Source organism: Cynocephalus volans, chromosome 15, assembly GCF_027409185.1.
Source record: "Cynocephalus volans isolate mCynVol1 chromosome 15, mCynVol1.pri, whole genome shotgun sequence".
Lineage (NCBI taxonomy): Eukaryota > Metazoa > Chordata > Mammalia > Dermoptera > Cynocephalidae > Cynocephalus > Cynocephalus volans.
The window spans coordinates 29,847,254-29,919,342 of record NC_084474.1 but is presented as its reverse complement, the minus strand read 5'-3'; the positions used below and the strand labels follow the sequence as shown (position 1 = coordinate 29,919,342).

Here is a 72,089-nt window from a genome sequence, read left to right as displayed (position 1 = left end):
AAATCAGAGTGTCTGGGTTAGAGCATGAACTCTAGAGCAGAGCCTGGGTTCGGGTCCCAGCTCTGCCCTTTTCTGCCTGCACAGCCAATGATACCACCTCTGGGCCTCGCCTTCCCGGTGTTGTGAGTAGTAAATGGTTGATCTATGTGAAGCCCACACAGCATCGGCTGGTCAGAGGAAGCCCCATGCGCACTGGTCGTCAGTGTGGTGCACCCGCGACAATGAGCCACATTGCAAAAGCGCTCAGGTTCTCTGAAAAACGAATGCCGAAATGACATTTTTTTCTCTTCTCATCTACACTTTATGTTTTGTGTTTGCTTTTTAAAAAAAATTGAGCTAAGGTTCAGATAACATAAATTTAACCATTTTAAAGTGTGCAATTCAGTGGAATTTAGTACATTCACAAGATGGTGCAACCACCACCTGTATCTAGTTCCAAAAGGTTTTCATCACCCCAAAAGGAGACCCTATACCCATTAATGGGTCAGTCCCCAGTCTCCCCTACCCCTAGCCCTTGGAAACCACCAGTCTATCTACTGTCTCTATAGATTTACCTATTCTGGATATTTTATATAAATAGAATCTTAAAATATGTGACCATTTGTGTCAGGCTTCTTCTACTTTGCACAACATTTTTTTTTTTTTAAAGATGCCCGGTAAGGGGATCCTAACCCTTGACTTGGTGTTGTCAGCACCATGCTCACACAGTGAGCTAACCGGCCATACCTATATAGGGATCCGAACCCGTGGCCTTGGTGTTATCAGCACCACACTCTCCCAAGTGAGCCAAGGGCCGGCCCCACGTAACATTTTTAAGGTTCATCTACATTGCAGCATGTCTCCGTATTTCATTCCTTTTTCTGGCCGAATGACATTCCATTTTATGTATATACCACATCTTGTTTACCCAGTTTCTTGTTGGTGGACATTTGGGTTTTTTTTCCACCTTTGGACTATCATGAATAGTGCTGCTATGAATATCTGTGTACAAGCTCTTGTTTGGATGCTGTTTTCAATTCTTTTGGGTAGATACGTAAGAGCAGAATTGCTGGGTCATATGGCAACTCTGGATTTAACTTTTTGAGGTGCTGCCAGACTACTTTTCCATGTGGCTGCACCATTTTACATTCCCATCAGCAATGGGTGAGTGTTCTGATTTCTCAACATCCTGACCAACACTTGTTATTTTCTGGCTTTTTGATTATAGCCATCCTAATGGCTGTAAAGAGGTATCTCATTGTGGTTTTGATTTGCATTTCCTTATGACTAATATGATGTTGAGCGTCTTTTCATACACTGTATGTTGCTGAACCAGAGGCAGGATTTGGTTTGATGGCATACAGGAAAATGCGTTTGGAGAATTCAGTGTTTCCCTTTGGTTTTCCCTTGATCACTGGGGCTTGGGATTGGCTTCCTGAGTCCTATTTTATCTCCATATGTGGCACAGGACCTGGAGACCACCCCCCTCTGTTAAATGGGGACAGGGTACCTGGCTCAGAGGGAGAGCAAATGCAACGGGATGTAGCTCAGAGTACAGATTCTGAAACCAGTTTACAGGCGTCCTGTCCTGGCTCTCCCCTGTCTAACTATGTGAACTTGGGCTTCATGAGTCAATGTCTCTACCTTGGTGTCTGTAACTGAGTTTAATAATAGCGACTGCCTCCCAGGGTTGTCGTGAAGATTAAATGGGTTAATATCTGAAAGCTGGCACTCAGGAAGGGCTAGCTATTATCCTCGGCATTTTGTATTTCAGCTTCAGGTGGACACAGGCTATCAAGCTCATGTTTGTTCTCTGCTCTGCTCACAAGCTGCTCAGAGTTCTTTTGGGACCATTTTCCATTTGAACTACAGAAGAACCCTCTTATCTGTTATTTGTCTGTACTGGTCTTCAAAGCAAAAGGAGTACGGTCTCATTTAATATCTTGTCTTGTCTCCAAGCAAGACTTTGATGAAACCTTTTAAAAACTGCGCATCTCTGATCATCAGACATGGGGCCAGGATGACAGAATGGAGGACGTAGAATTTGAAAGGCCAGTTTAGTCCACCAGACCACAACTGTCTGAGTACTGCGGGGCAAAGAGGAAAACCCTCTTCTCCTTTGAGCTCAGGCCTCCCTGCACCATCTCTGAATCCTGCCCCAGTTCCTTTGGCATGTGGCTTGGCCAACCTAACCCAAACACCACAGAAAATCCTTCTAGAGAAATCCGCCTTGAACCTTTCCTAAGAACAGCTTTCTCTGCCATGTCCCTTGATTCTCTCACACCCTCACTTGGGGACTTAAAAATCTTAGGCAGGGAAGCTCTTATTTGGGGGGAAGAGAAAAAAGTCACCTTGAACTTCTACTTTAATTATCCCCTTTATAGCCTTTTTTCTAGCTACAATGAACAAAAATGGTTTGCGATGGTGGGAAACATTCTTGCTGGGGAGAGGAAGCGGGGTGCTGAACAGAGTGTGCAGGGGGCAGAGGGCCGCCCATGCTGCATTGCAAGCTCCGGTCTGCGGGGAGTGCCTGGGGTGCCATGCACGCTCATGGTGGAGAAGGTTAACCTTTAGGGATCCCTTTCTGCCAGCTTCAGGAGCTCTAGGCAGGCATGAGAGCCAGGGCTCTGGTCTAGATCCTGATTGTATACATGTAGTTGTGTCCTTGATTGCACGGTGAGGTCTAATGAATGTGTTCTATGAACAGCACCAGCTTTGATTGACTTCATGTGGCCTTTAAGCAAACTCTTCCAATAACTGAACCAAGAGAATCCAGTTCACACTCTCTATTCAACAGATATGTGTAGAAATCTGGCCTGGAGAACCCAAGCCCAAGGCAGGAAGATGCCTGGGCACTTCCAGGGAAGGCCCAAGACACACACAGTCTCCCTACTCGACTCTGGAGAGTTCCAGAGCTTCTTCCCAGCATGGTTTGGCAAATGAGGCGGGTGGGTCTGCAAAGACAGGGAACTCAAGTTTCCCGCAGCCCCAAATCCAAGTTCCTCTACTAGGACTCACCTCTAATGATTTATTGACTTAGACCAGTGGGTTGCTCAGCCTGTTAGTCGTTGTTCTCCTCATGTTGTCTAGCAAGAATCGCCAATGAGAGGCTGCAGGCTGAGCTGGGGAAAATAGATACCATCAGCTGGGGCTTCAGGCCGTCCTGAAGGGGAAGGGAGGAGGATGGGAAGGGAAAGGAGGAGATGGCTGCATAGTTTCCATACATCCCATTGGCCCCAAAGCAAAAGCTTTCCACCTCCAGATCTGTGCACATCTGTTTGCCCTACTGCGACACAATGTTCTCTTCATTCCTTTTCTCTTTGTAGGGGTACATTGTGCGGGAGAATCACACACTCTGTGATTGGGCTTTGGGAGGACCCATTGGACAGGTTGGTAAGAGGGACACACAAATGCATCTATGAGTGTGTGAGTGGGGACCCATATGTGGACTGAAAGAAGCAAAGAAATACATCTACATATTATATATTACATATCTGTCTATGGGTTGGTGGGAATAGGATGACTCTGTTGATAGGCTAAGGGTTGGGGATTGGAGGAGGGCTACTCTTCAAAATTCCTCAAATATGCCTGCCATGCTCCTGCCTCAGGGCCTTTCACTGCGTTTTTCTTTGCTTAGAATGCTCTTTCCCTGGATTTCTCCATGGCTCATCCTCTCACCTCCTGTAAGTCTTTGCTCAAAAGTTACCTTCTCAGTGAGACCCATCCCATTCCCCAATCCTGCTTTATTTTCCTCAAAGTCATGTAACATCTTCTATAATTTTACTTTATTTCTTGTATTTACTGATATGAATTGAATTGTGTCCCCAAGTTTTCTGTATTAGAGGCTTGGCCTCCACTGTGACAGTGTTAAGAGGGTGGGAAATCCTACTATGGTAATTGAAAGGTGGGGCCTTGAAGAGGTGATTAGATTCTGAGGACCGTGCCATAGTGAATGGATTAATAATGGTGGTCCTGGGCATGGTTCTGAGGGCTTTAAAAGGAGAGCACATGAGAGTCTCTCTCTCTCTGCTCTGTCATTTTCTACCATGTAAGACACCTGAATTGCTGTAAAGCCACCACCAAAGAAGACCCTCACCAGATGTGTTCCCTGGACTTTGGACTTCCCAGCCTCTGAAACTGTAAACAATAAATTTCCTTTTCTTACAAAGTCTAGTTCCTGGTATTTTGTTATAAGCCAGAGAAATGGACTAATACACTGCCCGTCTCACTCTAATACAGTGCAGTGCCCTGAGGACTTGTTTTGTCACTGTAGTATCCCTGGTGTCTGGGACAGTGCCTCACTGTCTCATAGTAGGCTCTCATTAAACATTTGCTGGACAGACTAATAAGTGGATGGATCATTTGTAAGGTACCTTTTAGCTCTAAAAGCTGGGATTTGGATAGTAAAGGGAAAGACGACTGGGTACAGAATCAGAGGGCCTGAGTTTAAGCCCCAGCTCTCTCACTTAAAAGCCAGGTTACCTGAAGAAAGTTAGCTGAAAGTGTGAGAGTCTCAGTTTCTTCATCTATAAAATGGGGTTGGTAATAAATAATATTTATTTTGTGTTTGCTGTCTTCCAGGCACTTACCAACTGCATTGCCACCTTAACTAAATTATAGTAGGACAACCTGATACTAGGTGTCTCATGATATGATTTAATATTCTTTATATAGCATCCATCACCTATGAAGTATTATTACCAAAAATGTTTAGCCTGAACATAAACAAGCCTTTTGGCCTAACTTTTAGTTTACAAGAAAACCAGAGATAGAGAAACAGGTTAAAATAATGCCATGATGAAAAAGAATTTAGGACATTCTTCAAGACAACTGGCCTAGCCTCTGCAAGTAAATTAGTTTTATAGAAATAATTATAAAGGTGAAGGGCTGTTGTAGATTAAAATAATATAAAGAGACATACAATGCATGGTTTTTTGCTTGAAATGTAGTTAAAAAAAACCTTATTTGGGTAGGTAAAAAGCTAGAAACAACAATAATACAGTCATGCATCACTTAACAATGGGGATATGTTCTGAGAAATACATTGTTGGGTGATTTTGTTGTGCAAACACCACAGAGTGTACTTACACAAACCTAGATGATATAGCCTACTACACAACTAGGCTATACAGAATAGCCATTGTCAAATATGTGATTCATCAACCAAAATGTCATTATGTGGCACATGACTGTATATATGAGTGTACTTCAAAACGTTATTGAAAAAATAGAATTAAAATATAATATAAGCCTTTCTATGAACTTTTTGAAGTACTCTCATACGTAATGAAATATTATACAGCAGTAAAGCAAATGTACTGGAAAACATATATGAATTTCAAAAACATAACATGAATTTAATAAACCAGACTCAAATGAAAGAAAAACAACCCGATTGGACACATTTGAATGTGAACTGGATTTTAGATGACATTAAGAAAGTGTTAACATTGTTAGGTGTGATATGGTAGTATGATTTTGTAAGAGAACATTCTTACTTTTAGGAGATTTACACTGAAGCATTTTGAGATAAAGTGTCATGATATCTGCAAATTATTTTGAAATAGTTCTATAGATAGATACATAAATTGATCTAGTTAGAGGCAAATAAAATCACTATGATAAAAAGTGTACAACTATTGAATCTAGGGGGTGAATAAATGGGTGTTCATTGTATGAGAGGACTTCAAAAAGTTCATGGAAAAATGGAATTACAAGATAAAAATAAAAAATAGAAACTTTATTTCTCAACACAACCTCCATAAAGTTCAAGACACTTTTGTAAGTGATGATTCCAGCCACGGAGTCCATCCCTCAAGAACTGAGCATCTTGGAAGTTTAACCAAATCAATGCAGTCTTTTTTACATTATTAACTGAAGACAAAAGGGTGCCCTTTAAAGATTGTTTTAAGATTAGGAAACAAAAATAAGTCAGAAGTAGCCAAATCAGGACTGTAAGGTGGAAGCCTAATAATTTCCCATTGAAACCCTTGCAAAATTGCCCTTGTTTGACTAGAGGAATGAACAGGAGCATTGTTATTGTGAAGGACTCTCTGGGGAAGCTTTCTCTGGTGTTTTTCTGCTAAAACTGTGGCTAACTTTCTCAAAACACTCTCACAATAAACGGATATTATCATTCTTTGGCCTTCCAGAAAGACAACAAGCAAAATGCCCTGATCCACTTTTGCTTTGACTGGACCACTTCCACCTCTTAGTAGCCATGGCTTTGATTGTGCTTTGTTCTCCTGATTGTACTGGTAAAGCCATATTTCATCTCTTCAAAGAAATGTAATTTTTCAGTCAGAGTTGTGTAAGCTGAACCAATTAAGATGTCTATGGTGTTGGCTATTGTTCCTGCTGTTAATCATTGGTCCTCTTCAGTTAGGGCACAAAAAAGATTACTTTTTTCCTCAAAAATTAGTGTGGATGTTCTGTTGTTGCAGGCTTCATCTTCAACATTGTCTTATTCATTCTTAAAATGAGTTAGCCACTTGTAAACTGCTGATTTCTTTGGGGCATTGTCCTCCTAAACTTGTTGAAAAGTGTCAATGTTTTCACCTTTCTTCCACCCAAACTTCACCATAGATTTGATGTTTGTGCTTGCTTCAGTTTTATTAGCATTCATGTTGCTGTGATAAGGCCGCTTTTCAAACTGGTGTCTTACCCTTCTTAGTGCCTCAAACTGGATCCTGTTCAGACATATTATAACAAGTTAGAATGAGTTTGTTTTGGTGCAGAAATATTTTGCAATCCATGCATAACACCCATTTTTTCATAATACCCATTTCCACAAACTTTTTGAAGACCCCTTATACTACATGTTTTCAACTGTGTATGTTTGAAAATATTCCTAATGAAAAGGTGAAAAAAATTCCATTGGAACTTCTCGCTTATGCAGTGGCAGGGACTAGGGAGAAGAACTCTTGGCCCTTGATGTCAGCACAGTCTGGTGCCTCCTGGGCTCTCATCTCACCCACATGACCCCTGGACAGCCCTTCTGCCACTTCTGTGAGGTACTGTGGCCAATGTGAGCTTATTTTTTAAATGTCCTTTGAGGGCAGCATTGTGTGTAGAAGAAGAGACACTATTTTTGGTTATTTTTTAAAAATATATTTAATTTATTTAAGTGATACATGAAAAAAACCCGCTCATTTTCTTTAAGTTTTAACTTCAACTACAACTCTATTTTATTTATGAATCTAGTAAATTTTAACAATCATTTTTATAGGGGCTTTTTACATCTTAGTTAATTAAATCCCCTTATATATTTTAAACTGGATTTATAAATTTAGTATATTGGAATATATTTATAAGTACTTCAAATACCTAATGATCAGAACATTCCCAAACACTTAAACAATTCTAATAAATTAAACTTAAAAATATAGTGCATCTCAAGTTCTCATAAACATTCCAATATTGTTTACAGAGCTAGTAAAATCACAAATCTAAACAATTACTCAAATACACATTTTCAATTGGAATCATGAGACTAATATATTAGATTCCTTAATGCTGACTCCTCTTAAACATTACAAACCCTCAAAATGCCCAATATACACAGATTGTTGCTAAACTTAATAGAAAAGTACTAGTACTTAATTTGAACTCTTTTCAAGGTCAACAGACACTTACTCATGGAGGAAACAATTAAGTTGAGCTAAACAAGTTGCAGTTTCCATCTCAGTAGACCAAAGTGATACAGCGGATTTTGCTGTGGACACAAGGTCTAGTTTTCCTCGTGACACTCAGAGACAAGAACTCTCATAACAGGAACTCCACGCCTGCAGAGGAGGTTAGAATCTGCAGGGTTCGAGGTATCCCACTGCCTAAGTCTCCATCTGGTCGAAGTCTCCAACTCCTTATGCCTGGGTTGTTTTACTTCATTTATTTATTGCCCGATTCTGTTCAGAATCTCCCCCACTCATATCCCACCCCCATATAATCTTCCTGTCTAGTGAAATCACAACTCTGGGCTATTTAGTGATACCCAGACAGATTCTGTGTTCCTCTAACGGCTTTGGTTAGCTCCACACTCTGAATACAAAAGTCGTGCTGGAGATTGACTTGGAGCCCAGAACTCATTTACTGCCTCCGCGCCACGCTCAGGTGGCAGGTAACCCAAACAATATCCCTGGGAGAGGCTCTGGGTCTCTTCTATGCTCAAATTCCAAAAAACTGTCTTGACTTTTGCCACTGCCCCAGGGGTCTACATGGGAGAGGAGAAGGGCATTTCTCTTTTTCTGTAAACCATAATATCCACATGTAGTGGACTGAGTTATGTCCCCCCAAAACTCACCGAAGCTTGAATTGTGTCCCCCAAGTTTTATGAATTGGAAACTTAGCCCCCATTGTGACTGTTAAGGTAGGAAATCCTATTATGGTAATCGAAAGGTGGCGCCTTGAAGAGGTGATTGAATTGTAGGACCATGCCATGGTGAATGGATTAAAAATGGTGGTCAGGGGCGTGGATCTGAGGGCTTTAAAAGAAGAGAGTCTGTAGATTGTATGGTATGTTAACTATATGTTGCTCTCTCTGTTTCCACCATCTGGCAATGTGAGACCCCTGGGTCACTGTTGCCACCACCAGATGGACTTAGGATTTCCCAGCCTCAGAAACTGCATGCAATAAATTTTGTTTGCTTTATAAATCACCCAGTTCCAGGTATTTTGTTATAAGCAACATAAATGGACTAATACAACCTATTCTATTTCATGGCTTCTCTCTGGATTCCTTCTCTATGTCCTCCAGTCCCCTGAGCATTTTCTCAGTGTAAGGGTTGAGTGGGTTCATTTTATCTTTCTTAAATGTCCTTTGAGGGACATTTGAGAAATGTCCTGCAACCACAAACTTAGTCTATACTTCTTTCCCTGAAGGAGGTTTTTAAGTTCTTACAGTTTTTAGGAGGTAAACACAGGAAGAGATTGTCAGATTCTTTCCTTCCTTCCTTCCTCCCTCCCTCCCTCCGTCTCACTTTCTTTTTATCTTTTTACTTTTAGAAAACTATGAAGTATTTTAAGCATGCAAAAAAGAATAAAGGATAATATAAAGAAAACCCAGTTATCCACTATCCAATCTGTCAGAGCTTAGCATTTTGCCATATTTGCTTCAGATATTCATACTCTAAGAAAGAAAAACAAAGCATTGCACTGTTGAAGCCTCTCTGTATTCATCCCTCATCTTATCTTACTCTTTTTCCTCTGCACAGGTAAGCACTATCTAAAATTTGGTGCTGAGCATTTTATGTATCCTTTTATACTCTTCTTTAATATGAGCATTCATAAATAAACACAAAATAATTTTGCATCTTTAGAACTATAAATAAGTGACATCCAATCATGTATTTTACATGTGTTCCACAATACATTGTGAGGTTTATCTGTGTTGGTGTATATAGCAATAGTTCCTTCCTTCCTTCTCTGCGTTGTCATAGTCCATGGAATGAATACATCACAATATATCCATTATCCTCTTTTTTTTTTTTTTTTAAAAGATGACCGGTAAGGGGATCTTAACCCTTGACTTGGTGTTGTCAGCACCGCGCTCACCCAGTGAGCTAATCGGCCATCCCTATATAGGATCCGAACCCGTGGCCTTGGTGTTATCAGCACCACACTCTCCCGAGTGAGCCACAGGCCGGCCCTATCCATTATCCTCTTGATGGATGTTTAGGTTGTTTCCAATTTACTTATACAAACATACTACAGGGACCTTCTTGTTCACTTCCTTTTGTGCGCATGTGAGGATTTCTCTAGGCTTTCTGTCTCGTGGTGGGTGGGTGGGTAAGTGGCACGTCTGTCTTCAATTTTGCTGATGTTGGAGGTTGTGTGCCCCACCAGTGATTATGAGCGTTCTTGTTGCTTCACACCGTAGACAACCATTTGTATTGTCAGATTTCGTTTTTTCACTTTTGCCAGTCTGATAGGCTTGAGATGATATCTCTTTGTGGTTTTAAATTGCATTTCCTCAATTTCTAGTGAGGCTGAGCATTTGCTATTGATCTTTTACTGCAAATAGCATTTGCTATTGATCTTTTTCTAGTCTGTGGCCTCCTGCCCAGCTGCTTTAAAAGGTGTGTGTATGTGGGTGGGGGGTGGGAGGAGGACACAGCGGTGAGAAGGAACTAATAGTTTCAAAAAACATACAAAAAAAGAATACCTGTCTTGCTACTCCGTCAATAGACAGTGGTTGCCCATAGCTGCAGGGGGATCCATTTGACATTGCCATTATATTTTCTCGCCTGTCACTCCTCGTTATCAGCCTGTGCTGCCTCCACCAGCAAATGTTCACATCCCTCGTCATCCATGATCAATCCCGGGAGTCTTAGATGAGGTTCACATGCTTAGGGTTGTGCTATCCTTGGCCCTGAGGGCTTGGCACCTGTATGGAAATGTCTTTATCTCCAGCCAGTGTGTTTTGTTTGGGTACCAATAATAGCTTGGAGCTACTTTCGTGGAATAAGCACTGTAAATCCGGACATTCTGTCTAGATTTGTGCTGACTTCTTCTCTCTGAAAGCCAGGATTCTAAATATACTAGACTATATATTTCACGGGAAAACTCAAAGACTTTCATGGAACCGTAAAATAGTGAACAGCTTCACTCTTTTATACCTATTGACTTTATGCTCCTCACCCCCATCCCAACCAAGGCCATTTTTTTTTTTTTCACAAAGGAAGAAAGTGGTATTAGACTTTCTATCACTTCTCTTTTACCTTTATTTATAAAGAGCACTGATGCTGTGTGAGTGGAGGAATCTGGCCAGCATCTTGTTTCCCCACTTGGCCCAGGAACTCCCTCGAGAATTCCAGCCTCTTGGTTTATGAAATTCAAATTGGGCCTCAGCAAATTTAGATGATGGCATGTCATAGACCCTTGGGATATTACCTGAATATTCTCAGATATGAATGCTAAAACTTGAATGTGAAGAGTTTATTAAATACATTCATTTATTCTTTTCTTAAAAGGTCTATTCAAATATAGTTAACATACCATACAATTTACCCATTTAAAGTGTACAATTCAATGGCTTTTAGTATATTCGCAGGTATATGTAACCATCAGCACAGTCAATTTTAGAACATTTTCCTCACTCCAAAGATAAAGTCCATGACCTTTAGCTGTCACCCCATCCTCCCACCTCTGGTCTTATGAAACAACAGCTTCTGTTTCCACTTTCTGTCTATAGACTTTCCTATTATAAACATCTCATACAAATGGGATCATTTATGGTCTTTTGTGACTGGCTTTTTTCACTTAGCATGTTTTCAAAGCTCATTCTTGCTGTAGCATGTACAGAACTTTGTTCCTTTTTGTGACCAAATAATATCCTGTTTTATGAGTATTAATTTTGTTTATCTATTCATTCATTAATGGACATTTGGGTTATTTCGACTTTTGACTGTGTGAATAGTGCTTCTATGAGCATTTGTGTATAAGTTTTTGTTTGAATAGCTACTTTTATTCTTTTGGCTATGTACCTAGGAGTGGAATTGCATTTGGCAATTCTATGTTTAACTTTTTGAGGAACCACCAGTTTTCCACAGCAGCTGCACCATTTTACATTCCCACCAACAATGTATAAGTGTTCCAATTTCTCCCATCCTCACCAACACTTATTTTCTGATTTAAAAAAGTTATTATTATAGCCAACCTAGTGGGTTTGAACTGGTATATCATCATGTTTTTGGTTTGAATTTCTTTAAAAACTAATGATGTTGAGATCTTTTCATGTGCTTATTGCCCATTTATATGTCTTCTTTGGAGAAATGTCCACTCAAGTCTTCTGCCCATTTTTTAATTGGGCTCTTTGACTTTTTGTTATTGAATTGCATATATTCTTTCAATTAACATTTCTGAGCGCAAATTGTGTGCCAGGTGGGGGGCTATGGCACTTGGGAGGAGAAATAAAAGATGAATAAGGTAAGGTCCATGCCTTGCAGTTGCTTTCAGCTGTCACGTGAACAGTGAGGGCCCCTAGCAAGGGACCCAGCACTCGCAGAGTTCACTGGTGGGAAGGAGGTAGCACCTCCAGCTGGGCAATTCTGGGGCTCTGTGGGAGGAGTAAGACCTGAGCTGGGCCCAGAGAAATGGAGGCTGAGTGCACTTGGGAGCCAATGTTGGAGGTGCGAAAACAGTAGGAATGCCTGGACGGAGTCCAGTGATCCCCAGGGAGATGGTGAATCCAGGAGGATGTCAAGAGTGGAGGTGGGGGAAAGTATGTGAGCGGAGGAAAATGCATGAGTGAGATGACAGACGAAAACTGACAAGGTAAAGCTACAGATAAAAAAATATCACCATGAATGGGAAGTTTCACCTGATGACTGTAAGCACCTGGAACCTCAGTAGCAACGTGGCAAGAATTGCCCACAGATGCATTAACAAGTGGGTTGTAGCCTTGTGGTCGGGCAGTTATTCCTCAGGTGGGTGAATGTGGCTGGGAAAGATGGCCCAAAGACCTTGGAGCCTAGAGGTGTCCTGTTTCCTACTGGAGAGTGTCTGTGTTGACACCTGGGTTGGTCTGCAGGGCCCCGGGCAGTGGGTGGTCTGACTCCCTGCCCCTGTGGTCTCTACTCTGCTTCTCTGGAGGCACGGCCAGCTCTGCTGGCTGCCTGTGAGCTGTCAGGTCCCCCAGCAGTGCCTAGGCCTTGTGGTTTCTTGTGATACCTCAGGTCATCTGCTAGGGAGGTGAAGGACCAGAAGACTTTAGGGACAAGTCATTCTGACTTTCATTCTGTCCACCCGAGGCCATTTGGAGAGCTAGTTCCCAACTGCGTAGACTTCCTCCTTAGCTTTGGCAGGAAGACAAGTGTGTAGAACCATAGCTCACGTGCCCTGAAGGCCTACTGGGTGCTAAGCACTCCAGGGGGAGGAAGAAAAGCAAGATTAACCCTGATTCAAGGAGACCACCTGTTCAGCCACGATCAGACACACTGTGAAGCATAAATAACAGCCTCATGTTCAGGGTTACTCAGAACTGTATGCCCCTCAGTATTAGTGTTCCTGGGGATGGTCTTTGGCCATGGAGAGCTTTTCTAGTGATATCTCATGAGATTAATGTTCCAAGGGACACACAGAAAAGCAGTGCTGTACGGCTTTGAGTACACAGTTGACTTTATGTCTGGGTGCAGCCTGGGAGTGGTGGGGGAGCTTGAGAAGCCATGGTAATCCAGGGCAGGCACTGCTAGGTCACTCAGAAGTACATGTGGCCGAAGTCTTTGTACTGTTCATAGAGAAATTATTCCATCCAAATGTCTTGGCCTTTGGTCCACTGAGAACAGGGAACCTGTGTATCCTGGTCCTCACTGTGTCCTCAGTGTCCAGCATGTGGCATCAGCTCATAGGGTTTGTCCTGTGATTTCTTCCTCTCTTGTCACAGACAAGGGTGACATTGGGTTAGGAAACCATCTGCTATGGCTACTCACAGTGCAAAGCTGCCTTCTCAAAGACCGGGCTGTTCTGTTATTATTATTTTTTTAATTGTGGTAAAATACACATAAGGTGAAATTTACCATCTTGACCACTTTTAAGAGAACAGTTCCGTGGTGTTAAGTGTGTTCACACTGTTGTGCAGCCAATCTCCAGAACTTTTTCATCTTGCAAAACTGAAACCCTGTACCCATTAACCAATTCTTCCCTATTTCTCTTCCTCGCACCAGCTATTGGCAACCACCATTCTGCTTTCTGTCTCTATGAGTCCCACTACTCCAGGTACCTTATGTAAATGGAATCATACAATATTTATCCTTTTGTGACTGTTTATTTCACTTAGTATAATGTTCTCAAGACTCACCCGTATTGTAGCGTGTGTCATAATTTCCTACCTTTTAAAGGCTGAATAATATTCTGCTGTATGTAGATGCCAGATTTTATTTAGCCATTCACCCACCAATGGATATTTGTCCTGCTCTCACCTTTTAGCTATTGTAAATAATGCTGCTATAAATATGGGTGTACAAATTACCTCTTTCAGACCCTGCTTTCAAGTCTTTTGGACAAATACACAGAGGTGGAATTTCTGGGTCATATGGCAATTCTGTTTTTAATTTTTTGAGGGACTACACCATGTTATATTTCCATCAATAGTAGTGCAGAAGGATTCTAGTCTTTTACGTATTTATTTTTTCAAAAGATGACCGGTAAGGGGATCTTAACCCTTGGCTTGGTGTTGTCAGCACCACCCTCAGCCAGTGAGCAAACCGGCCATCCCTATATGGGATCCGAACCCGTGGCCTTGGTGTTATCAGCACTGCACTCTCCCGAGTGAGCCACAGGGTGGCCCTTCCAGTCTTTTAAATAGCTGTTCTTCTAAGACTGGAGTGTGTTCCCTAAACAGGTTTCACCTGAAGTTGGAAAGCTAAGCCATTCTCTTCTCCCTTTCTTTTTCATCTTCTTACCTCCCAAATTTTCAATGTGTCACTGGTTTGCTTGCACATGAACCTGATTTTAGGGGCAATGAGAAAGTACTAGAAACCCTAGGCTGATTATGAAATCTCCTTCAGCCTGCAAGCCTCCACTGCCAGGGAGAGGAAGGTAGACTGGCCTGGTGAATCCTGCTATTTTGTGCATTTTTCTCTAGTCCACAGAACCTTATCCTTTCCTTTTCAGCTGACATTTAACTGATCTTCGGAGTTACGTAATTTTTCCTCATACATAAAATACTACTTCTTCCCCTCTAAGATAAATCATTTCAAACAGGCATTTCCTCATGGAGCATACGCCAGAAGTATCCAAACTGCACAAACTTCTCATTCATTCAGCGGCTCCTGGGCTGAAACCTAGAGGCGCGAATGCAACGAGCTCCCAAAAGCTCAGTCCCAGAGAGGGAAACCTGGCGGGTCCCTCTTCTCCAGAATGTCCTCGAGTTTTCTATCGCATCTGCAGCAGGTAAGGAGAAGTGGTTCCCGGGCTTTCCGCCGGCTGTGGGGAGGTCCCGAGGGACAGGCTCCAGGCGGTGGTGGGGCAGGAAGCCGGAGCAGCTGGAGGAGCCGTGGCTGGGGAAGCTCCCGCGGGGCCGCAGCTTGTGCTCCATCCAGTTCCTTCCGTGAGAGCCGCGCATTCATTTCTTCGCTCCCTGGCCAGGTCCTGCATTTCCCGGCTCTCCAGGGCCTCCGCAGTAGGAATGCTGAGGGCAGCGACTGGGCTGCGGAGTCGTCATGAGAAAAGCATCTCCGCTCCGCTTGCAGGCGTGTTTCGGAGACCCTTCGGCCTCCTGCGGTGAATCACAGAAAACCTGACGGTGCCAAGCCAGGGCCAAAGTCAGAGAAAAGGGTGGAAAATGAAAGGCAGAGCTTGGGCAATAGAGACTTCTATTTATTCATTTTTTTTTCTGGGGGTGTGTGTGCGTGGGGGGGGGGGGGAACAAAACAAAACAACAACAACAACAAAAAAACCCCCCCAAAAAACCGAAGAAAAAAGGCTTCCCCGTGTCACTTCAAGCCAGAAGGAAATGGTGTTTATAGGGGTCAGATTGAAGTTCTCACTTTGCCTCCGCGCTGATGCTCGTCCTTTTCGGATCCTGGCTGACTTTTTCTTTACTCTCTGACCTTCCTATTCCGAGGGCGTGGGAGCATGCTCGGTGGTCGATTTGGTAGGAGCGGCATGTGGCAGCAGCCCGACACACTTTTTTGGCCCTCGGGAACGTTTTGCATACAGGTGAGGTTGGTCAGAGCAAAGCTCAAAGGGCAAGTAAATATGAGCGCACTTCTAAAGGTTTGTGGAAAAATAGGTTAAAAGAGTGCAAACCATCCCATGAACTTTTTGAAGTACCCTCGCACAGTAGTAAGCTCCTTTCTTCTCCCAGTTCCTTTAGAAGCAACGGAGCAGGAAAACAATGAATGCTTTCGTGCACAGAAAACCTGGGGAAGTCCCTTTCTTGGGTAAGGCAAAGTTAACATATTTCCCAGATGAGATGACCACCAGGTATTTGAAGAGCACAAAGGTCAAGCAAGTTGACATTTATTGAGCATCTACTGTGTACTTGGCTCTATGTGAGGTGTTAGGACTAGGACTACTGAGACAAATAAAATAAGACCTTTGTCCTCAGATGTACAAATAACTAATTGTAACACAGTAGGTATTATGGTATTAAATAAAAAATATATTTGGTCTTTGTCCCCAGTTCCTGGCACAGAGCTCCTAAAACTCTTGGAATTTCCAGAGTGATAGGAGTGTCTTTTGTTGTTCAAAAGGAGCCTCTAAAAAGAAAAATAAAGGGGGGGGGGGCGGGGAGAAACAACAAAAAGAAACAAACAAAAAAATACACAAAAATAAATTGGGCCTCTTTTGACCATACCTGAGTTTATGTTAATGAGAGGGCACAAGGTGAGGGTGTCTTTACAGAGTTTTAAGGGAGAGGTTAGAATTTGCTATATCCCTCATCACCTCTGGGGCTCTGGGGAGAGAAGAGCAGATGAAGATTGAGTTCATTCAGTAGTGGCCAAATAGTTTGATCAATCATGTCTATGTAATAAAACTTTAGTAAGAACTCTTGCATACCCAGGTTTGGAGAGCTTCCAGGTTGGTGAACAGTGAGGTACTGGGATGGTGCCCCTGGAGAAGGCATGGAAGCTTCCTGTCTTTCCACACACCTTGGCCTGTGCATCTCTTTCATCTGGCTCTTCTTTGGATCTTTTTATGATAGCCATAATTGTAAGTATAATGTTTTCCTGAGTTCTGGGTCATTCTAGTGAATGATTGAACCTGAATTTGTAGTCAGCCATGCAGATGAGCAGGAAGTCTGGGGACCCCACTTGAGTCTGGCATCTGAGGTGGGGGCAGTCTTGTGGGACTGAGCCTTTAACCCATCGGGATTGGAATGGTAGGATACTCGGCTGGTATCAGGGAATTGAGAATTGTTGGAAACACAAAACAGTACTATCAATAGGGACTCTGATATGGGCACTGTCACCATCCAACCCCGCCCCCACCATCATTACTGTTAGGCTGAACTATATGAAATGGCCATTTTTGTAGGCCAAAACAGTTGAGTAACAGCAATTTTATGTGATCAACCTAGTGCAATCTACTGAATGCTTACAAGGTGTAGCAGGCACAATACTATGTGCTTTATGTGTATCCTTTCGTACTCTTGATGTAGGTACTGCTGTTCTTCCCAGTTTACACATGAGCAGACTTATGGAGGTTAAGACAAGGGCCCAGGATATGTGGCTAGTGAGGGGCAGAGCTGGATTTGAGCTCAGGGTGAGTATATTGCTAGGACTGCCATAACAAAGTATCACAGACTGGGTGGCTTAAAAGAACAGAAATCTATTCTCACAGTTCTAGGGGCTGGAAGTCTGAAATCAAGGTATAAGCAGGGTTGGTTCCTTTTTGGAGGCTCTGAGGGAGAATCTGTTCCATGTCTCTCTGAGCTTCTGGTCCTTGGTACAGTCCCTTGATGTACCTTGGCTTGTAGCTACATCACTCCAGTCTCTGCCTCTGTCATTACATGGCAACTTCTCCGTGTGTGTTTCTGTGTCTCTTCTGTAATCAGATTTAGGCCACACTCTAATCCAACATGACCTCATCTTGATTACACCTGCAAATACCCTATTTTCCTAATAAGGACACGTTTTTCAGCTATTGGGGGTTAGGACTTCAACATATCTTTTATGGGGATATGGTTCAGTCCACAACACTGACCTCTGTGACTCAGGAATCTACGGCTGCAGGATGCTACCCTGTCCATATACACATGTGTGCTTGTGTCTGGGCCAAGACCCCCCACCTGCCCATCAGCCTCCTGGACCACTCAGTCCTAGTTGAGCTGGGCTGGCTGGGGAGCAGCCTGCGTGCAGGCGGAGGGCTGGGATGGAGGAGCCAGGCTGGGATTCCTCTCGGGGGAGGGTCAGCCTGCTGAGTGGCTTCCAGGTGGACCACCCAGGATGAGTGGGCAATGCAAGGGGCATTTCTCATGACTGCTAGGTGCATGCATCTCTCCCTGCAGCATGGTTTCAATCACCTTGACAGGAAAACCTCAGAATCTGGGTTGAAGATGCTTTGTTTTTCTTGCTAATCAATTCTCTTGCCTTTGACTAGTGGTAAGAAAGGTTTCAACAGTAACAGCACAAAAGCTCATTAGGAGCTCCTGGAAGACATTGCGTAAGTTCTCTACAGAAAAGGATCAAGAGGAATGAGAGATAACTACTCAGGGAGCAGGATTCTCTGGCCTGTGTGGCTGCACACTCTCAGTGCTTTCCCGAGGAGAGAGAGAGGTCGTGAAATGCATTGAAATAGCATCGGAATGTAGGAACTGTAAGCCCTAGGAGGAGCCATAATAAATAGCAGCTAGGCTGTGGTCACACACTGCTCTGCCCTGACATTGCCAGGGCGAGCTGGGCAGTGCGGTGGGCATATCCATCTTGACCTGAGACCTGACCCGGCAGTTCTTGGCCGGCCGTGACTTTAGTGCTTCAGGGACCAGATAGGAGCCCATCCCTTTGAGCAGACTGATAGAAGCTGGTCCCGTCTCATCTTTTTGGCACATGAAAACGGTTCATGTGAACTAACATGTATCCATTTGGCGATACTCAAAGCGCATTTTGCTTCTCCCCAGGGTTCTCATGAAACGTTGCTTGCGCAATTAAGCAGGTCATGATTTGAGGCCAAGCAAACAAAATTGCCAAAGAACAACAGCTTCCAGGTTTCACTTGGGAAGAAATTTTCCTCTGGTCGTTTTAACAATGGATTTAGTTACTAGAAACCGGAGCGCGCGGCTAGAGGCTCCATGTGCTATCTGTTAACACTGCCCTTCACCTTTTGGGCCTCTGCCCTAGAGCTGGCCACACAAACTTTTTCTTGGGCCAGACCGAGGTTTCTTAAGTGTGAGTCAGTGTGGGGATTAGGTCTAGGCTGAGGAGATAATTATTTCTCGTCTGGTTTCTCCTGGAGAGGAGGAAGTCCCCCTCCTAACTTTCTTTGTCACTTGTTATGACTGCTGCTGCTCCCTCTTGTTCCCCGAGGTGGGTCCCTGGATCATTCTGTGCTTTCTCCCTCCCGGGTCTGTTCACTTCACAGCTCCTGTGCAGGTGACTCCAGAATCCTAGCACCAACCTCCTTCCTGAGGGCCAGAGCTAGATGTTCACCTGTTTGGCCGTAATTGTCACCTGGCATCTCAAATGAAACATTTCTAAATCAGATTCACTGTTCGTGAATTCTGCTCTTCCCTTAAAACAACCTGGCTCCTCTGGGGTGAGAAGCCATCTTCAGTCCCCCGAGCTTGCAGGGTAAATCTCCTGTGCGATTGTTGTTCAGCCTGGGAGTTCTTCCTCCCTCGCGGGCCCTGGTCATCTCTCAGCTGCACTACTGCAGTGGCTTCCCCCCACCTGGTCTCCCTGCTTCCTGTGTCCTGAAATTCTTTACAGCAGCTTAACTGATCCCATTAACTCACAACTCTGCGCATGTTGTTTTCCTGCTAAAAAACTTTTTAGGGCTTCTCTCTTCTGTAATAATTGAAGGACCCATTACTCAACCTGGAATGAAGACTATATTTTCAAGATGACATCTTCTTAAGGAATGCCTGCCATTCTCATCCCATGTTCTAGGTTTCAGCCACATGAGTATAAGCTTCCTTTTTTGACCTCTGGGCCTTTCCTGAGAATCCATTCCGTGGACTGCCCAAACTCCCATCCCCAACTCTACTGGCTGCATCACAAACCTTCCAGGCTTATCTCAACTGTCCCCTTTCTCCTCCCTACCTTGTTGAGACCCCATCACACTCTGAGGCTTTGGTTGTGGCATGCACATATAAAGGTACACATATTTGTACCTATGAGTTGACTGCAAGCTGTTTGAGTCCCTGCTATCAGCAGTTTGGCCTAGGAGACACCTGCTGTATCTGCTGAGCTGACTGTGCACAAATGCTGACTATATGCCCCTGGCCCTGTGTCCCAGACACTTCTGGAGCATGACAGCTTTGTTTCCCCTATTCCTCTTTCTAATCAGACACAGGCAGTAAATTTGGCATGGAAAGAACTATCCTCCTCCCCCAACCCCCACTGATTTTCTATTTTGTTGGAGGCAAAAGCAAATTTCCAAGATTCAGGTCAACATCAATTTAGAATTATTTCTGCCAGTTGGAAAAGAAATCCTTGAAAAAGACATTTAACTTTATTTTTTTTTTAACTAGGGAAAAATTTGAAAGCTATAGCTTTTCAAGGAAACAGGATACTTAAAACACACGCACACACGCATGCACACACGCACGCACGCACACACACACACACACACACACCAGCGTGGCTTTATGTAGTTCAATCCTGTCAAGCTAATCTAATCTTTTGTGACAGAGCAGTAGACCTGGTAGATCAAGGGAGAAAACAATAGTTGGAATTTATCTTTGCCAGCTTTGAAACTTTTGATTCCTGGGTCTCTCTCAATATGATTATCATTAAACTGGTTGAAAGGTTAGAGGGCCAGTACTACCTGGGGAACAGAAGTGGTGCTCTTGGGGGGTCAGCCTGGAGCCCAGTGGCCCAGAACATTCACATGAATGGGCCAGATGACAGGAAAAAGAACATATTCAAAGTCAGCATTCGTGTCAAGGTGGGGTGGGAGGTTGCAGATGGACAACCAGCCAGAAAGGTAACCTTGGCAATTACACAAATGATCAACACAAGTGTGCAGGCTTGACTAGAAGAGATTTCATGTTTAGGAAAAACATGCACACACACAAATCAGCAATGTAGCACTATACTCAGAATATGATACTGGGATGAAGAATTTCAACAGGTAGGAATCCCGTAGCTCCAAACTTGCATGTACCGTATCCCTTTCCAAACTCCAAAGCTGAAGATGGAAAAGAGAATTTGGACAATGTTCAAGGGAGAGCCACAGAAGTAAACCAACTGGGCTGGGACGTGGTAATGAAAGACTTCTACAAAAAAGTTAAATGAATTAGGTTTATTGAACTTGGAGATGGATAACCTTAGAAAGGCAATAACAAACGAACATAGAAATAGGTTTAAATTACAACACATGAGAATAAAATTAGACGTAAAGAATCTCCTTAGTTTTGAGGTTGATAAATGGGTCATTAAATGAGAATAGATTGCTCTAGGATGGTTTGTGTGTGCTCCAGGCTGGCTGGGAGGCAGACCTGGATAACATCTGAAGAGCTGGCCAGTTATGTGTCCCACCTCATATTGTTATGAGACTACTTCAAAGTACTTATTTAAATCCATAATTAAAAATCAAGAGGCTGCCAGTCCCTCAATGATTATAATGGCCTCAAGGTTTGGCTATCATTATAAAGAGAAATTCCACATACAGTGAAGCTCTTCCTTAAGAACAGTGTTGGGAACATTAGCAGGAGCCAGGACCCTTCCCACATGTGGATACAGAGCAGATTTGATCCGTGGGGCAGCAAAACTACACACAGGTAATGGGGTTCTATCTGTTTTTTCATTTTCAATATAAACAAGCCCTTGATAAAGTATCTAATCTAGGTAGACGGTACACTGAAAATTTCAGTGTGTGGCACCTTAGGCTGTTAATATCTGTTCCCAAACACTATCCCATTCAAACATTTTTCTTTAACTAAGGCAGATTATGGAATGGAAAAGAACACAATGATTTCCCTTACAACACTGCTTATAACTAATAATCACACAGTCAGTTGTATGTATGTTAATTCTTTAAATTTAATCAGTCCTTTATAAAACTTCCTAATTAGTAAAAGTTGGCTTATTTTAAATAGCCTTAAACATTGGTCACTATTAAACAAGACATTCTAAAAAAAAAAAAAGCAAAAAGCAATCACATAATAGTTTATAGTAATTTACAAGTGGATGGTATACATTTAGATACAGAGGTAGAAGTTCACTTTTACAATGTTTCACTAATACACATATACCAAATTCAAGGCACAAAATAGTTTGCTTTACAAAAAAATACTGTAAAAATGTCATTTGCTGTTCTACAATGTGAATAAACCTTTCAAAAGAATCTTTACACCCTTCCATAATACTCCGTAGAATAAAATTTTTCCCCCTCACTAATCATAGTTGGCACAAAAACGGGGACTTTTAAATGTAGAAGTTCCCATTTTTAGAAACTGTTTCTTTGCAAAGCTGCTATGTATTCTAGATAAGAGTCCATCCGAAGAAATAAAACACAGCAACTTCCTGAGGAAAGGGCACTTTCTGTATGCAGCAAAATTCATAGGTAGAAAATGTATGATCTTATTTGGATAACTAGATCTCCAGCCACTTAATGAATTAATTAAGAAATAAGATTAAAAGTTCGGCTAATACTTTAGTCATTATGACTTAAGAAAGAGACCTGATCACTTTTACTGTAACACTCACACATCATTTACTTCAAACTGATGGAGATTTCAAAATTCCTTTTTTTTTTTTTTTTTTTTTTTAAAAGATGACCGGTAAGGGGATCTTAACCCTTGACTTGGTGTGGTCAGCACCACGCTCACCCAGTGAGCGAACCGGCCATCCGTATATGGGATCCGAACCCGGGGCCTTGGTGTTATTAGCACCGCACTCTCCCGAGTGAGCCACGGGCCGGCCCCAAAATTCCTTTTTAAAAGAGCTGAACATACAAACACCATGAAAGAGCCATAGTCTTTGCAAAACTGAAACTTAGAAGACTTGAAAAAATATAGCACTATCAGTCCTTGAAGTTGCAAGGATGTCAACTGACTAGAGTTTAATGGTAGGAATGAGTAAACTATGGGAATTCAGAAAAATCACACACATGAAATACACGGCAGTTATTACTTCTAGACTTTCTGCTCATTGAAAAATAACGATAGCCTGAAGATATCTCACAGTGCTTGTCTGAAGATTTAACTAGTTTTAGGGTTCTGTCAAAAAGGACCCTGTTGGCAACAACCTAAGCTCACTTTTACCGATCACATTTTCCAAGTACACTAGTCAGTTAATTTACACTTTATTTTTTTAAAAAGTTGATTAAAAAAAAAAGTCAACATGAGTTTAGAATCCAGAGAATGTCAGTAATGCTGATGTGCATTGAACTGAAACATCTTGATCGTCTTCTAATAGAAATGATATTCCATACGAAAGGGCTATTAGATTCCATTTTTTGCTTCATTATTGTTTGTGGCTTGTTTTCTTTGAGCAATAAACGGGTACATACACTTGTCCGCTCCTAGGAACCGATACATGCACACAACTGCTTCAAAAGGGAGGATGCTGAAAAAGGAAAGTCACAGGTGTTAGCAAACTTGAAGGTATTGGCAGGCACGGAAAGACACAGGCAGTGCGGGGGGCCCTCCTGGTTACCTCTTCATGAAGGTCACGATGTACATGAGGCGGGGCGTGCAGATCATGGGCTGGTCGGTGAGGATAGCCTTCATGGCCTGCTTCACACAGTAATCAGGCTTCAGAGGTGGCAGAAAAGGTTCAATTTCTTTCCTGAAAGTTATGTATTCAAAAGTGAAATGAAGATTTAACCCAATAGGGAAGACTGAAAACACATATCAAAACATTAATAGTGACATTATCTGAGTGATGGGATTTGGAGTACATTTTGTTTTCTTCATAGTGCTTTTCTGTATTTTCCAAATTATCCTAATATGAACACATTTTATGTGCATAGTCTGGAATATAAGCTAGGAAAAAGAAAAGCCAAATTAGTCTGCTTTTCTGTAAAGTGAGAAAATTATGGTTTTAAGATGCCTTAAATGTATTCAAATTAGTTTTCTATTTTTTTCTTTCAACAGAAAAAGGACAGAGTGTTTGGTATGGCAAACCCTAAACTCAAAACAAGATGCCAAGCTTTTAGTATTTATTAGCTGTAGTTGAAATGAGGTTGTATGAATAATGGCACAATATTTCTGAGTGAAATTAAAGTCAGCTATACACTTCTAGGATGCCTGAATAAGGAAAGCTAAGGTATATGCTAGGGGCCTTTGAAATGAACGGCATATAGACATCCTATCTTCATTAAGTTACATGTTGAAATAATGCAATAATATGATATATTCCTATTACCTGTCATTGTCCCACCACAGCTTTAGACACCTGCAACTGCTGCTGTCTAAAGAAGGAAAAGAGGTAGCTCCTCAAGACCCTCAGCAACTGGTTCTTAATTACATGAGGGAAAAAAATCAAACCAATATGCACATGCACGCACACACACACACACATACCCACGGGATAAGAAGCAAAGCTAGAGTCCATTTCCCAGTCCAGACTCGAAGTCAGCCTGAAACTGCAATGACTCAAATCACTCTCCACCTACTTCACTGCTTGTTCAGTTCAGTGTGTGCTAACAATGCCCCTGACCAACAGGGAACTGGTTCGGTTATCTTCCTCTGCCTTTCAAAGCCATCCAAGCAAAGATCTCAAAGTAAGCATGTCTTCACAAGTATCCTCTTAATGATTCATGGTTTTGTTTATTCTGCTGAGCTCAAGTCAGATGTAACTTGACATTTATATTCCCATATGCCTCCTTTCTAAGTGTGTGGGTATTTTATTTCATCTTTAGTAAATCTAAACAATTCTTCTCATTCTGTCAGAGTGAATCTAGCTACATATGCTTGCTGCAAATAGGAAATTTCCAAATCTAGAGTGTAATATTAAAAAGTCTTTTTAGAAAAAAGGCATGTTACTCCTCTGTGACAGTGAAATTGTTTCATATTCAAACCAAAGTCACATTAGGAAATTTTCTTCTGGAGTCCTTATTTACCAACATTAATATTAAAAAAAAAGAAAAAAGAAAGAAAGAAATTAAAAACAACTCCTAAACATGTAGCTTCTAAGGAAACTCCTGGATATTTTTTCTCGGAAGGTAGGGAAGCCATTTCTCTCTGATGCTTCTGGATTAATTTCTGTGAGTTACTATCAGTGCAGCACTTGTCAATCCCTCGCTTGTTAATCTTGCACACCGATTTTCTACAAACCTTCAAGCCTTGACCAGTGAAAACTACAGGTTACCTACCTGTCAAATGACAGTTAAAGTGCAAAAGGCTGACTATATTTGAAGATCCAATTCCACGTATTTTCCCAATAACATTCCCAATAATTTAGTAAAATAGGTTCTCACTGACCTGATTCGGCAGCCTCTGAACATGCCAGTGTCTACAAGGTAAGGGCAAACCAGGGTTGTTTTAATTCCATCCTTTTCAGCAGCCTTTAGCTCATGGCTCAGGGATTCGTGAAAACCCACAACTCCAAATTTACTGGCACAGTAATCCTGAGTTAGAGGGAACAGAAAACAGAAATACTAAGTACATGTACAAATCCCCAACCAAACTGAAGCTTCCCTGGTCTTATTATACTGGTTAGATGTTTGATATAAAAGGTTACAGGTGACTAAGCAGAGAAAAGGAAACCATTTTAAAAGACATATCTGATGTATTCAGTGCAGAAATGACATTTTCAAGGCAACAGCAGAGAGAGATGAACACTTTTTGCCACGTTGACTAAGTATCATATTACTTTGGGGACGTTACCATGAAGGATTCTATGAAAGCTAACAAGCTGGAGTTAAAAATGGAGAGAGGTTCACTTTGAAGTGTCTGGAAAATTTACAAATGGTCTCTTGTTCAGTAAAGGGGACCGAAAAAACCAGTTTGTTTAAATTAATGCAAGAAGAACAAAGGCAAGTCTAGCTTACGGTATAAGTTGTTATGATCTGACTTTCTTTGTAGGGTGAAGTTAAAATGAAAATGATAACTATACGTTGTAAACTTAAACTAGAACTTGACCTAAGGACACATGATATACAGAAAACATTCTTGTCCATGACCCAACTTTAAATTTAGGAATGGAAATATAAATCCCTTGAGTATAGAAGCTATCTATCCTGTGTCCTTTTGCATATTTGCATGGAGTGATGTTTTCAATTTTACAGGCACCCATAGGGCAAACAACACAAAAACACACATGCACATGCTTTATAATTTGAATATAGAGAAGTACAAGGTTTGATGAAGCCCAGTTCTATAAACTTACAATGCAGGACACCTGACATTGGCCATAACCACCTCATCTGATGAGCTAATAGAAGATGGCTCACTTTTGGCAAGTTGACCAAAACAGAAAGTGAACCTTTGGCTCATTTATCTGTCCCCAAGGCACTGCTATTGCCCCCATGGTTCCATTCTTGACCCTGTGCCTTCCACCACCACCCAGCGAGGTTGCTAATGAAAATGGGCCATACTGAGGGCTGGCCCACCTACTTCTCTTGCTGCTGCTGCTTTGTCAAACTACCATAAATGATTTAATCTGCTGGCCCTGGGTTACTGTGGAACTCCCTACACACAGCACAGAGGCAGAGCATGGTCATGGATGAACGGGCAGCAGGTACTCTCCTTAGGATTCTGGTGTATTCAACACAAGATAACCAACTGAATGAAGGGAATGCTTTATATCTGACAAACCTCAACTCCAGCAGTACTGAACAATCCCAAGGAACTTGCAACTGTCACAATATGACCATGATTAATCTCCAGCATCGTAGGAAGAAAAGCCTTAGTGGTCTGAAAGAAAAATGAGATTCAAATTTTAGAACTGACATTGTGATTTTCATCTAAAACCCCACCTAAGATCAAAAAACAAAATTTTACCCCCACAACATTACACTTTCCAATTCATTTGAAAATATTTTACATTTATCAAAAAGAGAAGATCCTTTAAGTGTCTGGTTAACTTAGCACCGTATCATTGGCATGGCAGGACTATAATAAGTCTGACCAACAAGACCATAACACGAGAGCTTTTGGGGACAATGTCCAGAGATGAAAAGAAAGCCATTAGTAGAAGGCTCTTTATCACCTTTCAGGAGTTAGTTGCCTGTTATCTAAACTACTCCCACGTCAGAGATCTCTTTTTGCTCATGACACTTCAGAACGGCTATCTCTTGGTTGGTGAGGAATCTCCAGCCTACCCAGGAACAGGTGCCTTGTATTAATGTTTACCTTATGGTTATTTCTAAACAGTAATAGACCCATGAATGAAGAGGTATTCCAGCATCATTCTCTAGCATCCAAAGGTTTACTACCAAAGTTTACTAGCAGGAGGTAAAGTATTTCAGGATGTAAAAAACAGGGTAAAAGTATAGAACCACTGTAATAAAAAATGTGTCCTGCACTGACAGGAACCAGTAGCATTCTGAATGACCACACTCTACTGTGGGGTTGATGGCAGGGACTCTCCTACAGAGGCAGGTGACCAGCCACTCGGTGCAGGAGTGTGTATGGCACAAGTTCCAGGGCAGCACTGGTTTCTTATTCACTAAACTCTTTCCCCTCTAGCTCTCTTGCCTTCAAAATGCAAGGCTGTATCAGGTAAAAAAAAAAAATTACTTCAAATTGCTTAAGATGATCTATTAACTACTCCATCAGGCTCCCAACAGTTTTATAACCTGCTTTTTAAAAGAAAGCAGCAAAGAGCAATCTGTCTACTGCTGAGTTATATCCTACTGCCAGCACAGCTTCCTGTGATTTATGAAGTTAAAGAAAAAAAACAAAACACTACACAGCAGACTTAAAGAAGAGTTGCATTCCCTTCCCAGATGATTTCCTGGCTGAGTTTTTGCATGAATATCTAATTTGTTATGATAGCTTTTGCATGGTGAAGATTAAAAACAGTGATTCTATTATTTTGAGGTTTTTCCATGCTCCTATCTATGATGCATACAGTTACCAGATGAATCTTCTTGAAGTATGCCCAGGTCTTCCCCAGTCTGTTTCCTGGTCATCACACAGCACCCTGCCCTAGCTCACACTCCATTTGTTTGAGTCTCCTCACAGGTAACTATGCAATGCTTATTCTTACCTGTGCCGTTTTACCCACGAATTCTTGTGACAACCTTCCCCCAATCCCTTCCTAGATGAACCAAAGGATGATGTCAATCACATATTTTTATAGTCTTTTATGCTTTTCAAGTGCTTTATATTAATTATCTCTGGAGTCTTCCAATAATTCTTTATTGAAGGAAGTTAGGGTGTCAAACCTTTATCTAATGATTCTAGACCAGCCTGACTTTGTCTATATTTCTCTGAGGTGTACAGTTGGTACCATTCACCTTAACATATAATTATATGTTTAGTCGTGTTTTGATTTTTCTATACTTATTTGCCTGGCTGTTCCAGACTAAGCTAGAAGACACAGATCAGTCGTACAAATACGAAGGGAGAATTCTGCACTGTGCTAGGCGCTGCAGAGGAAAGCAAGAGAACACACTTCTCATTACTGCATAGAGCCAGCACACCGCTGACATAAGAGAGACACACGTTTCAGCCTGATAGCATTTCTTTGTAGTAGTAAACTGGAATGGTTAGGGTAATTATGACAGTGATTATTATTTTGGTCTGCCTGATACCCCAAAAAGTGAAGAACTGGTATTTTGGGTCATTATAGATTCATCTTTAGGCTCTATAACTTATACATGGCCATTATATCACAGACCTGAAAAAAGTAACATCACATCTATTCCAATCTAAACCAGAAAACACATCCTTAAGTAATTGGCTATATGTCTTCTTTTAAGTATCTGGTTATGATAAATTGTTCCCAGATTAGCTAAAAAGCAAAAAATTTATTCTTGATGTTAACAGAGATCATTTCTGAGTATTAAAAGTTTGCCTAGTCTTGGAAGATGGGAATAAACTTAGTATGAAGAGTGTTTTAAAAGTTCTTATTGAGTATAAGTACAAAAATACAATCTTAAATCCTGAGAATTACAAACAATATAAAATTCTAGCAAAAATCTGCTCCTGGGTTACCTGACAAATCTGAATCACTGACCGTGCCTGTGTGTGTGACCAGTGTCCACTCTGACTCTAGCCTGTGGCGGGCTGACCAGAAACTCACAGACACCAGAGTAGTCAGCTCTAATGACTTCCCTGTTTTCCTGTGCAGACCAGTCTGGCCTGCAGGTATTAAATGACTAATCCAGATCCCTAGCACCACAGAAAGGCAGATGATAGAAGATTAACACGTTCCTAACTGTTTTTGTTACAAGATTCTGAAACTGATCAATATCATCTTCCCCTCCCCCTGAAATGAGTCTGGTGGTATTAACTTATCCATTCAACAGTCATTCTTGGATGTCTATTACATGCAGACACTGTGTTATGATCTGTCCATACAAATGATGGGGTAAAACTAGAGCTGGTCCCATTCCTGTCTCTAAGCAGTGTTTAAAATCCATACATCCAACGTAAAACAGTTCTAGTTAACTCTTTGCATAAGCAGGGTACTTTAGCTGCATATTCTAAAAAATGTGATTTGGGCCTGCCCGTCCCCCACTCCCCATCCCCATCCAAAGTTGTTGGAGGGGAGTTAAGCTACTGGTTTTGTATTTAAAGGAAAAAAGAAAAGGACACAAAAAAAGAAAAAGAGAAACAAAAGAATCCAAATATGGCTATGTGACCAAGGTCTTTTCCGATTGAGGGTTATAAACATATTTTTCAGGAAAATACGTTTCAACTTTAAGTAGCCAGTAAAGCGTGACATAGGTTGGTTGGTATGCTTTAATATGAAGCTTTCTTAGGCCGGCCCGTGGCTCACTCGGTAGAGTGCGGTGCTGATAACACCAAGGCCTCGGGTTCGGATCCTATATAGGGATGGCCGGTTTGCTCACTGGCTGAGCGTGGTGCTGACAACACCAAGCCAAGGGTTGAGATCCCCTTACCGGTCATCTTTAAAAAAAAAAAAAAAAAAAAAAATATGAAGCTTTCTTTTGAGAGGGAGTTTTTGTTTTTGTTCTTTTAAGTAGTGGTGGGTCAATAATCAGTTTAAAATGTGATTTCTTTGCCTAATCAGGGACCAATTTGGCCTTCTGTATGAACAAAATCCAACGCATCTTTGCATTTTCTACATGTTGAGACAAAGGGCTATATTCTTTATTTAGAAAGTCTCACCAGTCACATGTACTACTACAATTACCATACGTACTACTACAACAACTACTAACAATGCCAGCAACAACAAACAAGCCGTTGAGGAAACTAAGAGGTGAAGTAAGCTATCCCAGGCCACATAACCAAAGCTTGTGTCAAGCACTTACTTGGCTCCTACCCTGTGCCTGGCAAAGGTGGCCTGGGCTAAGAGCAGCCACACGGAGACCACTCAGGTTTCTTTGAAGCCTGTGCTCAGGTTCCCCCTGGAGCCAGTACACGTGACTGAGCTCGGAGGCTGTTAATCATTTCCTTTGCTGCCTGGATGGAGGCGAGCAATTACTGCTCGTGCGTTATTTCCACAACCAAACTCCTGCCTTATGTCTGGGGCGCAATATTAAATAAACTTTGATCAACACTAATTCTATTCCCTGCTTGCAAGAAAAATGCTACAAATGGGTGACTAACAAGCATCACATTTTCAGGAATTTTCCCAAGTAACCCGACTAGTTTTCCTTTCTAATTACTCTTGCCCTCAACAGTCTGGTAGATGACATCTGAGATAGCACAGCATATTCCGTCCTTGACACTGCTTGACAGCACAAAGAAATCTGGCACTTTGCAATGAATTATTAATGCGCACAAATATTGTAGCATGTACGAGGTGGGGACCAACAAAAGGTGAAGTGCTAGTTGCCATGACACCAGTCAGTTCAAGCTAAGGTTCATGATCTTTAACTTTGTCTCAAAGAGTTGTTGAAAGCACATGAAGGGCAAATATGAAATGCATACCCAAACAGCTTAAGTATAAATTCATGCATGTGCTGCCATGGGAGAATCTGGGAGGGGCAACACAGAAAATTCACTGACCAACAGGACTGCTGTGTTATATCAACTATAAAGATGAATTATCTAGACCAGGAGTTACCAACTAGTAAAGGGAGTCCTACAGGCAGTACATTTGATCAGTCTCCAGAAATAGTTGGTGTCCATGTTGGATGGCAAGGTTTGGTAGCTGTTAAACGTTAAGTCAGAGATTTGTACTCCATTTCTATGTTCTTTTATTCAAATGTTTAAAAAACAGAGAAGGACATTTAGTTCTTCATCAGGAAAATGTGGTCAACTCTTTAGCTAGGGGGTCTCAAAGTCAGTAACCGATATTTGAACCCAGGAGGGATTATAGAATTTAGAGTTGGAAGGAACGTAGGCATTTTCTTATCTGCAAAGAGAAAGCTCTTAATAACTGACTGGCTGTAAAGTGTGGAACTAGAACTTTGACGAATTTTATCACAAGGCTCCAATACCATAATCTGCCACCAGCTGATGATGTGATTAAAAAGAAAAAATAGGAAGAAGGACATTCAAATGGACACTGATATTCCTATGAGACAAACTTAATGTCTAATATCTCCACAGCTCCTCAGGGTTCCTCTTCAAAGCACTGGGAACTTTGGAAGATAACTGTAAAGTTCATATTTGTAATATAAGCAAGAACTTCTTAAACAGAAGTGTAAGTGACTGCACATAGACATGACATGTCATAGCTCGAGAAATCTTTGAAAGTTAGGTTTACGCCAAATTAACTTCCAACAGTTCCGACCCTCCAGATCATTCTTGGTGTTTTTAATGACAGACTGTGCAGCGTGGAGCCTGCAGCTGCAGTGTCAGGACAAATTAGCCTAAAGTTAAACAAAAGAGAACGTGAAGAAATGTGGTATCCGGCAAAGTCTGACTTGAAATTTCAAGATTGATGACATTTTAAAGGTGCAGGTATAACACCCAGAATGTGTTTTCCATATTTGTATGCGATTCCAGGTTCGTGAACATGAAGGGAAAAGCAAGGTTAATTTCTCACAGTAGGAAAAGGTCTCATACTGTATTTTTTTGCATTTGTACAACTGTCCAGTGATTAATTAAAGAAAAGGCATCATTAAAAAGAATTGTTTTAGGGCCGGCCCCGTGGCTAACTCGGGTGAGTGCGGTGCTGGTAGTGATGAGGCCGCAGGTTTGCATAGGGACGGCCAGTGCACTCACTGGCTGAGTGTGGTGTGGACAACACTGTGCTGAGGGTTGTGATCCCCTTACTGGTCAAAAAAAAAAAAAAAAAAGAATTGTTTTAAAGTGTTTATCCCTTATTTGAATGTCCAAGAAACAGAGTAGACATTCATCTACAAAAAAAGACCATAAATTATATTATTCTGGGCAAAAGATTAACATTATCAGCACATACATAGTATAGTTTTCTGATGTTTGTTTAAAGGTTTTCAGAATCTCCAAATAACAGAATTATACACAATTTGGGTTTTTTTTTTTTTTTTTTTTTTTTTTTTGGTGGCTGGCCTGTAAGACCCGAACCCTTGGCCTTGGTGTTATAATACCACACTCCAACCAACTGAGTTAATCGGCCAGCTCACAATTATATACAATTTGGGGGGAAAAAAAAAAAGAATACAATCAAGACTCCACTGAACAAAGAACATCTAACTGGAAATGCTCATGGTGCCTTCCAAATGGTTAAACAACTTCCCTCTAGTGTTCTCTTCCTTCTGCCTATGATGCTACCAGAGTAACTCATCTTTATCAGAATCACAAAGGAACATCCTCCTGCTTATTTACAAGGCTAAAATGACATCTGGTGGCACTTTTCTCTGAGAACTCAGTCATTGCTCTCGGAAAACTATGATTCAACAGTACAAACTTTTGAAGGTGCTCAAAGTATAGTGAACTGTGTTAAACAGGTTAACAGGATAAATCATTAATGTGTTCAAAATTAAAAGTGACATACCACTAGCTAACCTGGGTAAAGAACAGATAGACAAATAAATACTCTCAATTTTGCAGGTTTAAAGGTATTTCCTTAATAAATCACTGATCAAACTTTGGAAATTTCACTTTAATCACAGAAAATGTTATTTGAAAAAAGCAATCTTCATTACAAAATTATCTTTAATTAGGAAGTAAAGCCTAAATCCACATTTGCTAACAATATATTGACTTTAAATATTCTAGTTGCAGTTGACAGCAGAAATTCTGACATTCATTAGTTGTATAAAAGCCTTTTTACCCCCTTTTCCCATTTGGGTATGTCTGCAGAGACAGGTCTCCTGACCAGTTGTGCAACAAAGCTCTGAGATACTTAAGCCTGGAACTACTCTCTCTGACTTAACAAAATGTTCATCTTAATTTCTACCACATTGAGACAAAAAATTCTCTCTAGATACAGAGGAGACACTAAAGGAGATGTTATGTCAGAACATCTACGTTACATCTACCATCCTTTTAAAAAAACTTATTATTGTGAGGCTACAGGGATTAGTTTAGCATTTGAACAGCATCAGCAGTTAATACTTAACATACATGCACAAGAGTACTCCTACAGTTGCCTTGCAACCCAGAAGCTAATAAAAGAGCTAGGCTTTTCAAATGAACACCTAGATGATGACACCATTAGTTATTCAGCAAAAATAAATGCTTCATTAACTCATCTTCCCACTGTTAAAAGATGGGTGAATGTACCCCAATGCAGCAACTCAGATATCAATATTCCCTTACATTTTAGGGCTCTCTATGCAGAAATAGCAGAAATGAGGTGACTTAAAACTCAATTTGTCTGGAAAGTACACTGGCCTTTGGAATCCAGAAACCCACAAGGTCCCGGCTGCCAATTACCTAACCTTCTTTTTGTTACCTGACCTCTCTGAATCTTGATTTAACTCATTTGTGAGACAAAAAGAGATTTACAAGGTTTTTCAGCTCAAACATGTTACAATTTATATTCCATAATTCTTTCTTTGATTCCTACCATGCATTCAAAATACAAGTCATAACACTGAGGTATTACTTGCCTAAGACTCTCGTAAATGACTCAATAAAGTATCAACTCCATTAGAACAGGTACCAACATCTGGTGATCAGCAAAAATATTGACTCATTAAATATTTATATGTTGTCATGGCTGTGCCCTTTTAACACAATATAACTTAAATTCATGCCTCTTATCTATTAAAAAATTATTTATGTGAAACAATAATCGTTTTTCTGTGTTTTACTTAAGTCCATGGAAGTTCAATGTATTGAAAGAAACAAATGCTGAACACTGTTTCTGAAATGCTGTTTTCCCTGATGCTTCTCCTGACCGGGCCCTGGATGACTGAATGATCGATGATGTCCCTCATAGCCTCATAGGGCCCAGGCCCCTCCCCCTATTCAATAACTCTTTATGGAATAATGAAAATATTCCACATAATTGCAGCCAAATAGCCTGCCAAACAATAGGCTGTCATTTAATCTCTTTGTTTTGCTGCAAACTCAAATTGCATCTCAGAAATTGTAATGAAGACAGATCTTCCAGAAGGCAGAGACTTTGGCTCTGTCCTAGTGACCAGTAGCTACTTGCACGAGGCACAGATGCATGCTCGTGAACTTAGCCACTGCTCAGGCTATCTGAAGTGGCAGGACTCCTCTGCTCTGTTCCAAAAGCACAGTTCTCAATGTCCCCATGAGCACTGGCTCCTGTCATTCGTAAGTATAAATAGTTCAAATATTTCCCTGCTTTCCAGTTTGCTTAGTATGGAGTCCTTAAAAAAATTAAAATCTTTACCAAATGAAGATTAAATATAATCAAGAGCTTACTCCTGAAAAAACTTATTTTATTATTAAACGTAAGCTTTAACAACTTAGAATTCATCAAACATATACAAGAGTCTATGAGGTACCTATACTGAGTTAGGCATTGTTAAAAAACAAAAAAATTCCTTGTGAGCCTCTTAAAGAAACTTAAGGATTGTAGAAGCCAAATTTTCTACAAATCAGTGATTCTCAAGCTTGGCTACATAGGAAGCTTTTAGTCCTGGTGTCCAGGCCATACCCCAGACCAGTCATACCAGGATCTCCATGGGAAAGAAGCAGGCACTGGGAGGCAGTGTTCCCCCGGTGACTCTAATATGTAGCCAAGTTTGAGAATGAGTGTTCTAGAACAGAATTTCTCAATCTCAGCACATTACATTTTGGGCTAGGTAATTGTATGCCATGGGGGCTGTCCTGGACATAGCAGGATGTCTAAGCAGCACCCCTGGACTCTCTCTGCTAGATGCCATTAGTAGCTCCACCAGTCTGACAAGAAAAATGTCTCCAGATGTTGCCAATGTCTCCTGGGGGCGAAATCACCCCCACAAGAACCACTCTCTAGAAGGAACATGCATATTAGCAAAGTAAGTTCCATATACTCCAGTGATGATTTTCTCCTAAGCTCTAATTCTCATGTTGTAAAGACATTTTTCTAGGTTTGGAATACATTCCAGGCCAACTTAAGTACAGGCTCAAAACCTCATCACTTTTAGCTTCTCTAGTTCAAACCACTCTACTACTAAATTAAGAAATATTAAAAAAAAAAAAAAAAAGAAATATCTTTTAAGGATAATAATGCTGATCCAACAACCAGTCTTGTGTATTCCAGTTACCTCACAGAAGAATGATATTAAGATATAATAGGAGACAGGACTAATAGCTCATCAATCAGAACTCTGGCTAAACCACCTAAAACGTTATTACTAAATTGTGAGAACTAAAAGAGAAAACTTCTTTTTGAGTATAGCAAGTATATGTGAGGCACCATTCCTTCCATTATCCAACAATACTGAATGCTGACTGGGTGCCAGGCACAGGGCTGGGAGCTGGGGGCAATGCACAACAACAGGACGGAAAGGTCCTGCCCCGCTGTGACTTGATTCCAGACGGCCATTCTGCTTTTGGCAGGAAGAACACATCTCTTCCCTGCATGGCCTCAACTTTCTGCTGTGATGCTTATGGTGGTGTAAACGCCAACCTGGGCACAGCAACCAAGGCAAAAAGTGAGCTAAAGAGCACCTGGGCTCTTCCTGTTAGACACTGGGCCTGAATCCAAATTAAAAACATAAACCTAGACCAGGGTGGGCCCCAGAGTATGAGGCTTGACATTTTCCTCATCTACTAGATTTCTAAAGGGCTGGTTAGATCGGGGGAAAAAAGGTGGTGGTGGTGGGCCGGCACATTGAGAAAGTGGGAAGGAAAATAAGTGTTGGAAAGCAGTTCCTTCTCAAACTTTGATGTGCAGAAAAATCAGCTGGGATCTGATTCAGCAGGTCTAGAAGGCCCTCCCCCTCGCAGAAGCTGCCTTTGTAACATGCCCCAGGCAGCACCTGTGCGGTAGCTCCTGACCACAGGCCAAGATCAAGTTCTGCAGTGGACCTGGGAATCTGTCTACTCCAGACCTCAAGTGGCTTCAGATCACTTTCTCCTAGAAATGCAGCAAAACAGGCAGACTAATTTCTTCCTATTCTATTCCCACTGCCCCCAACACTGATCAGGTAAAGGCTGGTTCAGGTCAATGTCCAGAGCCCACAGTGCTCTGTATGGATGACTGTGGGAGTCTGTAGACTGTGTATGTCAGTCCTTTTGCCTCAGATCCATTTTTAGCAATAGCAAGGCCCCCAACTCCATTAGAACAAGCTCTCAAAGAGACCTCAAAGACTTCCAAATCCTTTTCCCCTTATCCACAGAGGCTCTAAAGGCTTAGATTTCAAGACAAAGAATGTAGTCCCTGTTAGCCTCAGCATTTACCCCTTTCACTTTCCACCTTTACCATGGACAAGTGAACCATAGAAGCCTTCATGCTTTGGTAAGCCTGTGAGAAAACCCCACTCAGGAAAAAATGACCCTTTTACAAATCAGATGCTTGGGCCGTAAGTTGGGACACATTACCGGCCAGCCAAAACTGCGCAATTTGAAAATCCGTGATTAACATTTCAAAGGCAAAGCTTATGGAGTTATCTGGAATTCTGATCCTATGAGATTGTTATATAACAGAATAAAGGTTTTACATTTTCCAGAAGATAAGCTAACAAAACAAACTAAACTAAAACAACACTATTATTGAAATTTTGGTAGTAACTATTCATTGAACTTTGTCCAGCCAGTCCTTACAGAAGAGCCCTTTTCATTTACTACCTTTCTGTGTCCAGTTTGTCAATGCTGACATGCAAACTAGGAAGAGAAGGAAGGAAGGTGGGTGACCAAGGAGGCACTGCACTATTCTCAAGGCAACAACTATCTCAGATACAGACCATGGAAAATTACAGAACAGGCACGGAGAAATACATGAGTTGGGCTTTGGTAATAAAATTCTGATGTGGTATTGGTTCTTTAGGCTAGAATTTTACATGCTTGTCTAATTTATAGAGCAAACTTTCTGGGGATATTAAGTTAGGCTTAATCAGTTATTGCTAAACTAACCATGCTAATAAAAAAAATCAACATTTGAAAATTAATTCTTACATTACACAACAGGGCAAAAACCATAAGTGACTCACAGGAAAATCTCCTGTACCAGGACGAGCTTTAAACATGTAGCCCAGGTAAGTACTTGTACAGGTTCTACCCTGGAGCTCTAGGTTGAAGGTCTGGGTCCTAGCTTCTTCTTTTTCTGGTGGTGACCTTAGGGAAGTCCCATAACCTCTCTTGGTTTGTTTCCTTATCCATTAAAAACAAGGACAATGGCTCCACTTAATTCAGGGCTGCTATGAGGCTCAGATGAGAGAAGAGTTCATGAAAAGGCTTTGGAAATTTAAGTGCTATATAAAAGTACAGTAAATGTACACAAGGCTCATTAAGTGTGTATTTATAGGCTATTTTGGTTGTAAGTACTATCTATTTTTGGTTAGGTTGTTTCTTTATGTTCCTGCAATTCCTGGTTCTATGTGCGGCTTCCAGCCCTCCCTGCCTTCTGCACAGCACCAGACCACACTTCCGGTTAAAAGCCAATATCTGACCACGAAAAGAAGCCTCAGAAACATATTACTAAGAAGTTGCTTCAGCTGCCAAGTCCCCACTAATCCAGAATCTTAGATGATGTTGGGAAACAACAACACAAACACTTTCCAATAACACCTCTCTTCTATTCCTTTTCTTCAGTCCTGTTTTAAGAACAGAAAACAACTGTTTTAAATATAAATTACAATGCCTGAAGAAGAGTCCAACAAACATAAGAATACTACAAAATCAGTACAGAATTACTTTAAAATAATTTATTACCCCTTATGTTTCTCTTTCCCAAGAGATTGTGGAACTATCCCATTTAAAAAAATCCTTGAGAAATCAGTAGGGGGCAGTATGTTAATTATAATTTGCACGTGGGAAAATTCAGGCTTTGAATTTTAAGTTTCACTTGTCCTCAAAATACCCATGTGTTTACATAAGTTACACTACAAATATTTTCCCAGTTACACTGATTTGAGAAGTGTTATTTGGAGCCCCATTGCTCAGAATAACATTGAGACGCTGAACCACGTTAATATTCAAAAATTCCAGTACTAAGCTATTAGAAGGAAAGGCAAGAAATTCTTATTTTATGCAAGCAGCAAACAAGAGAAATGCGTGATTTCTCCAAATCAAAAAACACATCTTATTTAACACCGTTGGCACCTTTCACACACCTTTGTGTGATCTTTGAAAGTTTCACAGACCAAGTGATGTTTTGTTTCCAAATGTGAATTCATTGTAAGTGTCTTGTCATTGTAAGGGGCTAATTTGACAGCACTCAAGGTTGTGCAGTAATTGCCCTTACTTGTTAAATATTCTAGCAGCATTTGCTGCTGTGTTGAAAGTTTTATGATCATTATGAGAGGATATTCATTTTTTCCCCCAGTGGTTCACTTAATTTTAGTTTCAGAGCATTTAGGAAAATGGTTCCTGATAGTGTGAACTCGAGTTTTAAGAGAATTGACAAAGTAAAGAAAAAGGAATTCAAGAATGGGCTGGGGAAGCTCAAGTAAAAGATATTAGCCTTCCTTCAGATGAAAAGGCATCCCCTCTAATGCAGAGCTTGTGTAAGTATCACAAACCCAGGGATCCAGGTGACTGAAACTGGCTGGCCAGGTATCTCAAGGTAAATGTGATTAAATCCTGAGGCTGTGCTTTGCCAACCTGCATTCTGAACAATGGTATCTTAACAGATTGTTAAGGTCACAATACAGGCAAGTTTTCTAAAGCCACCCTATTATGGGGACCAACTGTGTGCTTTACCTACTATATATTTTCAAAGAAAGAAATAAAAGCCTCTGTCCTCTGAGTTACTTTCTGATTATGCTTACATGGGGTCTCAGCCTGAAAGAAGCTTCTAGGTCAGTTGATAGAAACTAGAAGAAGGGGTTAGTTTTTTGAATAGCTAACTATAATTCTAACTTCTGAGATAAGAAATCACTAATTAAACCAAAAAAGATTAACACATTTTAATCTGATCCTGGAGTTACAGGCTCAAAACATTGGCCTTAACCCATTCAGAGAGGCGGGAAATAGTTCCCTGTTTCTTAACAACTACTAGATTTTGTCATACTCCAAAGATTAGTTACAAAAGGCCCTTTCTCTTAGGAAAATACTAGTCTGTGTGTAGGAAATAAGATAAACATCCACCCTGCCAGTACACCCCCTAGTGGAACTTCAGCATAGTACAGTCTGGGGGTCCAAAGACATCCCAGGTATTTAGGACTTCCATGGGCTTGAGTGGGCTTTCCCAGGTCCAGTGGCTATAACCGCACCATAGTCACAGGCTGCTACTTTCTACTGAGCACACCAAAACAAGCAAGCAAATAAACAAAGCATGTCATCTACACATTTATCCATAGAGGCAGATATCTGGATTTAGATAGAGGCAAATTGCCTACTTATCATAATTGAAACAGGCTTAATTTTAGCTTCTGAAAGAACCAAAGCAGAAATTTTAGATGAATCTGCTATTAATATTCCTTAACTCAAAAAACACCTTAAATAAAAGGGGGTTTCCTACTTAAAATTCTTCTAATTCTCAAGTGAGTTTATTAAATTGCTTGAAAGGAATTTTCTCAGATTGCCACAGCTTAGATATATTCAAGTTGCTAAAATCAATTCACTGGAATTTTCCAAAGATCTTGAAAATCTGAAAAATGACTAGAGTAAAAACAAATTTAAGGGGGAAGAATAAATGGAGAGAATGTGAGGAGTTCAGTATTTAAATATAGGGTCTGTAGCTCTGCCCTGGCCCCCGCCACCCAATCCTGCAATGAATGGCTAGACTTTGCCAGGGCACTTGCCATTCAGTCTTTTTGAAAAAGCTGTTCAATCAGTGTTAGCATTAACAGGGGTTAGAGAATGCTTCCACTTTGACATGTCCTATAAATTAATTTCTACTTGGGCAGATAATGGATAAAGCCTTGGATGTAGAAGTAACAAGGGAAAAAAGAAACACCAACTTTGCTTCCAGGAATTGAGATAAATAGCATAACTCACTCCATGATCAAACAAGAAAGGGCCATTCCCTGAACCAAGAGTATAAAGAACTCTTTAGTCAACATAAAAATATTTTGAATTTGTGTTTGCTTTTCTTTCTCAAGGGTAGTGATACATTGTTTTCTGAGCTCTTCAACTCTGTTGGCTCCCAGTTGAACAGGACTCCAATGGTGGAACAGCCAAGCAGAGGCTCTTATGTGAAGCACGAGTGTGCAGGGCTCTCTTGGCATAGTGAGGAGTCTTGCCCAACTGGAGTTTTGAGTACACCAGGGGAGGTAAAAAGTACTGAGCTGGGAAGGGAGGCAGAAATTAGCTTTGGAAGGCCCAAGATGCCATGCTAAGGAGTCTGGACTTCACGCTGGGACCAATATGGCCATGCAAGGGTTTTAAGCAGGCATATAACAAACTCAAGTCTGCTTAGATAAGCCTAGGTTGGAGAGCAAAGAATGAAAATAGACAGGGAAAGAAGTTCGGAGGCTCTTTCAAGACTCTAGGCAAGAGGTGATGGAGGCACACACGAGGAGGTGGGAATGGAAAGGGTCAGCTGAAGTACATGGTGGGCAGAGAACAGTCAGGATTTGGTGACCCATGAATATGTGCAGGATGGAGAAATGAAGAGAATGCTGATATTTCCAAGCCTGGTGACCGGCTACACCAGGGAATGCCAAGAGGGGGCAAAGAGGACTTAGTTCAGCTCTGAGACATACTGATTTTAGGGAATGTGTGGAACAGCTAAGACAGTTGCATGAACTTGGAAACTGTCCTAGAAATAACAGTTGAAGTCACTGAAATAGATCACCCAGCTAGACAGAGGTGCACAGTGAGAAGAGGTCTGAGCACACAATTCTACAGAGTCATTACATTTCACAGGTGGGGAGGCTAAGAGGATTAAGGCAGAGGGAGAAACAGGGGAAAGTGAGCTTATCATGGAAGCCAAAGCACTTGAATTTCAAGGAGATGGACAAGTGGGTCACATTCTGCAGAAAGATCAAGCTGCACCCTGGATTTGGCAATGAGGGAGCCACTGCTATTTCTTCATATAGCATAGAAATTATGGCATTGGATATTGAGCAGTATTTTCTAAAAAACTGAGATAATGAGACACAGATTAGAACATACGAGGGGACATCAAAAAGTTCGTGGAAAAATGTAATTAAAAGACAACAAGAATCCTTCCGTGAACTTTTTGAAGTATCCTCATATAGCAAAAATGTTGGGAAGCTTTCTATATGATGTAGGATCTGGTTCCTTGATGGCACCAGTTATGTAAAGTGACATTTTATCATGTCATAAATTTTGACTTCTAGTAGTAATAGATTGGAGCCCAGCATATAACATATCAAATATAGAAACTCAAAGTTCAATGAATGTGTGATCATAATTTGTGTATATAGGTATACAGAGACCCAGGTATCCAAGCAGTTGCTACCCAAAGAGATGTTTTACTCAGTTTTCAACTGGGACCACAAGAATTAATAAGATAAAGTATGCTTATCCCATGTCAATTTACAATTCGGTTGAAGACATAAAAAGTCTTTATTTCTAAAGCTCATTTTTATCCACACGACGTTTATTTAATAACAGAAACTAGTTCTAGTGCAGGCTTTTAAAAACAGGCCACAAATAGCAAGTTTTTACTAGCTATACTAAGATAGGGAAGCAATTGTCTATAAAGTATTTAGTCTTACATTCTAATATTATGGTATGGAGGAGGAAAAATTGACGTAATAGTTTTATATGAATAATTTAAAAATAATTTTCTAAAAATTCTAAACCTAAGAGGCCTTGAACAAAACTAGATTTCTCTAACCAGAGAACAGAGGAATACAGTATGAGATTAAAAACCAGTAAATCACATAAGAACTTAAACATTAATGATTAGGAACCATTCATGAGATATTAGGTACAAGCAGAGCACTAATGTCTTTAAGTGCTACATTACTCAGATCTAGCTGGTGGGCTTTTATTTTTCCTGGATGGATTTTAACTAAATAGACTTTAGACATTTGGATATAGATAAATGCCTAATTCAGTAATTAGTATTTTAAAACTGTGAAACCTTTTAAGTTAAGTGGTCTATTAATTAACTACCAATTATCTTGTCTGACTACCATATCAATAGAAGTAAATTACCAACTAGCTATTTGACAGATTTAGTCCTTACCATGTAAAATTTCTTCAGAACGTAAAAGGCTTGGAGTTAAATGCTTTTGCTTCCCCCTTTTGGTTAATCAGGGATCAATTTGTCGCTCACGTGTAAAGGCCAAATGCAGCTCTTTGGTCAAAAAGGATCTACAGATAAACTTTGGCTTTTAGAAATGGCAAGCTAAGATTCTATTTCCTCTCTTAAAAAATAATAAGTGAAGCAATGTTAATATTTCGGGGGAAACATGGGTTTACAATTCCTGTATGGAGGCCAACTTTCCATATTTCAAAGTGGAATAGAGGAAGGTATTTTCAAGTTTTTGCACCTCACCGAGATACAGAGAAAGCCTATGAGAACAAATTCCATGCTAGAGTTAAAGTGCATGATATTGCATTCATTCTCTATAGCCCTGTCCTAACTGTGAGTGTTTCACAGCAGATTATGCTGACTAGAACCTACCCCAAGTCTATCACTTCTTGACTGGTGACCAAGAGAACGTTCCTGGGAAAGCTGCTGGTGATAGAACAGTGGAAGGTGAAGCATCACAGCAGACTGGAAGGCTATGCAGAATAGTGCCAGGTACTGTAAAAGTCTCTAACATGTATAGAAATCACACATGGCTAAGAAGCAAGGGAGGAATTGTTGTAGGGGCCCTCTCCTGAGGCCTGGTCACTGGGAAATATGAATAGTTGTCACACATTCAATTTGAGCTTGATTCAAATTGGTATATCAACACCAGCCTTCTCCAAGTTGCTAGCTTCACACCAATGAGCAGAATGAATACGTTAGAGTAAAAATGAGCACACAGATGGGACAGGGACAATGGAAAACTGATGTAGGAAAGAAAAGGAGATCCCAACAATAACGATGTAACCCCTTTTGTAATATCAATCTTACACAGCTGGAGTGAGTCCAACATAATGCTTACCTTTTGAAACTTCAGAACACAGACACACATGAGCGTTCTCTGAATAGGTTATCTTCTAAATATTTAAGCAGAAGACTATTATTATCAAATATTTATTGGGTGACTTCAAATAGAGCTCTGTTCCAGGCAGAGGGAAATAAACAGATGCATATAACAAACTGCCTTCAGACAGCTTGCTGTCTACTTTGGGATGCAAAGCACAGTGAATAAAAAGTTATATCACAGAGCACGTATCACGCACCAAAGGATGGGAATGACAACAAATGCTGCAAGAGATTAATAGGAAGAAGAAAAAAGCCTTAGACAAGTCATTTAACTGCAGCTTCATTGGAAAACAAATGGTTGCACAAGAAGGTCTCTAAGGATCCCCGCAGCTCTAATTTCCAAAAATGCCACAAGGGCTGGAGTGGGGAGGGAAAGTTATATTGAGAACTTGAGCTAGGTGTTTGTTAAAAGGCATACGGAATGGAGAAAGAGGGCACTCCAAGTAGGGGGAATAGTGTGAGGAAAGGTTTGGAAGTGGGGACTTCCACTAAAAAGTTTTCTATTTCACTGTATATGACTTGAACTCTGAGTCAGGATCAATGTACTATTTGTTATTTTATGAAAACAGACATTGACTGCTACTTAAACGTCTGCTCAAGATGATCTGTTCATGACTGAACAAGTCTTTGCTCAGCTGATCTACTTTTTAAAATGTATGGGGCAACTTCTGTTCCCCACCCAGATACAGTAAAAAGAGACACTCATTATTTTTTCTGGAAAGAAAACAGCACATGCCAATGCCAACATATCTTTGAAAAGTTACCACCAACATTTTCACGTAAGAGGACTATTGGAAGAGAAGCTGAATTCAGGTGGTTCTTATAACACTATTTAACCCCTGCCAAAAAAAAAAAACAGGAAGAAAAATCACTGTAAAAATTATAGTAAGCCTTCTTTTAAATTTTAGTTAAATCTCAACTTCTCAAAAGGTTTGTAAATCTCAGCAAGAAGTCAGAAATTCCAACTCTAAAATTAATTTTCTGACTCAATATTGGAAATAAATTCTTAAGTTTAAATGCTTAGGGGAAAAACAGCTGGAGAATTCAGGAGCCTCCCATATTTTAATATGAAGTGACGTCATTACCGTCAAGGTTTCCAAGAACTCCCTAAATTGTGTGGTTAAGCAACATTTCAAAGCACAGTGAGGACTCTGGGAAGGTGGTATGTTCCTCCTTTGTATACAAATCCAGTTCCAGAAGAATTTTTCTATTAGAGATTTGATTTGATTTCCTCCTTATGTTAGAAAATAGGCTAATGTTAGAAGTATCAATTCATGTGCATTTTCAAAGCTAAGGCTATGGATTTTCTGTGCTTAACACATACTAAATTAGTGCTCATTTGATCAGATATCTACGGAAGATAAGCTGCTTTCCTGTAAAAATAAGCATGTAATTGCAGATTGCATGGGGTTTCTTTAAAAATCTGGTTACATTTAAAATTTTACATTTCAGTCAAATAATCATGCACAGAAAGTAGGCAAGATGGCTTAACTTCGGAGTACTTGGCGTGGATAGAACTTTATACCTAGGAAATCTTGCATGATCTCAGTCAAAGGTTATTGGAAAAAAAACAATCCCAGTGTCTGTGGTTCATAACTAACCTGCTGATGGCTGTGTACCTGTTTAAGGCTGAGTTTCTATGGTGTCTTCATCCTTACCATTCTTCTAATATGAAAACTACACTCCACCTATAATTTATGTACATCTTTTATCCCAAATGGTGGCTGTTTACTTTACCCCGAATTATAACACACAGGATTCCTGATAAATTCTACTGCTAAGTTTATTCAGTTGGAATAGCCTTTCTTCACCTAACCCACCCCTTTGGTATTTGCCTGTTCTTGTGGACTCAGCAGCAGCAAGGACTTCAGTTCACTTCCCCACCCCCACTGCACACACACACACCTACCTGCATGCACATAATGCACACGCACACACAGGCACACTTCAGTTCCCCCACACTGTAGTGATCTCCTTACTCATTTAAAACATAGATATGAGTTAGCTCAGGTCATTTATATACTCATTTCTAAAGGTTTGAGAATGAATTAAATAAAGCTCATTTTAAAAAATGAAACATTAAAATAAGCTTCTTCCAGGATCAGAGAAAAGGTCTGATGTTCCATGAGCAACATTTGAATAAGTACTTCTAAAGCCAGATTAAGTTTTTAAGCAGTTGCTAAAAAATTAATGAGGTTTAATGTGACCTATTTAAGAGAAACAGTTCTTTGTTGTATTCTATTAGAAGGCTAATCCGCCTATGGAAAAAAACAAAACAAAACAAACCCCTATCTCTTTACCCTTTCTTTATTGGATACCACCTGTCTACAAAAGTAAAGGGGAAATAGTGTGAGGAAAAAAAGCATAAATGGGTCAACAGTGTATAGTGTTATAAGGGAAAGCTTCACACCTAACCTTACTGGAGATAAATTCAACTGAAAAACTGGGGTTACTTATGCTCCCAAAGCAGCAGAAGCCCCTTATCCCTAGATGCTGTGGTAGCTCTGATGGTTAGAAGCTGACATTGTTTAAATCCCTGTTTCACCAGGTCTCATAACTTCCCCCCTTTCCCCTTTCTGTGGTCCTGTCCGGGTGACTTCTGTTCTCATTGAGGAGGCATCTTCTAAGCTGAGAAAGTCCTGGGATGTCCTCTAACAGGACAATACCATGGACCCTGTAGATGGTGAATGGGCGTTAAGTGACTGCCAGGGTGGCCTGACCACTCCCAAAGGACCACAGATGCTGATCTAAGAATCTTTGGCACTTTCTAAAATGTGGCTGAGCAGTAATTTGGAAGCCTAAACCCTGACTTTAGAAATTCATAAGAACAACCAGTGTTTTATAAACTCAACAGAAAGTAAAATAAACAAACCCAGGGTTTTATGCTCCCTCTTGTTACTTTTATGGCAATCTTTCAAACTAGTTCAAAATGTTCAGTCCCCTACCCTCTCAAGAAATACCGAATGGTGGGGGGGGGGGCAAGGGGGGCTGAAAACAACTGCTATTTAATAGTAACCAGCACACACTGTAATTCACCTTGGGAATAGCTAATTAGAAGAAACTTTGTGGTAAAAGAGTGCAGGTGGCTTTCTAGCTGGCACTGAAGTCTCTCCGTTCCAACCTTCTCATTGGGGAGAGCCCAGTAATAAAAACAAGGATGTTTATATTTACCCAGAAGTGTGCGTGGCAATTGACCATCATGGTTCTCTCAATGAGCTCATCAGGACATTCCAGAAGGTGATGCCCAGAGACCACACCAGCATTATTGACCAGGACCGAGACCTCGCCAACCTCCTTGCGGACCCTTTCAGCTGTCAGGTAGACATTCTCCCTCTTCCCCACATCACAGGTGTAGGTAAAAACCTGCAAGTTACAGTGGGGCAGGATTTCTTCTTCACCATTCCCAGCTGTCCTCAGAAGTCCAGATGAGGGAAAAAATGGAACAGAGGAGGGGGTGCAGAAAATGAGTCACACAGCAATCAGTAGGACAAAGATCACACAAAACAAAACTACTACAGTGAGCTTCAAATTTCTAACACCATAAGGACTGCCAATGACTGAACTTACAGCTGCCTTCCTCCCCCCAAAATCTGGGAAATTACAGCAATTTACTGGATAACTTTGCTTAAGGGAAAGTCATGTAATTGTGACAAGCCCAGTACAAGTAGACCACATGGGATCAGCTTGCTGGAGCTAAAGACACCTGCAAAGAACTGATCTCAGCCCAGAGAATAACACACACACTGCACACTCCTCTTTTTTGGGAAACAGTGTCCGGAAACGTCCCTAATCTTTAGTATGAGTACCCTCAAAATGGAAACTCATTTCAAGGCTCACAAATCAAAACTGTAATTAATAATTTTAATTCATCCAAAGCCAAGAAATGAATCTAAAATTTCTCATGAAGTGGAGGCCACTAGTTTTTCTAATCAGCGTAGCTGACCCCCCTAAGAATCACCCTCATAAATCAAGTTTACAGGTAAATATGCAATTTTATCACATAAGAACTCAATTTAAAAACCGAAATCTCTTCCCTGGAAAATGAATACTTTTATCTTTTAGGTTTTGGTAGGGAGCACAAAAATCTGTATTTGTTACCACTTTGTTAAGTTTTGACATTTTCCACCTTAAATCAAAAAGGCAGTTGCCAATAAGTTGGTGACAAATGATCAATATAGGAGAGGAGTGGTGCCCAAGTCAGTCTTCCCTGTTTGGTTGTTTTCCCTGGAAATAAAAAATTTTGCCAAAAAGGAAGAGCCATTATCAAATTTTCCGGGCCAATATTTAGAGTTGGTTATGGTCTCCGTTTTGGCTTTTAAAAATAAAAACCTCATTTTCAGGTTAGTAAACAGAAATGCGGATTTCCTCGGGGGACCAAAAGCATGGAAGAAATTTACAAAGAAGCTTAAATCCTTCAAGCGCGCTTTCTCTTAAGAGGCAGGGCATCTTTCAATCATGCAGAGTATGTAACTAAAGTATTTACTTACCGCTGGAGAAACAATGTAATTTTCCCCTGGCTAAAGTTATAGCGAAATCATCAATACTGCCCTAGTCTAAGTGGTTCAGACCACGTAACACAGATACATGCTTCAGTCGAGTCTGAGAACAACTTCCCAGACACTTTAGTTTCCCATCGCCCCGCTTGCAAGTCCGAGACGTTTCTTTAGGATCCAAACCTATGGTAACAAGTCCCCTCTGCCTTCCCAACCCTGAGAGGGCTTAGGAAACCCCGCTGTCGACCCCAAAGAGAGAGGACCTCAGTAAGGACTGGCTTTGGCACACTTTCCCCCTTCTAACGTAAAGGTAGGTGATCAAGCTCCTTTATCGGGGCAAATTCCATTCGCCTTCCAGAGACCGGCGGGGTGTTCTTTTCCTGGAGAGCGGGGCTGACCGTGACAGTGGGGTTTGGGGGCCCTCCGGGGTAGGGCGTGGGGTGGAGAGAGGCTTGACCCAACAATGCTCGAGCGCGGGTGCGAGTTACCTTGCAACGCGGCGGCGTCGGCCGCCTCCAGGTCGCGGTAGATGTGGCGCACCATGCCCGCCGTCTCCTCGTTGCTCTGCGTGTTGATGTCCCAGAGCACCAGCAGCGCCCGGCGCCGGGCGAACTCCAGCGCGAAGAGACGGCCCAGGCCGCTGCCGGCGCCCGTGATGAGGCACACCTGGCCCGCCACGCTCTTCTCCTTGGGCCGCACCAGCCAGCGCGCCGCGGCCAGCACGAACGCCCAGAGCACTTTGAAAGTGACCACGAAAAACTCTACCACGATGTTCATCGCGACGCCCGGGGCCCCGCGCGAGCGCAGCGCCCGCGTCCGCGCCCACCCCGCACCGGGCAGCCCAGCTCCCGGCCTCGGGGCGCTTGTCAGAGCGGCCGGGACGAGAAGGCTGCGCCCCGCGCCCGCCCCCGAGGTGCCCGCCGGGCTGGAGTGCGCGGCGCCGCCCCCTGCCTGCGCGGGGCCACTCCCGCCCGGGTTCCGCGCGGTGGCCCCGGGCTGTGCCCGCCGCGGCAGCCGCCCGGCTCGGCGCCTCCTGCCGGCGGCCGCCCGCCCGGTCCTGGACCGCCCGGCCGGCGGGTCCCGCTGCAGCGGCGGTGACAGCCGCGAGTTAGGCGACGCGCGCTGCCCTCATGGCCAAGCCGCCGCCGCCCGAGCGTCCCCGGAGCCGGCGCGGCGGCTCCCTCTCACCCCGGGGAGGGGTGCTCAGCGGAGACTGCACGGGCCGGCCGGCCGCCGCGGGAGTTGTCAACTTGACCCAAGTTGCGACAGGGTGGGAGAGTAGGGTGCAGGGCAGCTGAGTGCCGGGAAGGGGCGACTCGCTCGGCGCAGGCGAGCGCCGGCCAACGGCTTGCAGCTGCCCCCGCGGTCTCGTGTCCCCCTGCCCTGTACTCCCCGAGGCTGTCACTCCGCCACCGGGCTCCGCAGCGCAGCGCCACTTGCAAGTCAGAGCGCTCCCGGCCGGCTCCGAGCGGGCTCCACGCTCCGCGCTATATAAGCCGCGACCGGGAAGAGCCAGCGGCGGTATCGGCATCGGCCCTCCCTCCGATCGGCCCTCCCCGCCCCCGGGCGCACCCCGCCCCCGGCCCAGCCCCCCGCCCGCCAGCCCTCCGCCGAGCCGCGCGGGGCAGCCCCTCTCACATGGCCGTGGCCGCAGCCTCCAGCCCTCGGCGCACCTCCCTTCGCAGCTCACGCCCCCTGCCGTGTGCTGTCCCGGCCGCCGCCTGCCGAGCCCAGCGGTCGGCTGCGCCCTGGCCATCCTCCTCTGGCCGTCCGGTCCTCGCATGTCCCTGCGTCGCCACTTTCGTTAAGCAGTGGAGTCCAGACCGCCCTGCCTGCGATCAGGCGCTGCGGAAGACAGCCCTGCAGGCTGGCGGAACGACGAGGAGGACCTCGGCGGCGCGGCAAAGGGATGCTGGAGCCTGTGACTACGGTGGGCAAACAGCCAGGAAGGCGGCCAAAAGTGACTTCGAATTGCAGCTAGCCGTCTGGAACGTGGCCCAAAAGGCTCTCACTTTCCTGGCTGTAATCACCACCGCAGTGTTGCCTATACTCCAGTCCGGGTCAGGCGTTGCCCTCTCGCCGGGCGGGCGATGGAGTGATGCATGGCGGGATTTGTAGTTCGCACCCAGGAGGGGTGTCGTCCGAGTGGAACTCGAGCCTAATCCTGTCAACGCATCCGAGGGATTAGGACCCCGAGTGGTCAAGGTGTCAGCACTCTTCGCTCTTGAATTGATCGAAAAGTTTAATCAACGCATATATTTTTACCATACAAATTTTACCCGAAAGTTGATTGGAGGAGGCTAAATCAGACAGTTCTTAGTTTTGCGTCTGCAAGGCAGGTTCTCAGTTCTGGGTTCTTTTCTGGCTTACCCTAGGACACCTACGAGTCGTGGGGCTTCATTCTGTCTTTAAGTGGACAGAGCGCATGCGTCGACTTCCTCTTTTCCGGGTGGAATCATGGAGGGTGTCGAGTAAGTTGTTTTTCGTTGTCTGAAGAATCCTTCTCCATCCCCGATACCAGAGACGTTTTGCCTCACATTCTCCCTATGTGACTGTAGCTTGCACCTTTGCTCATTTATCTATGTGTTTGTGACGCTCTGCGACACCAGTGGGGGACCCCAGGCTAGGATGGATGCGGGCGGCATTGGGGCGGAGGTTTTGGAGATTTCGGGAACCAGGTGTGCGGTTGGCCGGCGGTCCGGTCTTCCGTGGAGGGTCTTTGGAGGGACGTGCAGAATCTCAAAGTTGGGTTCGCTCTTGGCTGGCACTAGGCTCAGGCGTCTCTGCCGTTAGGTCTTTGCTTTTAGCATGTGGAGCTTGAGACTCGAACCAGGGTGTTGGTGGTCTTTTTAAAGAAATCTAGGGGCCAGTGTCTTGCTGTAATTTTTCAGTCAAAAAGTTTTTAAAAAGTAACGTTTTGTTACTTTGCTGTGGATATTTTCCTCGTCGGAGGCTGGAACTGAGGCCGGAATATATGTAAATTTATTGTTACTGTTAAATTTGTGATTGCTGTTGAAATAAAGTGGTCCGTGTTAAAGGTGAAGGTAATTGGTATGGAGGAATTCTGAATTCTCTCTTACACTTCAGCGTGCTAGAGAAGCTAAGCGTAGCATTGCTTTGAGCCAGCGACAATACTTTTAAACAACAAAGTGGTCAGTACAGAATGGGAGTAATACAGCTCTGTTAGCTTTTTGAGTTGCTGATAACATTTTCTTGTTTGCTAATGTCAGAGAGAAGAAAAAGAAGGTTCCTGCTGTGCCGGAAACCCTTAAGAAAAAGCGAAGGAATTTCGCAGAGCTGAAGGTCAAGCGCCTGAGAAAGAAATTTGCCCTAAAGATGGTGAGTAAACTTTTTGAGGCAGGTAAGAAGAAGCCTTGTGGTTGGGATTGAGGGAGGAGAAATGTTCTTAGCAAGACTCGTTTACTTCAGTACTGTCCCAAACAACTGCTTAGGTTTCTAATGTGGCATTCTCAGATAAAGGTATCTGACTTTTGGAATGTTTTGGCATACCTTGGCAAGAAAACGGTTTCAAGGGAAGACTTTTTTTTATGTTATTGCTAATTGAGGTTGGGAGCTAAAAATCATCGATAACTGATAATTGGTTTCCAGCTTCGAAAGGCAAGGAGGAAGCTTATCTATGAAAAAGCTAAGCACTATCACAAGGAATATAGGCAGATGTACAGAACTGAGATTCGTATGGCTAGGATGGCAAGAAAAGCTGGCAACTTCTATGTACCTGCAGAACCCAAATTGGCATTTGTCATCAGGATCAGAGGGTAAGTTCAGTTTCTATTGTTTTCTGGTTTTAAAAGGAAAGTTATACAGCCTCAGCAAAACTTTGTTACTTTTGGGAGACCTGATTCTGAAACATTGCAATGATAGTGTTTTGACAATAGCTAGAACAAAGGGTGGGGCTGTAATCATTTTAATGGTTTAGTTGCAAATCCTTTGCCAAAAGCTCCTATCCATTTTCTCGTTGAGTACCGGAGGGGTTCAGTGTCCACCAGTGGTGTTGGATCTTTTGTTACATGAGAGTATTCCTATCTGTTTAGGTGGGACTTGTGTGTTGTCCAAAGTTATAATGCTTAGCTTCCTGTCCTTTATTAATAAAAATTCTGGTAAAAGCCAAATGAATTTACTGTTTCCTTTTCGCTGTAGTATCAATGGTGTGAGCCCAAAGGTCCGAAAGGTGTTGCAGCTTCTTCGCCTTCGCCAGATCTTCAATGGCACCTTTGTTAAGCTCAACAAGGCTTCCATTAACATGCTGAGGATTGTGGAACCATATATTGCTTGGGGGTAAGTCTCTCTTTCCTTTTGATTTCTGTTTGGTAAATTGGATACGTAGTAAGCTGTAGATGTTTTAACAGTGATAGCCTTGTTCTTTGGTCCTTTATGTCTGCTTTTTATATTTCAGGTATCCAAACCTGAAGTCAGTAAATGAACTAATATACAAGCGTGGTTATGGCAAAATCAATAAGAAGCGAATTGCCTTGACAGATAACAGTTTGATTGCTCGATCTCTTGGTAAGTTCTGCCTATTTTGGAAATAGTTGATATTAAACCATAGTGTTAATTTCCTGGCACTTTGTGGCCCTACATTTCTCATTATGGACATTCACATGTTTCCTGCAATCCTAGTTTAAGTATGAGGAAAATGCAAGGTATGATTTATGATTTCATTGGCTCGAACCTTACTTTTGTAACTAAAGCCATGTATTTGCCTCTGTGTTGTTTGCTCGGTTTGCTTTTAATTCAGCCTATAACTGCACTTGTTGAGTTCCTTGAATTTTATAATCCCTTAAAACTTCAATAATCTTAAATAACATTAAAATTTTCAGGTAAATATGGCATCATCTGCATGGAAGATCTGATTCATGAGATCTATACTGTTGGAAAGCGCTTCAAAGAAGCAAATAATTTCCTGTGGCCCTTTAAATTATCTTCTCCACGGGGTGGGATGAAGAAGAAGACTACTCATTTTGTGGAAGGTGGAGATGCTGGCAACAGGGAAGACCAGATCAACAGGCTTATTAGAAGGATGAACTAAGGTGAGAGACTGCATTCTGAAAGAAGTTGTCTTAATACTAGAGCAAAAGTAGTGGTCCTCTTGAATATGAGGGGTTTTCCAAAAGTTAAAAGAGTCGTATATCTTTCAATTCCATTTTTCCTTGAACTTTTTGAAGTACCCTCGTACTTTATCCACTAAATATTGATGGGTTTTTGGTTGAATTTTAATCAATGCTTTCAGTGGGGGAAAAGTCAGCTGTTTTATATGATTACAGTAGGTTTGGCTACTTTTCTTGTGAGGACATTTCTGGAGGGAAGAAAGCCCATTTTTGCATATTTATTTAAAAATGGATATTGAATTGTTAGCTTCTTTATAACTATGATTTATGTTAATTCTTAGCTGCTAGGGTGTTTCTTTAATGGGCTTCTTTTTTTTCCTTTCAGGTATCTACCATGATTGTTTTTGCAATCTGTTTAGTTAAATAAAGTGACTACTTTCAAATTGAAATGTATCGGTGGCTTTTTTGTTGGCCCTCCTCTGCCTTCCCTTAACTATTGTGGCAATCTTGGTGTGTGATAAAATTATGCCATATCAACATTCCCCTTACATGCAAAATTGAGGTTTTTGTCTTGTGAAAAACATATTTGGGGTTTATTCAAGGCTTTTCTCTACAAAAAATCTTAATTTTTCCACGTTTGAATTATGCCAAGCAAGTCAAAATGGATTTATTCTTTTTATCCTTTTTCACAAGCATTTATGCATGATTTGTAGGTAAGAGAATAAAAGTTTGGTTTATGAAAAAAGTTAAATTTTGTTGTTGAAATTCTATTTGTCAGTCTTTGGCTTGCCTGTAAACTACTGTGTAAATATGTGTTGTTTTCCTTTTGCATTCCATTTTTATGCTCTTGTTTTGCATTTTGCCCATGTTTAGGTGAATTACAAAGGAAGAAATGAAATTTGTGCTCATGGATGCAAAGTTATTTGAGAGCATCTTAAACACTTGTGAAATTAATGAGCAAAAACTTAAAATGGAAAGTTTTGGTATTTTTATAATTAATGTTTATGTTTTACATGTCTTTTCACCTAGACTAGTAAACTGAAGAATTTTGAGTGTAGAATGTAACATGAAGTACAGACAATAAAAATAAAATATTTTTGTGGTCCTCATTGATTGTGCCCAGGATCTGAAGCAGTGTGAAACAGATCTCTTAAGTCTTTTGGCACTATTGTATCACAGTCATAAATTACTTTTTAATATTTGAAAGTTGATAGATAAGTATATATAGAATTTCTTTGGGTTCTTTGTTCCTGATCATGGAAGCTATTCTGGGTTAGTTTCTCCAGGGTCTGAGTTCTGTAGAGAAATCAAGAAGATACTTTATAAAAATCATGTTTTGTTTATGGGTATACCCATGTTTTGCCAGAGATTTGTTGTCTTCGCGAACTGTTAGATTAATGTAAAAAAAATACATTAATCTCTAGGTGGAGCCGAAGAGTTTAAGGTTTTTTTTTTTGTTTTTTTTTTTGTCTTTTTTTCATGACCGGTAAGGGGATCGCAACCCTTGGCTTGGTGTCGTCCGCACCGCGCTCAGCCAGTGAGTGCACAGGTTATCCCTATATAGGATCTGAACCTGTGGTAGGGGCGCCACAACGCTCCCAAGCGCCACACTCTCCCGAGTGCGCCACGGGGCTGGCCCGAGTTTAAGTTTTGAAATACCCTATTTTGTTTTACTTCTTTGGTAGGTAAGTATAGAGTACAGCTAGTCTTTGCACATCCAGTATCCTGAAAGGTAGGCGTGGCTCAGATGATGTTAGAACCTGTTTGGCTTCCAGGTCTTAGAAGAATAATGAGGGCCACAGTGGCCTTTGTGGGGATTAAGAATACAATCTTTTGGTATTTGCAGGGACTGGTCCAGGACCCCCCTTGGATACCAAAATCTGCAGATGCTCAAAGTTGTTGATATAAAGTGGTATGTTTGCATATAACCCATGTACATCCTCCGTATTTGTAGTTTGAATCATCTCTAGAATACTCATAATAACCTAGTAAAATATAGGTGGTATGTAAGTAGTTGTTATACTATACTGTTTTTTGTTTAATATTTTCAATCCATGGTTGGTTGTATCTGAATGCAGAACCCACGGATACGGAGGGCCAACTATCCAGTTATGGAATGAGGTATGGATGGCATATTGCTAACTTCTTAGGCATGTGTGAGTGGGTGAGTGAAGTATAGGAAGTCCTCATTGGGATAGAAATAATATCAAAGTGGCACTCTATGTACAGGCTAGTAGTATTTAGGAAAGCATTTTTTTTTAATTACTGAATTTTATTTTTAGCGTGTTTTGAGGTTCACAGCACAACTGAGCAGAAAATGCGCAGGGTTCCCGTACACCTTGTCTCCACACTAGTACATCCCTCCCCCATTATCTATTCTCTCACCACAATGGTAAGTTTGTTACAATTGATAAACCTACATTGACACATTATTACCCGATAGCAAAACTTTTTGAGCTGGTGAGGGAATAGGAAGATTCTGAGGGATATCTAGGATGAAGAAATGGACAAAGCAGACACAATTCCACTTTAAGTCCTGGAAATTCAATTCTTCCATTTTCCATTTAAGTCATTTTCCAACTGGAGCCTGAGGCCAGAGGACTAGAGGAAGAGAAAATGAAGGAGTCGTAGAGATCCAGGATAGCTATAGAGAACCCTGAAGATCTTGCAGGGGAGTTGAGGAACCTAGGCAGTTTCAGGGAGTGGGGATAAATAGAAAAAGCTTATAGAGTTGCTGTCAGGTGACAACTTTAGCTGTTAGTTTCTTAGGGAGTAAAGTGGACTAATTAGCCTTCATATCAGGATTGTGAAGACTAAAGATAGTGGGTATGAAAATGTTTTGAGAACTGTTGAAACCTATTCAAATGCAGGTTAATACTTTTGTTTTACTTGGGAAACCCACCTCTCTCCAAATGGGGGGTCATTGCTTGCAAGAAACCCTCCAGTAGAGGGCCCAACCAACCTTTGAGTCTGGGCAACCTAGTAGGTTACACCAAAAAAAAAAAGTTACTTCACATGTTTATTTCTTTCCTACCCTTCAGAGTTCCAAGTTCCTCTAGTAGGTCTTCCCCTAGTTATCCTAGTCTTCATAAAGTTGTGTTGTACTTGTTGGCCTTTAACCAGTCTTACCTAGTATTTGAAGGTTTATTTGTAGTTAGCTGGATTAAGAGTGCTGGCTTTGGATCCAGACTGTTTGGGTTCGTATCCTATGTCCACTTACTAGCTTGGGCCCGTAAATTAATCTCAGTTTCCTAATCAGGAAAATGGGAAATAATCATGCCTAATTTCATAGGATTTTAATGAAGATTAAATGTTTCAGATCATGTAAAATGCTTACAGCAGTGCCTGGCTTAAAGTGCTCAAAATGCTACTTAATATGTAATGTAACTTGAGCACTTAGTGTGGGTGTACAATGGTGCACAGAAAATAGCCTCTGCTTTTGTGTGTCAGTCTAATGGGCGAGACAGACAACACAAATATAGAGAAATGAGTGCTACAGGGATTTACAGGTTGTGACAGAGCCTTTTGTGGTGTCTTTGGAGTCCCACATCCATGGGGAGACAGACAGCTTCCTGCTTCCACTATTTTCCTATACAGATTTGCTGTCAAAGAAGCCAAAACATTGCTCATGTACATGCCTCCCTTCTGCTAGGTAGTAAACTTTGTAAGGCCAGGCCTTGTTTAATCCCTTCCCAGTACCTGACATATAGTAGGCACTCTGTTAAATGAATGTATTAGTTTCCTGTTGCTGCTGTGACAGCACCAATAAGATTACCACAAACTTAAGTGACTTAAATTTATTATCTTGACAGTTCAAGAGGTCAGAAGTCCAAAAATCAGTTTCAGTAGCACTTTATTATTATTATTTTTATTTCTTATTTTTTGGTGGCTGGCCGGTACAGAGATTGAACCCTGGACTTTGATGTTATCAGCACTGTGCTTTAACCAGCTGAGCTAACCAGCCAGTCCCAAAAACCAGTTTCAGTAGGCTAAATCAAGGTATCAGCAGGCCTGTGTTTGTTCTGAAGGCTGTAGAGAATATATTTCCTTGCCTTTTCCAGTTTGTAGGAGTCCCTTGCATTTCTTGGCTGATGGCCCCTTCATCTTCAAGATGCAACCTCTACTTCCATCCTTACATCTTCTCTGATCTTCCTGCCTCACTTTTATAAGAACCTTGTGATTACGTTGGGTGACCCAGATAATCTAGGATAGTTTCCCTGATCTCAAAATCCTTAATTTAAGTCCATCTACAGAGTCCCTTTTGTTGCCACATAAGGAAACATATTCACAGGTTCCAGGAATTAGGGCGTGGAAATCTTTGGGAAGGCCATTATTTAATATTTCATTTCTGGCTCTCCAGCTATATTCTTTGTTTCTCAAGAGTGACAAGCTTTTAATGGTAGAGTCATGGCACTTGTAATCTTGTGTCTGGAACAGTCAGCCCCCAGGTCTCTGCGCTTGGCTTTTTCATTTCAGAAAGAAAAAGAGGTTTGTTTGTTTGTTTTTTTGACATATCTCTCCATATAACTTTTTTTCATAGCATCTCTTACTATCTGAAACTGTTTACTTGTCACTTTTCCCAGCCACTCCGCAATAAAAGGTTTGAGTCTTAGTCCTCTTTTATACTAGCACTTAGGACAAAGCCTGGTGCATTGTAGGCATTTCACTTTTTTGACTGAATGAATCTAACCTTCTCAGGACTATAGCTGCTTACAGTTTTGAGTCTCCAGTTGCTGGCACATTGTTGTCCTTGGGTAGTTGGTGATGGGGAATGGTGAGAGGAGGAGTGGGGCCTGGAGTGGAGATTGATGGGAGTGTATATATTACTTTGGAGGACTCAGAAGACAGTTTTATTGTGCAGGGATAATGGTATGTAATAATACAGCATGTTAGGGGAATACAGGAGGTGGTTCATGTTACGAAGATTTAAGTTTTCCAAAGGAGGTAGACTTCAGATACCTGACGACAGAACAGTTTAGAAAATGCAGAGGGTTTGGAAAGAGTGTCAGGGGTGTGACAGTCAGCCCTATATGACAGCAAAACTCAAGAAGAACATTTAATAAACATTTGATCACTTACTGAATGCCAGTGTATCACTTAATCCACATAAATCCTAGGACTGGTTCTCCACTTTGCATCCCCAGAGCTGAATTCTTAATTGGTTTGGGATGGGCCCCAGACTTTTTCCCTCTTAAATTCTCCACGTAATTTTTAATGTACAGCCTAGTCCTGTTAAGTTCACCACTATATTTTTTTAGATGAGTTAATTTTCCCTCGCTCAGGATCACACAACTAAGTAAGTGGTGGGCCAGTATTAGATTCCAGGCCTAATTTGAGTTGGTTTTAACCAGAGAAGCTAGGAAAAGTTGGTGTCAAGCTTAATGAAAACTGAGAAAATTGGTGTGTTGAGAGCAGTTTCAAAAGCTTTTGTGGGATCTGAAACCATTCTATGAGGGCTAAGCTTGCAGCTCTGGTGAGGGTCAAGAAAAGAAGGCAGAGGGTTTAGAACATAATTGACAAGAGTACAGATGTTAAGATCCTACTGTGCAAGTGTGGGACCTAGGTAGCCAAGCTACGGAGAGGACACACCTAACCTTTCACAAAGGAACCTCAACAAAGGAGTGAGAACGTGGAATTGGGATGGACTGGGTGAGGCAGCTCGACCTTGTCACTACCAAAGATTGGGCTAGTCTGGTAATACTGGGCTAGACCCATCAGTACTCTGGAAAGCCTGGTTACTCTGAATCTGAAAAATGAGTCTTTGGTACAAGCTCATGTGCAAACAACCTAGGAAACTGAACTCCATCAACCGTTTCTGACTGCCCACTACCCACCCTATGCTGCGTGGCACTCTAAACTTCCAGGCCACCCTCACCTCGTCCCACGACTGACGATGTTCGCCCAGCCTGGGTTCAGCACAGTCAGCCCTCCGCAGCAGTGGCCTCGAAGGCGCACTCCACAGTACGTGTCGAGGGACCAGGCGTCCATCCTGGCCCGGCACCCTAACACTGGGTCCCCTCCCCTGCGGAACTGCGGCCCGCGACCTTGCCGAGGGCAGCCTGGCCGCCGCAGGCTCCGGGCGCCTAGCAACGGGCGCGCGGGGCTGGAACCGCCGGAGCCGCTGGCCGGGCGGGCCGGGACGGGGCTGGGCGGCGGGCGCTCCGTGCTCCCGAGCGTCGCCGGGCTGCCAGCCGCCGAGCATGCTCGCCCCGACAGCGGCGCCCGTGCGAGCGCGCGGCCGCCTGCCCCTCCCCGCCGCCGCCGCCGCCAGCCCCGCGACGCGGCCGGGCTGGGCCGGGGGCTCGGGTCGGAGCCCGGCCGCGGCTGGCTCCCGCTCTGCCCGCTGCCCCCGCTACCCCCGCTGCTGGAGCCTCCGACCGGGGCGCCGCAGGCCAGGCATGCGAAGAAGCCCCTCCCCTCGGTGGAGCTGCGGGGACAGTGAGTGCGCGGGCGGCCGGCCTCGGGACGGGACAGGAGCGGGCGCCCGGGAGGGCCAGGGGACCTTACCGAGCCAGGGCTGAAAGGGAGGTCCGCTCTGGACGTCATCTGGTCCGGCCCCGTCCCAAGAAGGGGAAACTGAGGCCCAGAAAGGCACGTGGGTCACTCCAAGGATTCTCTTGACTCTGTATGAGGGACCTGGCGGAAAGGCCTGGATGTGAGGACCTGAGCAGAGCCACCGTGCGGGGTCTGGTGACGGGTGGCGGTCGGGGGATGACCCTGGGCAAGGAGGGCCTGCTGCCAGATCTGTATTTTCTCTCCGCACCCCTCACGTTCAGGTACAAGCAGCTACACGTCATCCCTTAGGGGACACACCCTTGGCAGGTTCACACACCAACCCTCCCAGGCCTTAAACTGGGGAAGGGGAAGAAACGTGTTGACTTTCTTTGATTACCTCTGTTTCTCTCCTCCATCCACACTCGCACCCAGCCGTGTTGCCCAGGACTTGGGAGACTGACCCTGTTCATCAGATTGTTCTAACCCTGTTTTCATTGCTGATTTTGCTTTGTGCCGTTTCTGATTTACCTATAATTTCTGTGTGTATTACTTTTCTCACTGGGGGCTAAAAATACTAGAAAATATTGTGTCACGCAGGTGGTCTCTTGTACTGGCCATTTGCTTGTACAGCCTCTTTGGGGTCATAGACATCACGAAAACTGTGGAGCCTCTCCCCAGACAAATGCAAACAATTTTGCAAGGAATTCTAAGTTATTATTCTTCCCGAAGCACAAGAATCTCTGCTCTTCATCTTTATTTTAGTGTTCATCCTTCCATTCTTTTCTTTCTGTGTTTTGGTCATAAGTGGAATCATAATGAATTCTTTTGAGAAATTGCTTTTTTCGGTTTTGAAGATACGGAGAATACCTTTCACATCAGTTGACTTAGGTCGGCACTGAGTATTTCATGGTACAGATATATCAGTTTGTATATCCTCATTCAGATAGGTTCCAGTTTTTCCCTGTTACAAAGAATGCAACAATGAACATTCACATAGGAACAGTTCTATCAAATAAATTCCTCGAAGTAGAATTGCTGGTCAGATGTACGTACATTTAAAAATCTTGATAGAATCTTGCGTCCAGAAAATCTGTACTGATTATTAGAGGGTAATTGATTAGAAATCCAGGTGTAGATGAATGGCTGCCTGGGGACTGGGAGGTGGGAAAGGGTGGAAGCCTATGAAGAAGCATAAGGGAAGAGTTAGATGGATGGATATATTCATTATTTTGATTGTGGTGATGGCTTCATGGGTGTATACATCTTCAGATTTATCAAAGTGTACTTTAAATATGTGCAGTTTATTGAATGTCAATCATGCCTCAATAAAGATGTTAATAAAAGAGATGGATTTCATCTTAGAGTGGTCAGATATAATGTTTTAAGTCCTGTACCATTATCCATGTGAAAAAGAGTTGCCATTTTAAAATATATGTACACAACTTGAAGCAATCTGGGCTACCTCAGTTAAAACATTTTGATTTTTTAACGGAAGTCTTAAAGGAATATACTTTATTAAGATATAGATTTGTGAATTTGTCCTAATTCTGGATGATTTTTTTCTCAAGTTTGTACCTATGATCTGGATGTTAAACTGGGTTTTAAGCAGCTTTTACAATGTATAAATCCACATTAGTTTAATTTTTTCCTCATGAGAGATACAGAAAGATCCATGTCTCAGTGAGCCCATATCCTAATAAATACTTTCAATAAAACTTTTTTTTAACTTAAAAAAAAAATCACTGATTTACCTTTTCATCAACAGGCTGTGGTAAGAAAAAACTTTATTATTATTTTGAAATAATTTAAACAATAGCTTCTGCTTACTGAATTTATTACATGCCAGTAGTGACTGTGCTAAACGCTTTACATACATTTTAAACTTTCATCCTCACAAACCCTATGAGTCAGAGGCACTATTATTTTCTTCAAGATCCTGTGGTTATGCAGCTATTGAAGGGCAGAATCCAGGCTCATTGTACAACAATGCTTGTGTTCTTTGTGGGGCCTGGATCCCTGTTCAGACTGGCAACTGTGCCTCATTGGGTCATTTCAGGATTAAATGAGCTCGTGTATTTGGTATTACAGTAACGTTAATTCCTATTTCGACTAACCCCTGAAGATTTGGACATGGTTCAGTGCTTCCAGTAATGCTGGTTCCTCTGGACCATCAGCCTCTCCAATCACTCCTCCTCTGCCTTTTCTTCATCTTCCTGCCTTACATGTATTTTAAGAAAATCCCTGGCTTTCTGCTCTCTCAGAAATCTCCTATGCCAACTTTGATGCAGCCTCTGGCTTTAATTCTCACCTGTAAATAGATAACTGTTAACATTTTCATCTCCAAACCAAACCTGTAGCCCTCAATTTCTACTGCTTGGATCCAGGTTATATCTCTCCACTGGATGTCCTATATTCATGTTATCTAAAATTGAACTCTTTGCTGTCCTCCACCCCCAGACTAGATGTTCTCTTTGCATTTAATTCCTGGTTCCATAATTCTCTTAGTCACCCCAGTTCACAGCCTCAGTCATCTTTGACTCCTTTTTTTTGGCCAAGCTTCCCAAACTCAGTCAATCGCCATTCTTGCATTCTCACTGCCACTATTCTAATTTAAGCAGTCTGGATTATTGTAATAGCCTCTTAACTCCTCTCCTTGGCTCCATTGTCTACCATATTAATCTTCCTAAAGCAGAGCTGTGAATATATGCCACACCTCTGTTCAAAAACCTTCAGTGGCTCCCCATTGCTCAAAAAGGAAAGTTCAAAACCACTTTGCCCAGCATTCAAGTTTGTAATCTTACGCCAATCTATCATTATTTCTCACAATGCTTTTATCTGAACCCCTTTCTCCAGGCAAACTAGAATGCTTATAGTCCATTCTCTATGACATCTTTCCCATCTGTATCTTTTCCTAGAATGCTTCTACCCACATTTTGGCTTGTCTAAATCCTACTTAAATGTTTTCTAGTTTCTTTCAAATCTTTTTCTGAATCTTCACCTGAAAGTAATATCCCTCTCATTTTCACTCTAATACTTTGTATATCTCTTAAGGCTTTAATTTTACACATACTGCCTCATACTGCTTGTATGAGTGGCTACTGTTTTTTCTTCTGGACTAGAAATTCCATGAAGATAGGATCTTTACTTAGTTTATCTTCATATTTCTCATGCACATGGCACATTGTGTTGTGCATAGTACATGCTTAGTGAATATATTTGAGTGAGTGAGCTAATATATTACTTGGGAATGAAAAATTGCATTATTAACATATTGCTAGCTGTAGCAACAAAGAGATCCCAACATTGTAATGGTTTAACCTACAGCGGTTTATTTCTTGCTCACATCATGACAATTCCAAGGCAGGTGTTTCTGGTCATCAGGTGGCTTTCTTCCACATTGTAGAAGGACCCAGGCTCTGCCATTTATGAGCGCTTCACTCTTATCTAAACCCAGTCAGCAAAAGGGGAAGGAGAGAGTTTGGAGAAAGCAGGCCTGCTTTTTAAGAGCAAGATTCTTGCAGAAGGTTTTACATGTCACATTTGCTCACGTTCTGATCACAAGGAGGCAGCCACTTCCTAGGAGCAACTCTATTCTTGGGAGGAGGAGCAAGACTTTTAGTGGACATTCAGCCTTCTTTGCCACAGATAATTTCTGCTTTCACAACCACTGGAACTTAGCTTGAACATCATTTGCTCAAAAGACAAAAACAAAATGCTCCTGCTTCCTCAGTCTGGTTAGGTCAGCTAAGGCTCTGTCATACCACAGAATTTTTTTTTTTAGTTAAATTAATTTATTTTTACTGAAACATAATTGATTGTACATATCTGTGGGGTACAGAGTTGAATATCAATAACTGTGTGCAATATGTGATGCTCAAATCAGGATAATTAGCGTATTCAACGTTAAAGAATGTAATTATTTTCGTGGCCCTTTACCAATTCCTTTTTTTATCTCCCCTTCCCCTCATACACAGAATTTGAACACAGTTTTATCATTAGTATTTATTGTAATAAACTGTTATTGTTTATTTACTTTATTCCCCCCTCCCTCCATAGATTGTATGCTTTTATATCTTAATCATTTTTGTATTTTAACTCCTAGTACAGTGCCTGGTGTAGTGAATAAATAAATAGCTTTCTCAATGATCCTATAAATCGTCTTTCTTTATGTTCACTTGATAAATTATTTTGGTTTAAACAAAGCTAAAAATAAAGATGATCTTACCATTTCCTGCTGTTTGATGTTTGGTTTATTGCCAGCCTCTTTTCTTTTCCGTTATATAAAATATAGGATTTGACATCCTTGAAGATAAATTTTTGTATCAATGATTATTCCTTTAGGATAAATTCCAGGGAGTAGAATTGGTGGGTCAAAAGTGTATAAAATTATAAGGACACATATATTGCTAGATTGCCTACTCAAAATATTATACTAACACATGCTCCACTGAAACTTTGAGTGCCTGTTTCCTTGAACCCCATTTACGCTGTCTATTATTAATATTAAAAGAAAAAAATCCCTTCTATTTTGATTGCAAAAAGTAGTAGCTCATATTATTTTGCTTTTGTTTGAGTACTAGTGAGGATGAACTTTTAATTGACCATTTGTATTTTTTCTGTAATGAGTTACACATTCTTTAGTAAATGCACTCGCTATAGAATTCTTTTTCGTTTTTGGTCTTTGAGATGTTTATATATAAAAGAAATTAAACTTTTTAGTTCTTTATGTCATTTGAAACATAAAAACGTCATTTGAAAAGTTGTTCTGGGAACTTCTGGGCAATGTGGAAGACTGACCTGTCATGGAAGGATCCCCATTCTGCTTCAGTATTTCAAATGCTGAGTAAAATATAATAACAATTTATGGATATGTGGCTGACCTAGTAACCAAGAGAAGGAAATCCCCAGGTGCCGGAAATGAAGGAATGTTAACATAGAAAGCCACCATCTGCTGAAAACTGGGAATCACAAAGAAGTACTGTTCCAGTTACTATGACTGCATAACACATTTCTCCAAAACTTAGTGGTATAAAACAACCATTTATTGTGCTCATGGATTCTGTGGGTCAGGAATTTGGACAGTGCACAGCTGGGACAGCTTGACTCTGCTTCATGATGTCTAGGGCCTCTGCTGGAAGATTTGAGGCTCAGGGTTGGAATCCCCTGAAGGCTTATTCACTCATGTGTCTGGTGGTTGATGTTGGCTGTTGACTGAGATGTTAGCTGTGGTTGTCAGCTGGGACCTCTGCATGGTCTCTCCATTGTCACCTGGCTTCCTTACAAAATGGTGATTGTGTTTCAAAGGTGAGAATACTGAGAGAGCCAGGTGGGGAAGTCATATCACTTTTTATGAATTAACCTTGGAAATCACACTGTGACTTCCACTGATCACACTTTTTGATGGAGAAGTGTCGACAACACATTGGAGGAAGAGCATGTTGGACTGGATATGGATTAGCGCATCCATCTTTGAAAAATACATCTGCCACAAATGTCTTGACCCTCAGATGATAACTGAAAAATAGCCCCCATTGGCCTCAGGAGGCTGCAAAGAACCTCACCATGCACTTGGACTGTGCTGAGAAAAGAGTCAACTGCTAGAGATTAGCGCTTCATTTCCTGTACCAGCTCAAGTCTGGGGCGGCAGTTCATATTACTACATGGTCAGAGACCATATAATCCAAGAAGTTGACATATTAACCAGTCTGGTACCTCTGAAACCCAGGACCGGGCAGGAGAGTCTCTCTGTATAGCAGAGTTTCCATAGCTCAAGAACACTTGACTCCTGTAGATAGAAATTTCTCTAATGATGAGTTCACAAAGATTACAAACTATGTAAGGAAATTGGCCGCCAGTGGGGTGAGTTGGCAGATGCAGCAAATGGGAGATTTATACCCGAAAACTGATAATAATAGAACAGTATGGAAAAAAATTTAATTTGTAATATTTAAGAAGATGAAGGAATGGAAACCATAAGGCAAGAATAGGACAGAATGAAAAAGAATAGGAGGATAGGGAAACTGTCCTGTAATACTTGGGACACAACAGGGCACAACAAGGAACTGTTCCACCTAAAATGCCAGCAGTGCTTGAGTTGAGATGCCCAGCAGAGAGAGTAAAGTAGGGGCAATTATATATAATTCAAATGACTTCTGTATAAAGATAGTGATTGAACACATTAATCAACCCTCTCCCTTCTAAAATCCCATTGAAATGATAAGGATTTTAAAAATTAAAATGGCAAAAATCCATAAGGACTTAACAGAATAAAAGAAGAGATAATATTAGCAAAGTTGAAATCAGAGTGGTATTGGACTTCTTAATAATAATATTGGAAACACATAGTGGAACAGTCCTTTCGACATTTTTGGAAAAATTATTTCTAAACTGAGATTTTATTTCCATCCCATTATCACTAAGTGTGGGGGGTAAAATGTAGACAATTTTCAGATATATTCTAAAAAAAGATTTGCCTATTATGCACTCTTTTCCAGGAAGTTTCTTAAGGAAGTAAACCAAAGACAAACAAAAAAGCTTATATGCACCCTTTCTTGGGAAGCTTAAAACAAAGGAATAAACAAAAACAAACAAAAAGGTTACATGCACACAAACGTGTACATATATAATTTTTAGCAAAAGGCAGTGAGGCTGGCCAGTTAGCTCAGTTGGTTAGAGTGGAGCCTTATAACGCCAAGGTCATGGATTCAGATCCAGCCAGCTGCCAGAAAAAAAAACAAAAAACAAAAAACAAATTAAGGCAGTGTGATATTGGCCCAGGGGTAGTCAATAAGATCAGTGAAATATAGAAAGGGCCCAGAGTCAGACTCAAGTATTTAGGGGATTTTTCTTGGTTTTACTTATATGTCTTAGAGTAGGAAAAGGGATTTCTTCAATATGACATTCATAGACAAAGAAATTGACAGATTTAACTATATCAAAATTAGAAGCCTAATAGAATAAATGACATTATAAACAGGTTAGACATAAACTAATGGTGGGAGAAGGTGTTTGCAACATACATAACATAAAGGATCAGTACTCCGAATATGTAAAGAAATACAAGTCAATAAGACAGAATTCTGTACAAAAATGGGTGAAGCACAGAATTAGTTTGCAGAAGATGAAACCTACATGGCCAATAAACACTGATTTTTGATGAAACCTACATGGCCAATAAACACTGATTTTAAGGGAAATAAAAATTAATAATTAGGTGAGGTATTATTTTACATCTAAAGATTAGCAAAAATTAAATGGCTTAATCATTGCAAGTGTATATAAGAATGTGGATAAACAAAAAACTCTTATGGGAATACAAGTTGATATAATCACTTATTCAGTATAAATTGAGATTAGTACATGGAGAATAATCTAGTGATAGTATATAAAGTTAAAAATTTGCCCATCTTATGACCCGGTGAATCCAATTTTAGGGATATTACCCTGGAGAAACAAACATGTGTATTAGGAGTCACACAAAGATGTTAATTGTCACATTGTCATATTGGAAGACTCGAAACAATTTATGTGACCCTCTGTAGGAAATGTTTAATTATATACTTATATAATTTATGCAATATAGACAGCGGTAAAAGTGAGCAATCTAAATGTATAAATATGACTGAATCTCAAGTAAGTAAAAAAAAATTGCGGAAGGTATGTATAACTTATGTAAAACTAATAAAATATCAGAACAATTCAGTATATTTTCAACAGATACCTATATGTATATGTAGTTAATGTATAAAAGCAGATTTCAAGAATTCACACCAAATTTATGATAGTGGTTACCTCTGGGAAAGGAGAGAATGATAGCGGGGTGGAAAAATATTTGCTTTCTGTTCATTAAAAAAATGTGAAGCAACATGAAAATTCTTAAACTTTCTAATCCTGGGTAGTAGGGAAACTGGTGTTACGGTATTCTCTACACTTCTGTATTTTTAAAACATAAAAAAAGAAATGATAACCTTAAAAAGATGCAATGTGTTCCTTTGTGTACTAAATATGAATATTATAGTATCAGGTAAGCACTACCCCCCCCCCAAATTCTTTTGACAAGCAGCGTGGTATAAAAGAGAAAACAGTTAACAGTTATTTCTTGGTGGTTAAAAAAAAATAAACATTTTAACAAAATATAATTGGGATGATATATGATTACAAAATGTAATCTTTTAAGTGGTAGTCTTAAGAGTCATAAAATACACTTAACTAAGAAATGAAATAATTAGAATATATTCTATATAGTTAGGAAGGCTAAGCAAGATAAATATTTGGATTTAAGAAGATCACCATATGTGTCAATCTGCAATTTGAATTTTGAATTTTGAAGTACCTTTTAAACTCCAATTAAAAAAGCTCGCTAGCTTCACTAACAAAATTGCAAATTTCCTCCCAGCTCCTGAAATTTCATACATTATGCTTATCTAGATTTAGAAACGTCACATGTTAAAATGAAGTCCAAATGCAGAATTAATTTCGACTGTGGAACTACTGAACGTTTTTTAAGGAAAACATGTAATTGCTCATTGATTTTACTAAGGTTTCACACCATCTAATGTCAACTAGAACCTCAGTGTAGCCAGACAGTGCTTTTAGTTTCTGTTACTCACTTCTTTTTAACCACTGTCCCGTTCCCTGTAGCAACAAACTTCTATACTGTAAGTTTTGAAGGAAATTCTGAAAACTTTTGAGGTTTCTAATTTGTCTACTTTCACTTGCCTTTACCTTGGCATTATAGGACAATGGTTAAGAGCATGTTCTTTGGAGTCGGGAAGATGGCCTGAGTTAAATTTCCATCTCAAACAATTAGTAGCTGAGGCATTGTATTGTCTAAAGCCCAGTTTCTTTGATATAAAATAGAGATAATGATAGTAGTGCCATCCTCCAAGGTAGGCTTAATATTAATACTTTACAAGAATAAAGTGGGTTTATGTAATGCACATGAAGTAAACATAGTGCTTGGTGTAGGGAATACTCAAAGAATGTTAAACATTTAAATTTTATTATGCTTATAATAACAAGCATAATTAAGCCCTCATAAGGTCCTTTCACAAACGGAAATGGAGATGGACAATTTTCAAGTTAACGGGTCAAAGGTGGGATAGAAGGGAAAGGAAAAAAAAGCTTAGAAAATGTTTTTTAACCTGTAAGAAAGATACACTTCACTTATCAGGAATTAATTGAATTGCTGGTGGTAGAAGGAGGGGTGGGAAACGTAGAGATATAGGTGTGCACATTCACCTTCAAAGGAAAGTAAACAGAGGAAGAGGCACTGAGTCAAGCTGTATCTCCTCTACCCTGGCCATTGGTTGATTCTTGGCCTATTATAATAATAATGATGATTATGATAATAATAGCAGCTATCGTTTGTTTCTATGTATAAGAATGATACCTCCCTGTGCTCTAAACTGAAGAGGTTTTTTTGAGAATTAAAGCAGTGTGCTGGGCACTATTTAGGTGCTTGCCTTTAAACTTCATAATAACTCTGTAAGGCAGAGAGTACTGGCTCGCCAGATAGGGAGACTGAGGCACAGACAGGTTAACAAGAAAATAAGTTGTTGCATCCAGGAATGGGTGGCAGGAATGGGGAATTGGCAAAAGGCTTTGAGGTGTACGTGGATGGGGATGTTTATATCACTTGCCAAAGCTGCTATATTCATTCATTTCTTCATTTCTTAATTCACAGCTGGGAGCTTCTTTATTTAGAAATGCTTAAATGTAACTTTTCCTATGAGTTGAATATTTAAACACAAATAGGCAAATTAACTGTTTTTGAATTTTGAGAAATACTTATGTCCAGATAGGCACTTTGCATATGGCTTTTAAAATTGCTTTTCCTAATTTTCTACACGCTTCTTATGTTGTTAATTTTGTTAGATCTTCCTCTTAATATTTTTTCTTTAATTGCTTTCCTTCGGCCATCTCCTATCCCCCTAAAAAGGAGAATTTGATGAAAAGTAATATTTTTTTGTTCCCTATTGTATAAAATTCAAAGCAAACCATTTAACCTCCCCAAACCTCAATTTGTTTAATTAAAAAATTAAGGGATTAGGTCTCTGACAGGTCTATAAGTCAATGATTTCCTTTGAAGCATTTCTTTAATTCTTGAGTAAGAATCTCAATTCAGATAGCAGTAAGGTTTTTTCTTTTCTTTTTTTTTTGGCATCTGGCCAGTGGATGGAACTCTGGACCTCGGTGTTATCAGCACTATGCTCTAACCAACTGAGCTAACGAGCCAACCCTTGGTATTCTTTTTATACAGATATATAGACCTGACTTTGAAAAAGTAGTTATGACTTTACTAAATTTTTTATGACTTTCACTTATCCCCTTGCTCATTTTTAGATTTTGGACTGGGGATGAGGTTGTATGAGCAATTCTAATTACAGAAATCTTCCATAGAGTGAGTTTTTACTATAATGACTGAGGTTGTTTTTTAAAATGAAGATTTTTAAAAATAGTTGTTTTTCATTTTATTAAACAATTCTGTTCCCTATCACTAAAATGTTAAAATTTTCTTGATGTAAAGTTTCTTATATTAACCTGAACAACTTTCCATTAACAGACTACTGTTACTTCAGTGCATTTAATCTCTGTAAACAGGCACCTCTTACCTTCTTAACATTGTGACTGGTAACCCTCATACACAGTTCTAGGTCCTGTAGATCTACCTTGTCAGCCTCTCTCCAGCTTTTCTCTCAATCCGCTTCTATGTGGTTTAGGCCCTCATTACTGTTCTCTTAGACAATTGCAATAGTCTCCTAATCGGCCACCTCGTTCCTGCCTGTTTTCCAATACTGCTAAAGCTAAAGCAATATTTTAAAGTCTTAAATCTAATTAGGTTACTACCTGTATGTAATCTTTCAATAGCTCCCATTATTTATAGCTTTGGTCTCTAAAGTAGGGTGCATAAACCGCAAAATAATCCACTGGAGAAGAAAACAGAATTCCTATTACTATTTTATATGTGTATATATGTAAGATATATAAACATATGTATATATTCCTATTATGTATGTTTTTAATCTTGAGAACTTTCACCTACCATAATACCTAGTAAGTACTCAACAGATATTTGTTGAATGAATTAGAGAAGAGGCTGGCAAACTTTAGTAAGATATGGCAAGTATTTTAGGCTTCATGGGCCATATAGTTTCTGTTGTAACTATTCAGCTCTTGTTCTTGTAAGCCAAAGGCAGCCATAGACAATTTGTAAATGAATGGGCATTGTGGTTGTGTTTGTGGTTCCAATACAAAGTTATTTACTAAATCAGGTGGCAGTCTGGATTTGGCTCAGGGACCATAGTTTGCTGACCCCTGAATTAGAGTACAGGGTGTGTGTGTTTGGAGTGGGGGGTACTGTCTAGTGACAGAATTGCAAAAGTGGGTCAAGAACAGTTTCTAGAGGGTTATATATGGGAAACTAAAGAGTAAGCAAAATACAGTTTGGAGTTTTATCCTATAGGTTAGTGTCAGAGACAGATATTGCCCTTTTGTCACCTTCAGTGACACTTCCCCTAACTTGGACTTAGCTTAAGCGTTGCCTTCCTAAGCCTTTCCTGAATTAACAACTCCCTTCTTTGTGTTGCACAGTGTCTATATTGCACCCAAAAGTAGATATGTTTCTTCCTATACAAAACCTTCTGTGGATTTTTGATGTACTTAGAATAAAATTCATATTCTTTATTATGGCTTATAAAGCCCTAAAATGTCTGATACCTGCTATGTTTACAGACTTATTTTCTTTTTCCTCTTACAAGCTGCATATAGAATTTAAAAATTTCTAGAAGCCACATTAAAAAGGTAAAAAGAAATAGGTGAATTAATTTAAATACTGTAATCTATTTTATTTAATTCAACATACCCCTAAATAGTTATCATTTGAACATACAATGAATATAAAAGTCATTAATGAGATGTTTTAGATTCTTTTTTCCCACACGAAGTCTTTGAAATCTGTTGAGTATTTTACAGTTACCGCACATTTTAATTCTGACTAGCTCATTTTGAGTGCTCAGTAGCCACATATGGCTAGTGACAGGCATCATAGCTTTTAACACACAGATCTTTTTATGCCTTAGGACATGCCAGCCTCATTGTAGCTTTAGGGCCTTTGCACTCACTATTCTCTTTGTATCCTTTTTGCTGCCTGTTTAGTGCCTTCTTTTTTATTTATTTATTTATTTTTGCATTTTTGTGCTTTTTATTGGTGATTTTGCTATTTAAAATGACCTCCAAGTATAGTGCTCAAGTACTGTCAAGTGTTCCTAAGTGCAAGAGGCTGTGATGTGCCCTGTGGAGAAAATACATGTGTTAGAGTAGCTTCATTCAGGCATGAGTTATAGTGCTATTGGCCGTGAGTTCAATGTTAATAAATCAATAATATATATTAAACAAGGGGCCTGTATTAGTCCATTCTGTTGCTTATAGCAAAATATTTGGAACTGGGTACTTTGTAAGAAAACAAAATTTATTGCTTACAGTTTCGGAGGCTGGGAAGTCCAAGTGACACTTCTGGTGAAGACCATGTTGGTTGTGACAGTGACTCAGGGGTCTCACATGGCAGAAATGGCACAGCAGAGAGAGAGACACTCTCATCTGCTTTCCTTTTAAAGCCCTCAGAACCATGCCTGTGACCACCATTATTAATCCATTCACTATGGCACGGTCCTCACAATCTAATCACCTCTTCAGGGCTCCACCTTTCAATTACCATGGTAGGATTCCCCACCTTCAACATTTACAGTGGGGATTAAGCTTCAATGATTTTGGGGGGCCATGCAACCCACTGCAGGGTCTTTAAACAGAAACACACATAA

General features: G+C 41.1%; 2 protein-coding genes across 3 annotated transcripts; one reads left to right on the top strand and one right to left on the bottom strand.

The window, feature by feature from the left end:
• Positions 1–20,865: 20,865 nt before the first annotated feature.
• On the bottom strand, positions 20,866–49,735 carry RDH10 (retinol dehydrogenase 10). 2 transcript variants are annotated; one of them, XM_063079564.1, is made up of 7 exons: positions 49,349–49,735; positions 48,199–48,447; positions 46,389–46,624; positions 26,342–26,440; positions 25,007–25,152; positions 23,238–23,369; positions 20,866–23,147 (listed from the first exon to the last, which is right to left on the bottom strand). In XM_063079564.1, the coding sequence occupies exons 1-7, from the start codon at positions 49,491–49,493 to the stop codon at positions 23,024–23,026; spliced, it is 1,131 nt and encodes a 376-aa protein (XP_062935634.1). In that variant the 5' UTR covers positions 49,494–49,735; the 3' UTR covers positions 20,866–23,023. The 2 variants fall into 2 exon arrangements, with proteins under 2 accessions (XP_062935634.1, XP_062935635.1); XM_063079565.1 differs by lacking the exon at positions 49,349–49,735 and having other exon boundaries at positions 48,199–48,626.
• A 397-nt stretch (positions 49,736–50,132) lies between these two features.
• Positions 50,133–53,527, top strand: RPL7 (ribosomal protein L7). Its single transcript, XM_063079616.1, has 7 exons — positions 50,133–50,181; positions 50,941–51,049; positions 51,320–51,486; positions 51,869–52,006; positions 52,125–52,234; positions 52,549–52,758; positions 53,162–53,527. The coding sequence occupies exons 1-6, from the start codon at positions 50,168–50,170 to the stop codon at positions 52,755–52,757; spliced, it is 747 nt and encodes a 248-aa protein (XP_062935686.1). The 5' UTR covers positions 50,133–50,167; the 3' UTR covers position 52,758; positions 53,162–53,527.
• The last annotated feature ends 18,562 nt before the right edge of the window (positions 53,528–72,089 follow it).

Bases quoted from the DNA above. Each gene is read 5' to 3' on its own strand.
- RPL7 (XM_063079616.1), top strand. The intron at 51,050-51,319 runs GTGAGTAAACTT...ATTGGTTTCCAG, and splicing joins AGAAATTTGCCCTAAAGATG to CTTCGAAAGGCAAGGAGGAA. The intron at 52,235-52,548 runs GTAAGTTCTGCC...TAAAATTTTCAG, and splicing joins TTTGATTGCTCGATCTCTTG to GTAAATATGGCATCATCTGC.
- RDH10 (XM_063079564.1), bottom strand. From the start codon at position 49,493: ATGCGAGGACCGGACGGCCAGAGGAGGATGGCCAGGGCGCAGCCGACC. The intron at 46,625-48,198 runs GTAACTCGCACC...TTCTGAGGACAG, and splicing joins CGACGCCGCCGCGTTGCAAG to CTGGGAATGGTGAAGAAGAA. The intron at 25,153-26,341 runs GTTTGTCAGATA...CCTCTAACTCAG, and splicing joins TCAGTACTGCTGGAGTTGAG to GATTACTGTGCCAGTAAATT.